The sequence below is a fragment of the Bremia lactucae genome, linkage group LG14, assembly GCF_004359215.1.
Source record: "Bremia lactucae strain SF5 linkage group LG14, whole genome shotgun sequence".
Taxonomy (NCBI): Eukaryota; Oomycota; class Peronosporomycetes; order Peronosporales; family Peronosporaceae; genus Bremia; species Bremia lactucae.
Genome location: NC_090623.1, coordinates 586,599 through 658,449, shown reverse-complemented (window position 1 = coordinate 658,449; position 71,851 = coordinate 586,599). Strand labels below are relative to the sequence as shown.

General features: G+C 46.3%; 9 protein-coding genes across 9 annotated transcripts in view; 5 read left to right on the top strand and 4 right to left on the bottom strand.

The window, feature by feature from the left end:
* Positions 1-19,658: 19,658 nt before the first annotated feature.
* Positions 19,659-20,462, top strand: CCR75_007300 (uncharacterized protein; the record flags this gene model as incomplete). Its single annotated transcript, XM_067965361.1, has 1 exon — positions 19,659-20,462. One exon carries the CDS (start codon positions 19,659-19,661, stop codon positions 20,460-20,462), a length of 804 nt encoding a protein of 267 aa, XP_067816432.1.
* A 6,439-nt stretch (positions 20,463-26,901) lies between these two features.
* Positions 26,902-33,066, top strand: CCR75_007301 (uncharacterized protein; the record flags this gene model as incomplete). Its single annotated transcript, XM_067965362.1, has 1 exon — positions 26,902-33,066. One exon carries the CDS (start codon positions 26,902-26,904, stop codon positions 33,064-33,066), a length of 6,165 nt encoding a protein of 2,054 aa, XP_067816431.1.
* A 59-nt stretch (positions 33,067-33,125) lies between these two features.
* Positions 33,126-34,166, bottom strand: CCR75_007302 (uncharacterized protein; the record flags this gene model as incomplete). The annotated part of the gene is made up of 1 exon (XM_067965363.1): positions 33,126-34,166. The coding sequence occupies one exon, from the start codon at positions 34,164-34,166 to the stop codon at positions 33,126-33,128; it is 1,041 nt and encodes a 346-aa protein (XP_067816434.1).
* A 72-nt stretch (positions 34,167-34,238) lies between these two features.
* On the top strand, positions 34,239-34,952 carry CCR75_007303 (uncharacterized protein; the record flags this gene model as incomplete). Its single annotated transcript, XM_067965364.1, has 1 exon — positions 34,239-34,952. The coding sequence occupies one exon, from the start codon at positions 34,239-34,241 to the stop codon at positions 34,950-34,952; it is 714 nt and encodes a 237-aa protein (XP_067816433.1).
* A 38-nt stretch (positions 34,953-34,990) lies between these two features.
* CCR75_007304 (uncharacterized protein) lies at positions 34,991-36,142 on the bottom strand (the record flags this gene model as incomplete). The annotated part of the gene is made up of 1 exon (XM_067965365.1): positions 34,991-36,142. One exon carries the CDS (start codon positions 36,140-36,142, stop codon positions 34,991-34,993), a length of 1,152 nt encoding a protein of 383 aa, XP_067816428.1.
* Positions 36,143-67,086: 30,944 nt separating this feature from the next.
* On the bottom strand, positions 67,087-67,395 carry CCR75_007305 (uncharacterized protein; the record flags this gene model as incomplete). The annotated part of the gene is made up of 1 exon (XM_067965366.1): positions 67,087-67,395. One exon carries the CDS (start codon positions 67,393-67,395, stop codon positions 67,087-67,089), a length of 309 nt encoding a protein of 102 aa, XP_067816427.1.
* Positions 67,396-67,740: 345 nt separating this feature from the next.
* CCR75_007306 (uncharacterized protein) lies at positions 67,741-69,274 on the top strand (the record flags this gene model as incomplete). Its single annotated transcript, XM_067965367.1, is given in 4 exon segments — positions 67,741-68,630; positions 68,644-68,671; positions 68,712-69,061; positions 69,184-69,274. 4 exon segments carry the CDS (start codon positions 67,741-67,743, stop codon positions 69,272-69,274), a joined length of 1,359 nt encoding a protein of 452 aa, XP_067816430.1.
* Positions 69,275-69,825: 551 nt separating this feature from the next.
* On the top strand, positions 69,826-71,801 carry CCR75_007307 (uncharacterized protein; the record flags this gene model as incomplete). The annotated part of the gene is made up of 2 exons (XM_067965368.1): positions 69,826-70,872; positions 70,933-71,801. The coding sequence occupies 2 exons, from the start codon at positions 69,826-69,828 to the stop codon at positions 71,551-71,553; spliced, it is 1,668 nt and encodes a 555-aa protein (XP_067816429.1). The 3' UTR covers positions 71,554-71,801.
* The window catches only part of CCR75_007308 (uncharacterized protein), a 4,444-nt gene continuing 4,372 nt past the window's right edge, over positions 71,780-71,851 (bottom strand). The window contains exon 3 of the mRNA XM_067965369.1: positions 71,780-71,851. This exon is cut by the window's right edge and continues 3,683 nt beyond it. The gene's annotated coding sequence lies outside the window, so the exon portion shown is untranslated.

Genomic DNA, 71,851 nt, shown 5'->3' with positions numbered 1-71,851 from the left:
CTTGTTTTTGCAGATAGATTCAGCAAGATGGTACATCTTGCTGCGGTACCAGAGTCGATTACGGCTCCGGGTTGTGCCCGTGTCTTTATCGACACGGTATTCAAACTCCATGGGTTACCCCATGATTTGGCTCGGATAGAGATCCAAGATTCAAGGCGGAGTTCTGGCAATCCGTGTTCCGATCTCTCGGAACACGGCTGACTAAGTCAGCATCCGATGACCCTGAAACAAATGGCCAGACAGAACGCGTAAATCGCGTCCTCGAAGATATACTCTGAGGTTACGTCCAATCGTATTCGAATTGGAGCGAGTCTTTACCGATGGTCGGATTCGCCATCAAAAATTCGGTACATGCGTCTACAACGCATACACCGTTCTTCGTGAAGGGCTATCGCCATCCTCGCATACCCACTTAATAAGAGGGATCCCCTTGTTTAAGGGGGGAGGTGGACTCGCACGAGCAAAACCACTTCTGGCTCATGCTCATCACGCGTAAAAGTTAACAACGACGCGAGTGATGTCGATGTCGAAGATATCGACATGACCGCCAGAAACGGAATGCAGTCAAACATGAAAGAGCAAATGTTCATTCATTTTAAATTAATGATCTAGTGCTACTCTCTACGGTAATACTATCTAAGCGTGTTGTCACTAATGTGGGTAGCAGTAACTACTACCCAAGTTCATTGGGCCTTTCCGTGTACTGCATCGCACAGGCAATGCGTACACAATATAATTGCCTCCTAGGATGCGAACGCATCCTACGTTTTACGTTGGTCGGCTCCGCCCGTACCATCAGTACGCGGTTTCTTTTGAGGACCGCGTACTGATGGTACGGGCGGAGCCGACCAAAGGATCTGACCACCCATTTCAAAAATCCTGAAGAGATTCTTGTGATCGCGAACCAGGTTCTCATGCTGAATCTGGAGTTTCTCAGCCGGTTCCGAGTTTCCTAGAAACTGCGATGAGCTGACGACAGCTCATCACGAAGAGCGGGATATTTCCGTTCGTACTCCAGCATGGAGAACGCACCTATCGATGGTCTTCCAATCGTTCGATATGGTGAGCTTGCACCGTCTGCTCCAACGAGCGACGCTTGCCGCGCTCGTGCTCAAGTCCCTCCTCCAAATCATGGAGGAAGTGATCGATTTTGTCGATCCTCGACTCTTGATCCGACATACGGTTACGATCTAATTTTCCCTCCTCCACCACAACCATTGGTGGATTCCCACGGTGGTCAGCGTTTTTTTGTGGAACATATCCAGAACCACCGTGATGTGAAGGGGCAGCGAACGAGTTATCTTGTTCGCTGGTGTGGTTGCCCCCCTTCGCATGACAGCTGGGAGCCTCGTTTCCGGCTGGTTGCTGACGTTAAGGGCCTTGTCCGTCAGTATGACGAGACCCACCCGATAATTCAGAAGGCCCATCGGAAAACACGCGCCACTGGCGCATGTAAATCGATCGCAAAACGTCAATCGCGTCACGCATCTCAATAGAGATGCGAGCCCTCCCCCAGGGCGAAAAAAGGGAATCGACATCCCCTTTTACCCTCTTCGAGTTGTCTACACATCACGGACAGGGATCACCCCACGTGAGGCATGGAAGCCCAGCCTCACATGACAACCGATGCAATTTATACTTTGCACCATTTGAAATTCTTTTCTCAAATTTACCGCGATTTGAGTTAAGTTTTTGTAGCCAGGCTTCGTCCAATGTCTTTGACATTGCGAATGAACGCGCTCCAGGCTTGCATAAGCAAAACTTTATCTCGCTTATTATTACAACTAAACCATCGATGCTTAAGAAAAGCATCGGGAATAAAAATCTTTCTCAGCGCGAAAGTTCATCGCGCTGGGATCAAGGCCATGTAGCTTTGTCGCAATAAATAAGGAAGATTTATTGTGAGGAGTCGTTTCTCAAGACAAGCTATTGATAAGCCGTTCTGACAAAAGCCACGGCTTCTAATCAGGGGCGAGATGAGACATTTTACTGTCTTCACTCCCCTGAGTGGTACCCACTGAAGCAAAGGGACAACAAGGACTTATTTAACGATGGCTTGCGCCATCGTCATCACCTTCCACAGAAACACGTGCAGATGACCGTGCCAGAAGCGGAACAGGCGATGAGGGATCATCCTCATCGTCGGGTCCAAATAGACTATAAACTCGTCAATCAGAATGAGCCCTCTCATTCGAAGGCTCATAGTCAGCTGCCTGACATTTATCAAATGACTGTTCCATTCTACTCGAGTCGGCCATTTCGTCCGACTCATATTCGTAGTCGACCTCCAAAGAGGGGTCGTATTCACGTGGTGAATCACCACGTGCACCCGCGACATCTAGTATTGCGCGAGAAGAAGATACTACGGCAGACGTTCCGTCTGCCGCAAGAGATTGCAGTGCGTCACCCGTGGCTGTACGAACCGCAGCCGAAGGCGCAGCACTATCGTCATCCCGCATGAGTTGATTCTTCATGCGATGGAATTTAAAATCATGGATCTGACTAATGAACATCATTTTAAAAATTAAGGGGTCACATGATGACCACTCCATCCAATGACAGTCAGCGTGATTGTCGTTTAAGGAGGGGTGATGTAACGGGTTGTATCGTTACATGAAATTAACACTTGAAGGTTGTTAATTAATGTATTATCTGAAAGGTAGATAAAATTTGGAGGATATTTATTTATATAGTAATATTTAGAATTTTTATCCATAAATAGGTATAGACTATTTATACCTATTTATTCCGCAGACTAATCAGCTGTAGGAGTAATCAAAGAGAGAGTAACAGATAAGAATTCATTCACATGTTTAGGATTAGAATATAAATCAGTTAGCATTCACAAAAATAGAACACGATACACTTAATTATATTTAATACAGTTTTCATGTTACCCTCTTAAGCTAATTACCTTAAGAGAAGTCTTCATCTGCACGTACAGTATACGTCAATTGACGAAGGGCACCACTCGCAACTGAAGCAGTGCGAAGTGGACTTGTGCTGAAACAGTACAAGTCATAGTGCTCCGTTACAGCCAGCGTATCTTTCTAAATAGCTCGCGTAACGGATGACGCTAGGCGTCATCCCTCCTAATGTTAATGCCTTTACGCGCATCACATACACAATAGTGCGTCACAATATGAATCACACCCAAGTGGTGGGTCTACTTGAGTGTGGTTCACACTTGTGACGCAATTCAAGTAATTGACCACCCCATTAAGCACACAAAGTGTACTTAACGGGAACTGTGTAGCATTAGGACATCTTTAGCCCTTTACACCCCCCCTTTAAGGACGAATTTACGTTTTGAAATTAGCCAAAGAGGACAGAGGAACAGTGAGCTGCTTTACGCGCCGCTTGGTACTCTCTTTCACTTTTTCTACCTGTGTCTTATACAGAGCATAATATGCCACCTAAAAGGGGCAACGTTGGTGGGTCGTCTGCGAAGACACGCGTCCAATGACTTTGCCGAAACGCCGACAGCTACTGCGGCTGTCGCGTTAACGGGGCTTAAGGATCCATCCCACTTTATTAGTGAAGATGTTGATCCGTCGTTCATTGTCGACTGCAATGAGTCGACACCGTTGCCGTCACCTCATAGTAGTGATGCGGACAACGAGCTCATGAGGAAGGATGATGGCGCATCATTGCCCATAACAACTTCTCTCATGGCTCACGACATGGAGACAGCAACATTTACGAATGCTGTCTCGTCGTCTGCGCTGGATAGCGCAGCGAAAATAATTGAGAGCGCTGCCCATAAAGGCGCAGCCGCTTCTTTGTTGGGTAAAACCACAACGCCTTATGATCAAACCATTATCCATAATGGTTCTGACATAGAGGATCCTGAGCCGAAAGCTCCGCCGACGACATGTGAACGTGCTCAGTCGGTGTGACAAGCCAGTCGTTTAGAACACGGCTATGCGACGGGTGGCATTCCGAAGATGCCCCCTCCATCTAAATGACCTCGTTTAGACGGGCCAAGAGCGTCGCTCCTAGAGCGCGCTCTTGTCGACGCACATAATTATTATGGCGTCTTTCAATCATGGAGGGCTCAGGGAAAATCGCTTGGGCGTATTTTCCCGATCCCGGTCGTGTTGCGTTCAAATGAAACTCCCGACCGATACGAGGCGGAATTCTTGCTCCGCATTCATTTGCATTCCGATGCGATGAAACAGCGGTCGCAACGAATTAATTTCGCCCGCTTGCGTGTGAAAGAAATCATGGACGGTACTGTACCCCCCGTTTCTTCTCACAACGCTGCTTCTGCTAGTCCATTTGAGACTAGCGAAGTGGCCTCAGCTGGTGCTTCTTTTCATAGGCAGCCATCAAGCCGGGCACGTCAATATGTAGGATACCGATTGGTTCCCAAGAGTCAAAACTCTTCGGGCAACCTCTCCATTAGACGAGGATCTGATACCTTAACCTCACGGAGCGGTGGGCAAGCCACTTTTAAAGAGGGAGAGTTTATATTCACCCGCATCCAGCAGTGCAGGCGGCACCCAATAGGAGTGGCGAACTTGCCCACCTAATCGCGACTGCATTACCTTCGTCCGTTCAGTCGCAAGCGTTAAGCGCTGCCGAACGATGTATTGCAGATCTCGAGAGTCAAGTCTCACGATTGACCTCGGATCTCGTTGATGTCCGAGCGAAGGCTCGTCAGGGTTATGAACGCCTGAAGACTATCTTGGACCTTTTCGAACGGATAATGCTGAGGGATCCGCGTTGCTGGCGTGATGTCCCTCGCTCTCCGAGTCCTGTTCGTGGTGGGGGGAAGTCGGTCGGCTGATAGTTTTTCGACTTCTCCGTCTCCCTCACCGGGATGACGCTCGACTCCCAGTCGGGGTCACCGTCGGTCATTTTAGACGGTTGGGGGTATGTGACCTCATTTGGGTCTACATACCGTTTCAGACGACCCACGTAAATTACAAGGTGCGTCTTCACATACGGAGGAAGGGTGACCCTATAATTTAGGTTTCCAACCTCTTCTACCACCGTAAAGGGCCCAATGAAACGCGGCAACAACTCCGAAGTACCTCCAGGTAGTACAGAAATTACATTCTTAGGTAGGGTAGCAGTACTTAATAATACTCTTTCACCCACTCGGAAGTGCTCATTATTTTTGCGACCATATCGGTCCGCATATTCTTTTTGCTTGTCCTGTGCGCTTGCCATTGCGTCACGGACTTTTCGTGTAATGGCTAATCGCTCATCCACAAAGCGTTGAGCCTCGCTTACGCTTTTAGCATTTTACTCGCCTATGATACCGCCAAGAGGTCGGTCATAAGGCGTAGTTTTATTGACCACTGCTAAACTGGCAGGGTCACTAGGGCAAGTTTCAGTCTTTGAGATGATACCGTAATGGGTCATCGTCATATAGACGAAACTATGTCCCTCTTTCGCACTTAGTATACTGAGGGNCGATTGGTTCCCAAGAGTCAAAACTCTTCGGGCAACCTCTCCATTAGACGAGGATCTGATACCTTAACCTCACGGAGCGGTGGGCAAGCCACTTTTAAAGAGGGAGAGTTTATATTCACCCGCATCCAGCAGTGCAGGCGGCACCCAATAGGAGTGGCGAACTTGCCCACCTAATCGCGACTGCATTACCTTCGTCCGTTCAGTCGCAAGCGTTAAGCGCTGCCGAACGATGTATTGCAGATCTCGAGAGTCAAGTCTCACGATTGACCTCGGATCTCGTTGATGTCCGAGCGAAGGCTCGTCAGGGTTATGAACGCCTGAAGACTATCTTGGACCTTTTCGAACGGATAATGCTGAGGGATCCGCGTTGCTGGCGTGATGTCCCTCGCTCTCCGAGTCCTGTTCGTGGTGGGGGGAAGTCGGTCGGCTGATAGTTTTTCGACTTCTCCGTCTCCCTCACCGGGATGACGCTCGACTCCCAGTCGGGGTCACCGTCGGTCATTTTAGACGGTTGGGGGTATGTGACCTCATTTGGGTCTACATACCGTTTCAGACGACCCACGTAAATTTCAAGGTGCGTCTTCACATACGGAGGAAGGGTGACCCTATAATTTAGGTTTCCAACCTCTTCTACCACCGTAAAGGGCCCAATGAAACGCGGCAACAACTCCGTAGTACCTCCAGGTAGTACAGAAATTACATTCTTAGGTAGGGTAGCAGTACTTAATAGTACTTTTTCACCCACTCTGAAGTGTTCATTGTTTTTGCGACCATTTCGGTCCGCATATTCTTTTTGCTTGTCCTGTGCGCTTGCCATTGCGTCACGGACTTTTCGTGTAATGGCTAATCGCTCATCCACAAAGCGTTGAGCCTCGCTTACGCTTTTAGCATTTTACTCGCCTATGATACCGCCAAGAGGTCGGTCATAAGGCGTAGTTTTATTGACCACTGCTAAACTGGCAGGGTCACTAGGGCAAGTTTCAGTCTTTGAGATGATACCGTAATGGGTCATCGTCATATAGACGAAACTATGTCCCTCTTTCGCACTTAGTATACTGAGGGGCCCTCCCCCTCACTAAGACTTGGGCTGCGCACAAATGAGACTGGCGTCCGAGGATGGCGCAATCCGTTAATATAGAACGGTGTCTTATCCGTACTGGCATTGACACTGTTATTGATAGTTAACTCCACAAAGGTTAGCTCCATTCTTTGGGAGTTGCTATCGTGCGTAAGACATCCGCCACGACCCGATTGGCACCTTCTGTTTGGTCATCGGTCTGGAGATGATCTGCGGTCGACATATGGAGCTCGCTACCTAACAGCTCGAGCACAAGTCGCCAAAAGCCAGACGTAAAACAAGGATCCCGGTCCGATACTATGGACTAGGGCATCCCGTGGAGTCGGTATACATGATCCAGGAACAAGAGAGTTGTCTCCTTGCCTGTGACCGATCTCTTACATGGTGCTACATACCAGTCTGCTCAGTCTGTCTACAAAAACGACGAGCCTCGTCCGACCCTTGTGGTCGGGCGGCATGCCAAAAATGAAGTCGAGACTTAATGACTTCAGCAATCCGTTGGAATCGCTAGTGGCTTCAGTGGCGCACTGTTCGACGGTGCAAGCTTAAAGCGCTGACACTGTTCGGAAGAGCGAATATAATTGGCCACCCATCTATATAGGTGTGGCCACCAAAATTTCTCTGACACTCGTAAGAATCTCATTTTACGGCCTAGATGCCCATTAGATGGTGCATCATGGAGCTCGCGAAGGATCATCAGCTTGAGATCTGTGTCATAAGGCACATAGATTCTCGGGATCATAAGGTTACAGCTGATGCCATAAAAGGCCACCGCTGTAGCTAAAGCGATTTAGCTTAGCTTTCAGGTGCGTCGGAAAGTCTACCTTTCGTTCTCCAAAGTGATCAAACAGCAGGTGACAATGGTCGTTCTGACTGTGGCTTTCTTTTATTTGAGAGGCTAATGAGCTCGTCATGTGGTATGCCTTCATGGCTGCCAACGTTGACGTCTAGAATTTACTTTAGCACTAGACACAATTTCCTAATGTCTTACCTCGAAGTCTGGTCTGCGCGATATAGCGTCATTTAAAGCATTCAACTTACCCGGCTTGTATTTAACTTTAAAATTAGAATCAGAGAAGAATGTAAGCCATCTTGCCATTCTAGGCTAGAGGCGCGGTGAGTTTGTTGCGCATCGCAGTGATGCATGTTCCGTATAAACCACAAATGGCATGGTGCCCAATAGGTGCACTCGAAACTTGACAACAGCATACTTTATTGAAAATAGCACTTTGTCATGCATAGGGAAATTCAGTTCCGCGAATATTAAAAGCCAAGACTGATAAGAGATGACCCGGTCAACGCCGTCGTCATCCTTCTGCATGAGCGCGCTGCCGATTGCAAAATTACTTGCATCACAGACGACGTTAAAGGGCTTATCCGCGTCTAACATTGGCGCAAATCCATCACATGCCGTGGGATTGGCCATTGCTTTACCGATTTTACCTTGTGGGTCTGCTCGTACACCATGTGTATCTACGATGCAGCTCAGCACAAGTAATTTGGGAACCCCTATGACGCATTTTTGCAAATTGGCGCACAATTGGGCGTCCTTCAAAGTCTGCAACACAGCGTCTAAATGACGCTTGTGCGACTATTGCGCTCAGCCCGTCCTCGGCCTTACTATAAATACATCGTCAAAGTAATGGGGCGCGTAGGCACGGTGGTGACGCATCATGTGAGCCACCACTCGGTTAAATGTCGCTGGTGCGTTTTTCAAACCTTGGGGGATCACAAGCCACCCCAAAGCATACCGCTTGGGGTGCTTACTGCCGTTTTGACTACATCGGACTCTCTCATGAGTACCTGATAGTAGCCATTTCTTAAATCCAATGCGGAAACGACAGTTGACTTTCCCGCGGAGTTCAACAAAACTTCTATCCGCGGGATTGGCGTTTGCGCCGGTATGGTCGCCGTGTTCAGCCTTTTGTAAGCATGAACCACGCGCCACCTTCCTGTGGCTTTACGCACACGAAAGATCGGGCCACAGTGAGGCGATTTGCGCTCACGCACATGTACCGCCTTGGCTCGCTTGTCGAAGATCTCATTGATTGAATTGACTTGCTTTTTGGCAACGGCCATTTCCTGGTCACACAATACTTTGTGCCAAGTTCGAGGTCTATTTCATGCCCGATGCCCCTATCTGCTAGTAGGCGGCTCGGCACTTCTTTTAGTAACACATCGCGATGTTTCCACAGAATCTCAAAGAACGGACTGTATCTCAAGGCATCCCAGCCTTGAGCTGCGAACCGCTTCTTTTTGTCCGTTTCTAGGACGCTCTCGTCCATTGTGGACGACGAGCAACAGTCCACCAAGTTCTCTTTTGGAACTGGTGCGACTATTTCGTTAATCTTCCCTTCCTTTTATTCGGCCACCAAGTTCTCTTTTGGAACTGGTGCGACTATTTCGTGAATCTTTCCTTCCTTTTATCCGATCCCACGACATCTCCGGGAGATTTACTATCTCCTCGGCAGATTTAAAGACTTGCCGGAGCACCTCAACTGAGGATGCCTCCGCAATTTCGTCTTTGACGGCCTCGAACACCTCGTTCGAAGGCCCGTCCTCTTTATCAGAGACTAATCCAAAGGTCACTCGATTTGACGTACCTTTAATCGTTGTAATCTGTCGGGTACTCGTTCTTCAAGTTACCACGACCTTTGGCTGGGAAGCTGTTGTCGTTGCTCTCCTGGCTAACGCACCCCTCCCGACCGCACCAGGCTCTAGACACTGTGCCGGTTCATGCGACACTTGACTTCCTGTCAGCTCGCCATCTACTGCCACAGGCTCTAGGCTCTGTGCAAGACTATGGGACACATGACTACTTGTCATTGCCATTTTCACTATCCCAGTCTCTACGAGCTGGGTAGGAATTGGTGGCATCTGACATCCCGTCGACGCACCCTCAACTGTATTCACACGACATCAGTTGCAAACGCCTCTCGCGGGAGCATTAATGGAAATAAAATCGATGGTTGGGCGGTATTTTTTGTCTGTTAAAGATAATGGGCGTGGGATACCTGTTGATATCCATGAAGGTGAAGGAAAAAACATCCTTTTCGGTGCTTGACGTAGAGTTCGCAACTGTGCGTGTACGCCAGTCTATCCATGTTTGGTGTTTTGCCAACCATGGCATAGGTCATACGGACTCTCCATTCCTAGCACTGTGAACTTCTCTTTACAGAAGAAGTCACTAAAGCTGAAGGCGGGTTCTACCTGAACTCCCTCAGACTTAACGAGCGCGCCGTTCGCTAAACGAACAGTCGCCTCTTTTCGCTTGCCATTCTGGCAAAGTGACTCAAACGTCGCCGGTCTCTTTCTTTGAGCCGCGACTTTCACAAAATTTAATGATGCACCCGAATCCACTAGGAGGGTCATCACCTGGTCATAGCCTCTTACATGAGCGCTGTAGACCAGCAGGGTTGAGGTCCAAAATTTCGAGACCTCAGGGACTATGCTACCCATTTGTTCCACAACTCTGAAGTTAGGGGTAGCCGCGTCAGCAGGGCATCCGCCCCTACTGCGTTCCTGCATTTCCCGACCCCTCAGTGGTCGATTTAGAACTCATGCGTCTCGCACGCTGGTTCTTGCCATCGCCCTTTGGGAAGGGAGTCCTCTTGCTGGGCATCTTTGCCCCAGCAGGGACCCTGGCATTGCAGCTTGCCATCATATGGCCGCGCTTGCCGCATTTATTGCAGACAACGTCTGCATTGCCCAACTCCAAGGGAGTGGCATCTGACCTTCGGCCTACAATTTATATCAAACTGTAGCCGAGGCACCGTAGTAGAATTGATCCTCAACTAAGGCATTCTGGATTGCCTAATTCATCGTCGACGAAACTTTTTTAAAAAGGCCCGTCACGATGGGTCATGCAGTAGTCCGTTCATAAACGTGGGCACCTTAATGCGCTCCGGAATCGGACCTACGGTAATGGACGCCAACAGCGAGCGCATCTGTTGCACATACTCTTGCAGAGATCGCTTCGCCTGTCGAGCTCCGAAGAAGCGCGCCTGAAGCAACACTTGGTTGTTCGGCGGCTAACACATGGCGCGAATCTTTTCCTTCTATCTGAATGGGCCTCGGCTGATGCGGCCGGGCAGAGAGCATCTTAACAATCCTGTTCAGAGCCTCGCTCCGAGCCTGCTGGTGCCTCAGCTCATCCTGAGTCTGAGTGATGGACTCCGCCGCAGCATGGTCCTGTGACTCGGACGCGGTCCTCCTCTGTTCGAGCACGAATGCCTCAAACTGCTCCAACTGAGCAATATGTTGCTCAGGAGGACTACCCAGGAGCCTTGTCAGGGCTTGTTCATCAAACCCTGCGCCATATTCTCCTGCCACCTCCCGATAATGCTCGGAGAGGTGGAAGAAATGAGCCCAATCAATATTGAGGCGCATCCTCACGTACACACGCAGAGATGCGGGTCGTGGGAAGGCTGCCAATCGTTACTAGACACAATTGTGCGGTGCGTAAGGAGGCGCCAAACATAGTTAGGTGTTAATATAAAAATTTCGGTAAAATATAGAAGATCGTTACGTAGTAAACTAAATGTATTCATACCGTTTTACAATCTCCCTGATTATAATCCTTTGAATCACCTTTGGCAGCTAAAGACCCTTAGCTACTTATAAACCTCTTGTGTAGGTAAAGTTTATGTACTCTTGTGTAGGTAAAGTTTCGAAGTACCCTACCTACACTGTAATCATTTTAACTTTAACTAGTACTGATCAGTAGCAACGGCAAAAGAATTTGCAGGCCTATTGACGTTGGTTTCTCCTCACACACAAACATTGTGTGAAACAGCCCCAAGTTATGAGATTACATCATCACCCTGAAAATATAATGTCTAAGAAACTGCCACTTAAGTTCTTGGTCGATTGTGGGTCGTCTCACAATTTTATTAGACGCCAATCGGTAAAGATCGCAGACTCAAAAATTTTGAGCGCGATATTCCATTAACGAGGATGACAGTGCGCCAAGCAACAGGCACATCTATAACAGTAAACACACGTGTAGCTGGTGTTAAAAACGCTAAAAGGGTAAACAGTACGCTAATGATTTCATCGTACTAGATTTGAATGACAAATTTGAGTTCATCATTGGATTACCATGGCTCAGAAAGTATGAGCCATGTATAAATTGGTAGCATCGAGTCGTGACGATGCCTGTCTCTTGTTCATCAGATAGCCAGCTAATGAACGTCTTGAAACGTCAACAAGCGTGTGAATGTACCACGAAAGAGTTCGATGGCCTTACTTGTGATTCGGTCTTCCGCGTGACAGCACAAGATATTCGTGGGAATACCTGGCACACTGTGGAGTCATATCCCGACGGCTAATCACAAGCACAGGCAGCGTCGAAGGTCCACCATTGTGACGTATCCAAATAAATACAAGGTAATAAGTTGTCAAGAATCTGCAGGATTAAGTCCTCAAAAACCTGCAGTCAAAGGTTCCCAGGTACCTTGGAAATAAGTATTAAAGAAAAAACTAAACTATAAATTGTCTTAGTTAACAGGAAATCCAGTGAAGGCGCTTATACATTTGATCTCCGCAGTTAACTGCGGAGATAATGCAATTGCCAAAGCTTGGACCAAAACAATTCCTTTTTTATCTGCGTAGTGGCAAAGTCAAGCAGATCTGCAAATTTTCCACAGATGCCAACTATGTGGCCGATATTCAGACGGCAATATATTTCCTAAGAACGAACACGCTCTCAGCAGCTCATCGATTGACGAAAGTGTCTTCGTTGAGAAGACTCGGGTGGAACGTTTTTTGTCCCAGCCCTTGGAGTCTTTGAAGACAAACCCTTTATACAAAGATTCATTTCAGTAAAGGATGTATTTACTGTATCAAAACCGTGCGACTTACCTCAAGAAAAATTCACTCGACATGAAATCGACGTAATTCCAATTTCTAAATCTTGTGAAGCAATGATCGTTGCCTCGTGAACAAGCACTAGCGATCGACGAATTTTTATATTCGCTTTAGCATCGCTGAGAGAGTCAACTTCTTCGCATAGCTGTCCGACCTTCAATGTGCGTATAGCAACAGGAGGATGGCTGATTGTGCATGCATTTAATAAATTGAACGCTGCAACAGTACCGGCTCAAACGCCGATACCACGAAAGACGTAATCATTGATGGCATGTCAAAGAGTAGTATCTTACCGTCTATGGATCCCATGGATGAATTCTAATAGATACTTCTGCGTGAACAGGATATCCCGCTTACAGCAGTAAGCACTATAAGAAGTATGCAATGGGAGTGGCTAGTCATGCCACAGGGACTTAGTAATGCCCCTGCGACATTCTACAGATGTGTAACCAATCTGATAAGATGTTTTGAATGGAAAGTCGGACGTTGGAGTACATCGTACCCACGTCCTAAAAAAATCTTACACTTATGTGTAAGCACAAATTGTATGTACATATAAACAAGTGCATATTCGATTCAAGCGAAATACCATCTCCTGGACGCATCATGGGTAAACACGGTGTACGCCCGGATGCAGAAAAGATCAGAGCGGAAACCGATTGGCCTATACCAGTCGATGTCAGGGGGCATTGAAAGTTCCTCGACTTAGCGGCGTACCTGCACAAGTACTCGCCGAAATGACAGTAAAACTTTCTTCTTTGTTGAAAAATAAATAGAAAGTGGTCGTGGAACGCTGATATTAAGTTTTTTTAATATTTTTAGCAAATCTTGATGCGCCTGCCAATCGCTGGCGATTGCCAACCAAGACAGGCTATTTCACGTGGTCTGTGACGCTAGCGATTTTGCAATCGGCTGTGCGTTAATGCAATATGACACAGATGGCGCAGAGCGCGTCGTCTACTATTAATCAAGTCAGCTTCAGCCAATTGAACGCAACTATCTAGTTCATGACAAGAAACTACTTGCCATGAATTATGCACTAGGGTCTATCTCCTCGGAGATAGACTGTTCATTCTTTACAAGGACAATGTTTCTTTTCGCACGGCCGTAAACAGTCCACACCTATCGCGAGGAATGGCGACATGGTTGTCTTTCTTCGCAGAGTATAATTCCTACATGGAGTATAAACCAGGACGGCTGCGCAAATCGACAATGAGCACAAGGCCACGTTAAAACGATAAGTGTTCCGTCGGCAACATTACTCGACGACGTAAGAAGAGCTTGTCAAGAAGCCAAGGCTCTAAAAAGAGTTGATGTATTACCTTAGAAATTCATTTCAACAATCCTTACAAGGATTGTCGAAATTGTATCGATCCTCAGCAAGTCGATATACAAGACGCAATAATTTATTCTAAAAACCAGTCATTGCTGGCGGCACACCTCGTGTCGTCATCCCCACCCATAATGATTTGCGATTACGCATTATCTATGAATGCCACGATGCACCAATAAGTGGTCATCGTGGACGTGAGAAGACTTATCTCACGATAAGTCGTGACTTCTACTGGCCACGTCAGTATGAGTTCGGTCGCAAGTACGTACGTGCTTGCGAAGTTTGTCAGCGGGTGAAGCCCAGTGCTTCATCCCGTGCTCCGTTTCAACCTCTTGCCTGTTCCGGTAAAATGTTGGCAGTATGTATCGATGGACTTCGGCTTCGGATTCCCCGAAAACACCCACAAGATTAATGATATCCTTGATTTTAATGACCATTTAGCAAAATGGTACATCTTGCTGCCGTCCCGGAGTCGATCACAGCAAAAAGGCTGTATTCGTGTCTTTGTTGATAAGACAATTCGACTCCATGGGTTACCCCGTGAATTGGTCTCAGATCCGGACCCTAAATTCACGGCGGAATTCTAGCAAACAGTGTTCTAATCACTTGGAACGCAGTTAAGAATGTCAACTTCTGATCATCCTGAAACAGATGGTCAGATGGAGCGTGCAACCGTATTCTCGAAGAGATATTTCGCGAATACGTTCACTCTTTAAGAGTTGGAGCGAGTTCTTGCCGATGGTAGAATTTGCAATGAACAATTTAGTGCATGCTTCAACAAAACATACAACGTTTTTCGTGAACGGATTACGCCATCCACACACACCCACGGTGTTCGAGAGTAACTCTTATTTAAAGGAAGGAGAGACTTGCTCGAGCAGAGAACTTCTAGTGCTTGCTTATCACGCATTAGCCCGAAGTCAATGCGAAGGATGCCAATGATGTGTTAACTAACATTGGAGTGGACAAACTCAGTAATAACACTAATGCTATCAAAGACTTGGACAACGATACTGAAAGACTTAGCATCGAAAACAACATTATCAATAAGAACGATAATTCTCTCAAGAATGAAGAGATTGATATCGTCGCAGCGCGAGCCGGTCGCACTCAAAACAAAAATATAATCGACTCAGCAGGTGATTTCCTGTTGGCTAGAGAAGCAGTCGTTCGTTTCGTACAGGATTCCATTGCTGATGCGACCGACCGACAGAAACTCTGACAAAAATGGAAGAGCCAACATACTTTCATTTAATGTTGACCTAGTCCTACGGTCTACGGTTAATCTACCAAAATATGTAGTGAGGAATGTGAGCAGTAATAAATTACTGCCCAAGGATATCGGCCCAATTCGTATTCTGCACAGCCAAGGCAATGCGAGCACGTTCAAGCTGCCTCGTAGGATGCGTACGCATCGTACGCTTTATGTTTGGCATCTCCGCCCGTACAACCAGTACGAGGTTCTGTTAGCGGATATCGGTGTTAGTAGGTAATCAGGACGTTGAAGCTTAAGTACAAGACCTGTTAAGGTAAAGAGCGACGACATCTGAGTAGCCGGACTAATGACATGTAGGACAAAGACTGCCGGACGTCACTTCGTAACATCACATGGTGATGGGCGAAACGGGCGTACTTGGGATGATGAGGACATGGTATAGTTGCAGAAGCGCTCGGTTTGCATGTAGTATTAACGAAGAGGGAGATTAACACAAAACATATTTTACACTTTTACTTCTAACAACTTGTGAAATGTGCATTCATTAAACAGCTTCTTCCGTTCCCGGATAACACCGGAACGGTCTAGGGCATCTGCCAAAGCCTGATGGTCCGAGCCAAAGCGTAATGGTTTCGGAACAGAGTCTGATTCTCACGAACCAGACAATCAACTCTTTCTCCAAGGAAGAGATCTTCGGACGAACTGTCGCCAGCTCGTTTTAAAGGGACAAATGTGTCCCCTCGTTCGTCAGTTGATCAGTCGCAACTTGCGCACAATGTATCAACTGGTCACGGGATACACTATCGACCGTCCCGCAAACACTTGGAGACGGGATCGCTCATGATCACTATCCTCGCTTAAATTTCGAAGGATGTGATTTTAATCGCGATGTTGATTTGGGCTCGTCAAACAAGGCGAACTCAAATTTTTCTCCACCTCCACATCCATAGACGGATTCGAGTGGTGAGACGCGTTCTCATGTTGAAAGCTTCTCGAACCACCGTGAGCTTAAGTGGGGTTTAAACGAATTATATCGTTCGTTGGCAAGGAAATCAACCCTCGCGTGATAGTTAAGAACCTCGTTCCCAACTGATGTTGGACGTTCCGGGTCTCGTCTTTCAGTACGACGAGACCCATCTTCCTCGACAGAAGGTCCATCGGAGAATGAGCGCTTCCGAGCTCGTAAGGGTATTGGAGGTTCTCAATCCCTTGGCGCATCTCGCAAAAGATGAGCGTCATTCATGAGGATCTTCAAAGGAATATGCTTCCTTAGGGGCATGACCTGCACCCTTGAGACAGCATGGACATGAGTCCCACCTGAGAGGCAAGGTATCACTGCCTCTCTAGACAAACAGTGCAGCTTATAGCGTGTCAATCCTTTGTTCCCAGCTTAGACAGCCTTCGTACAGAATGTACAAAGCATAGACCGTGAGGTCTGGCTTGACAAGCTGGATGCTACCGTGAACGGTTCGAGAAACGGAACGTAGTCGGTGCATCATTTGCCCGTTTACAAGTGTAACACGATGCCTTTTACTGGCATCGGTATAGAATTCTGTTTTGTCCCCACCAGGCTTGTGGAGCCTGGATGAATCAAATAACGGATTATTATTTCGATCGTTGGTCAACCAGACCAACGAATTTGTCACTCTTAGAGAGCAACCGAGGCCAATTTCAGGAGAGAACCGCAACGGTTTGCGGTCCCTCTCCTATTGGCTCATATTAACGCTAACGCTAATTTGGCCCTTCGAGCGATTCCTAGAATCCCTTTTCCTGTTGATGTAAACTAGCACCACTACCAGCACTCTTTCCTTCACGGTCACTTAGTTCCGGGTGGCGCATACTAACGTCACCAGAGCGATCGTCGCCTATGGAGTCATCATGAGATGACTCCCCACCAAAAAGGTCCGACGAGTCGAACAACCTCGTCATCACCTCTTTCATTGTCACGTTAGAAGCCAAAGGCTTAACGGACTCAGCCCTTCACAATAGTCACTGAGTCGGGCGATGACGGTGACTTGGACCAGTCACCTACAATTTGTGTAGCAGGTGACTTGTCACCGTCACCTGCAATGCTATCAACATATAACATACCCCAGTCACATACAATGAGAGTATTAGGTGACTTATTCCCCGCAGTAGACGCATGAGCGTCTACTGAAACATTTGTCTTTTAACAGTTGCACTGATCCGTGCATATGCCAGCTTTGCGGCCGCACGAGCCACGCGCACAGACTTATTGGTCGCCATGTTGATTTTAGTCAAAATCGATAATGCAAATAAAATCGGCATTTGATTAAACTAATAATGAAATTTACGGAAAAGACGTAATAATCGGTCCTGTCACCCAACATCAGTCACTAAAGGGAGTGTTGGTTAAGGGTTGGATTAAACGGGGTGTCCCGTAACATAAGTATTATTCCGAGTCATAAATATTATTTCCTATAAGAGGAATAATAAATATTGTTTTCAATGAGAGGAAATAAATAAAGAAGAACTTAATTATTGTCTCAGTTAAGATCGACTTAAAATAGGTCCAATAATACCAAATTTGGTAATTTTGATGCAATTAGACATTAGCTCTATTGATTGGTTGATTCAAGTCTAAATTAACCCCTCCCAATTGTTATAAGACACGATTGTGCGGTGCGCAAGGGGGCGCCATACTTGTTAGATACTGATAAAACAAGTTCAGTAGTAGAAAGAAGATCGTTAAGAAGGAATCTAAATATATTAATACAGCTTCACGTTTCTCTATTTTAAAGCCTTAGGCTAGACCTTTAACCTAAAGACCCTTAGCTTCATAGAAATCTTCCTCTGTACTCTTATGTACGTGAAGTTTGATGTAACGGGGCACTGCCAACTTGTACTGCTTCAGTACAAGTCCACTTCACACTGCTTTAGTGCCAGTGGTGCCACACGTCACTTCACGTACACTAATACGTGCAGAGAAAGACCCTCTTTTAAATACTTGCTCTAAAGAGAATTAAAAGTAATTTGGATTTAGTATAATTAAGTTCTAGTGTTTCTATCTATTTATACTAACTTAAATATAATCTATTACAAATCATGTTATAAAGTCATATTTGTCTCTCTCTTTGCGCGCTTCCAGTGCTGACTGGACCGCGGAGCAAGTAAAATAATTAATTTTGCATATGCGAATATAAAAAAAATAATTAAAATTATGATAATACCTATTTATAAAATAAAACACCTTATTTATTATTTTATTAAAGAAATATAAATTTTACAAATTGACTAAAAATAAAATTGTTTTACTTTTCAATTATATCATTTTGAATAATTTTGTATTATTTAAGACAAATGAAATTAATACAAGAATGTTAAATGTTAAGACTTAGATCTACCAATGATCAGCTTTTCGAATGTTACTATGTAGAGTTATAATTCCAAAATATTATCTACTTTAGATAATTTGTTAATTAACAACCTTTAAGTGTTAATTTCATGTAACGAAACACCCCGTTATATTCGAGGCACCTACACTGTAATCAGTGCAAGGTAAACTAGTACTTATTACTAGTGAAGGTCCCCAGCCGAAACAAAAACAGACGGGCCGGTGACATGTGTGCAGAAGAACCAATCAAAATATTCGACTTCAAATATGCGACCTGCAAAACCGATCCGAAGAACTAGTCTTTTAGTGCTGACTTCGGCTAACACATGAAGATCAATTATAACTGAAAGAATGATTAGCAATTAGTTTTGTACATACTTAAAATCAGTGAATCCAACAGAAGGCAGGCAGTCTTTGCATCACTCATATTTGATAATTGCATCACTAACATACATCCATATGTAGCTTCATAATGTCACAGGAATGTTCGGGATCGCTTGTGCAAGCTTACAGTAAGGAGAACAGTGAACGAAGGAAAAACTTGCGTGTTTTTTATCTTGCGTGTCTACCTAGTAGCGGACAATCCAATTTTAAAAAGAGCGCGTAATAGAAAAAGCACGTCGCAAACATTATGCCAGCTAGATACGATCCGGCGTAGTGTGAGCCGTTTGTTTAACGCACTAAGACAATAGCACCCAGCCCGAAAGCCTACTTCCTTCCTATCCCAAACTTGCCATGAAGATGATTTTTTGTCTGCGTTCGTGACTTTTCTCGGATTGCTGGCAGAATGAGATTCTTTTATAAATGTTGTTTGACAGATCTTGCATTTGTCACATGAAAATAGAAAAGAAGCAGATTTTGCAGTGCAGATTGGCATACAAATTAATGAGCCGGCAGAGGTTTATGCTCTGCACACGAAGCAACTTCTTTGTCAATTTACATCCCTAAAATTGATCCGCTAGATGATTACGCGTTAATGTAATGTCACACATCTGCATCATACGTAAGTGTGCCAAAAAAGCTGCATCTCGCCCACATCTGGTTAGCGAGAAAACCTCATCATGACTGATATTGATTTTAACGATAAAACCTACGGTATGTGCATTTAAAATATTTGAAACATTCGCAAATATTGTCAAGCCAACCATTTGGTAGGGAGCCCTCAAAGATCAGCGCCACATAATGTCCCTCGGTTATAATTATCCTAGGAGAATCTTCGGATCGACTCATGAGACAGTTGCGGTCGCAATTACAACACTGCAATCGTACAATCAAATCCTCTAGAAACGGTAGGATGTTAAGAAAAATGTACACGGAAATTTGGACTGACAGACTCACTTTAAAATCTTCTTTTTACTGCGCTTATCCTCTATACATCCGCACGATGAAGATATTTAACGTGGTTGCTGCCATTGCGATAGCTATCGCAAGTGTTGGCGTCAATGCGGACCAAACGTCTAGGCGGCTAATTGTGGGCGGAGAAAGCGTAATTGAGGGACAATTTAACTACACCGTCGGTATCCGTGCCTATGCAAACGGGCGCAGTAACTGCGGTGGTGTCTTGATTCATGAGTTCCTTGTGCTCACTTCGGTTGGCTGCGCAACAAATGTGTCCAAAGAATTACAACCCCGTTTCGCGGCAATTAACCAGAAAATTGTCGACGGCACGGATTCAAAGACTGGCGAGGTGATTGAAGTCAAAAGAGTCATATTTCATCCCATGTACGACGATAATAAAGTTACGAATGAGATCGCATTATTGGTTTTGGAGAATAAGAGCCGCATTAAGCCCGCCAAACTTGGCAGCGATCCGAAGCCAGGCTCTAAAGTATGGGCTTTCGGCTGGGGTAGAACCGACAGTAGTCATGACTATCCATCACGCACGCTACAGAGGGTCCAGCTCGAAGTGAAGGCGAACGATCTTTGTGATATGTATGAAATGCTTACAGCCACGAATTTGTGTGTTGGTGGCGAAGAGGGGAAGGATGTTTGCAACAATGACTATGGTGGTCCGCTAATTGCCGAGGGGGCAGACAAGAACAGCAACGACGATGACCGTGTCGTTGGTATCATTGGCCTCGGTTCAGGCAATTACGGCGAAGGTTGCGCGATCGGTGTACCTAGTCTCTCCACTCGGACCTCGTTTGCTTTGAATTGGATAAATGAAGTAATCAATTCCCTTAAGTAGTCGAATTGGATAAATGAAGTAATCAATTCCCTAAAGTAGTCGACCGTCGCCACCAAGTTTTGAGTAGAGGCATCATTATTACTGCACTACCACAATTGCAATCAAATTTTCCAATTCAACATGAATATTTGCAAATTTCGTATCTTTTTGTCTGTGTTACATGCAACAAATGGAACTGAAGTTTACTTTCATTTTAGCAGTAGCTGCATTTATCGAGACGAATTCCCTTATCTTATTAAATGCAAATTTGTCATCCTCAAAAAATGATATTTAGCTGTACAATAATATCACGGATCCACCGTCATTATCGATATTTCATGTACTTGTGTCGAAAGCTAACAGATAAGCCTAGGCAACAATTCATATAAAATTACTTTTGCCTTCGGTCGATCGTTAATCCCCCGTAATGACTTTATTGTAGTATGCAGTGGACACTCCGCAATACGGAATAGTTTTCTTAGGAGCTCAATAATTCCTTCTATAAACCAGTATTTCAAAACCATACTTTTCCGTTAGGTACTAGCTAGGTATGGAGCAGCCAATAATAAAGCACATAAAAAGCATCTTCATCTTTTGCGGCGACAACACAGCGCTTAGCATGGATACACTTTTTTGGGTAAACATAATAAAAATAGCGATTTTTAAAAACTATTATTAGACTAGTTACTGTCAGGAATGAGGGTAAATTACGACTGAATTCAAATTAGTTTTACTAACCGATACTTTTGGTATACTCCTTAAGGTATCGCCTATCCTAAATCTAATTCTTACTAAGTATCATCTTTCCTAATTGCGCAAACATTTTTACTTGTTTTTATTATGGCGCGTATGTAAAATTGAAATAACGAAAATGAATGGTTTAAAAGATAAATCGAAATGAGTGGTCAAGGGCTCAGCGAGTTGACTGGTCCTTACATCCTCCCCGATTTGATCCCTCGTTGACGCTGATTGAAATCGGCGACGAGATCCTTCCATTGGGAGACGTGCGAATATTTCTCTCTTTTTCCCAGCTGGCTTCTTCCTTAGTTTCGTCATGCCATTGTACGAGCCAGTATGGTTGACGATTGAATTGGCTTTTCGTCAAGAGACGTTCAATAACTTGAAGATGATCCGCTGTGCCATTATCCACGAATTTTGATGCTTTCGGTATCGGACGACTTCGAATCTCTTCCGGTGTCGGTTCATACTTTGATAGAACATCGACGTTGAAGGTTGGATTAATCCTATTCATACTCTGTGGTAACTTAAGCCTTGCCACATTAGGATTAATCATTTTGATAATTTCGAATGGTCCCACCTTTCTTGCCGCAAACTTAGCTCTTGGTGTCCCCATATCTTTCGCAGCATGTTTCAACGATATTCTGCGAGTATCAAGCATATTTAGATCTCCAACCTTGAATCAACTTGATTTATTCGGCGTTTTTGATCGTAACATTGCTTTTGCGAAGCTCGTGCTTTTAAAAGATTTCTGCGAGCCTGATCGATGATCTTAGCTCGTTCTTCGATAAACTCTTTTGCGTATACGTCAATCTCCTCTGGTTGACTATTCCAGCCCAGTGCATTTTGCCATGTAGAGCATTCCTTTCTTCCCGTATCGATTTCAAAGGGAAAGTATCCAGTGGGTGCACTAACCAGTGTAGAGTGTGCATACTCTATGCTTCCCAAGTATTCGGTTCCGTCAGTGCCATGGTAAGATACCATGCATCTGAGTGCGTCCTTTACCACAAGGTTCTGGCGCTCGGTCTGTCCATCGGCTTGAGCCCGATGAGCAGTTGTCATACTTAGACGGACACCGATGATCGTCATCAAAGACTTCCAAAACATGGACGTGAACTTGCTATCTCGGTCACTGATGATAACTTCTGGAAGACCATGGTGTCGAACTACAGCATCGAAAAATACTTTTGATGTTGCGCATGCATCGTCCTTAACGTGCACTGCTGCGTACTTCGTTCGTTTGGAAAACTTATCGACAAAAGTAGGATGGCATCAAATCCATTGGACACAGGAAGCCCTGTTATGGAGTCCATTGACACCACTTGCCAGCAAGCATCCGGTATTGGAATTGGCATAAGTAATCCGTTTTTTCGTTGATTCTCATGTTTCCAACGTGCGCAGGTTTCACAGATTTTGACATATTCCTTGACGTATTTCTGCAATGATTTCCAGTGATACCACTGAGCCACTCGCAAGTATGTTCTGCGGTTGCCCGGATGAGCAGCTATTGCCGAATCATGATATTCCCCGATATTACTTTCGTTCGCAAACGGTTGTTGCTGGGCACGCAGCGACGTGTAGGCTTATTTGATGTGCGCAAAAACAACAATTCTTCCTGCTTGACAAACAATGAACTTGTTTCGGAGCCTTTTCCATGCTTCTTCAAATTCGGCATCTCTATCGTAGCCTTGTTGAAGTATCTTACGAACTTCTGGTGACAGCACAACATACGACGCTGTCATTAAGGTGGCAACTTGCAGAGCCTCAGCCTCCTTCCGGGGCAGAGTTGGCACCGTCGACGAGCAAAGTAAACGTGTACCTCGCTGTTGGCAACTAGAATCGCACTTATGAAAGTGGATATTGTCCACGACAGTTTCATCAGGCCGGCGCGAAAGCGCATCAGCTACGACGTTAAAAGCACCATTAATGTGGTGTATAGTAAACGTATACTGAGCGAAGGTTGTCAAGTATCGAGCCAACTTCGGCGAGACTTTTGGATGATGAAGCAGCCAAGAGCAGGCGCTATTGTCCGTGAAAATCTCAAACTGATGGCCATAAAGATAATGACGTTATTTGTCTAACCCCGCTTTGATTGCAAATAGCTCCTTTTCATGAGCAGGCCAGTAATTCTCATGGACTCCAAGCTTCTTTAAATAAAACGCTACTGGATGGTCATGTCCATCGAGAAATTGCGATAAACACCTCCCACGCACGACCCTGATGCATCCGTGCTGAGAACAAATGGGCGTGAAAAGTTGGGCAAAGTCAGCACAGGTGCGGCTTGCAAGGCAGACTTCAGCCTTACGAAGGAATCCTCTTGTTCTGTATTCCAGACCCATGGAGAATCTTCCTTAACGAGATGGCTCAACGGCAGAACTATGTGCGCAGACTGATAAAAAAAAGCGGCGATAATAACCAGCAAGACCAAGAAAATTTTGCAATTCCTTTACGAAGGTAGGTGGTGGCCACTTAGCGATTGCTTCCGTCTTCGTATTATCAACGGATAATCCTTTGCCAGAAACAGTGTGCCCCAAAAAGCTGACCTCTTAACGCGCAAACTTGCACTTGCCGATGTGAGCGAATAGAGTTTGCTTGCGTAATACGTCGAACACGATAGCTAGACGACTAAGATGCTCGTCATACGAGACGGAAAATATGCATATATCATCCAAATATACCACATCGAATGGGAACTTTCCAAAAAGAACACGCATCAAGCGCGACCAAATGCAAGGCATTCCAGCAAAGCCCATCGGAGCAACGCACCACTGATACGTCTCATTTGATGAACGTAACGCAGTGTACTTGTTGCTATCCGAATGGATACGCATCTGATGGTACCCTTTAGCTAAGTCAATGACTGTGAAAAAGCTCATACCTTGCATCTTATCGGATAATTCATCAATTCGCGGCAAGGTATATTAGGGACGACTGACTTTAAGTTGACGTAACGAAAGTCAATCACCCAACAAAGCAAAATGTTCGTGTTTCCGGATCGAATCCATTCCGAACGAGATACACTCGTACCGATTGTTGGGTCCTTTTTTGGAGTGCCAAAGATGTTTGATTACTAAGGCGAGTCTGAAAGCTCGATCCATCCGCGTGAAAGGTTCTCATCGACGAACTTCTGTTAAGCCTTTTGTTCAACTTGTGAAAGTCAAAACGGCGGACGATTACTCGGTTGCGCACCGGGTTGCATATTGATTTCAAACTCAACCGACCGATGATTAGGCACTGAATTCGGTAACTTTTCCGGAAATACATCTTTATAGGAATCGAGTAAAGCCTTTAACCATTTTTTCGAGGTTTTGTAGATTCCGATTCTTGATAATTTTTGACACGATAGACTTCTTCGTATTGTGATGTCTTCAATTTCCTTGAACAGTCGGCAGAGGAAATAATGACCGGTTCAAAAACCTCATCCTGTGGGATGTCACCACTTTTGAACGAAACTTGATGAGTACGCCAATTTATGATTGGCTCGTGCACAGTTAACCAAGGCTTACCCAGGATTACATCATGGGAATTGCTCATTGACCACTCAATGACCGGAACGTCAGAAAATTGATTACCAATAAAGGAGATATTTGCGACTCCTTTCTTCACCTTCTTTTTGTTGGTATTATTGCCGTAGAAACGAGTGATTTGAATTGCCACTTCAGAGGTGACGCGTTGCAGCAACCCCGGCTTCACCACATGCATGTGGCGCCAGCATCGAGCATTATACTAACAGCACGATCGTCATGATGACCCTTTTTGACGATCAATTATTTTCCCGTGAAGGAAGCAAAGTCAGCTTCACTTAGTGTGGTGATAGTTTCATTTGACACAGTCGCGATGGTTTCTTCTTCGACTGACTCATTCTCGAAATAGTTGACGTTTGCACGATCGCGACGATACCCCTTGCCGCGACTATTTTGCTGGTTCCTGCGCTTGTAACACTGCTGAATCGTGTGCCCCATTTTTTTGCAGTATGCACACTTTGATTTATTTGGACGTCGGTTATGGAGGCGAGATGACCTATGAAAGGACGAGCATTGTCGATTTCTATCGGCTCTGGTTCATTGTTTTATTCTCTGGCCACATTTGGTGGACCAGGACGAGGGGTTGTAGCGCTGTGGTGATTATAATCAACCGAATGTGCGCGTTCAAAGTCGAGCGCCACAGTAATAGCGTCCGACAGTGTGTTTCCCCGTCGGTATTTCTTCTTGCGCTCTTGTTTTTAACCCACGTTGAAAATAGATAATTTGGTCTATTCGAGAGCGCCAGAGCGATAAAGACGAGCATATGCCGACATGAGAAAAGCATCAAGTGTAACGGGGTGTATCGTTACATGAAATTAACACTTAAAGGTTGTTAATTAATATATTATCTAAAAGGTAGATAATATTTGAGGATATTACTTTATGTAGTAATGTGCAGAATTCTTATCATAAATAGGTATAGACCATTAAATCTATTTATTCCGCAGACTAATCAGCTGTAGAGATAAACAAAAGAGAGATACAGATAAGAATTCAATTGCATGTTTAGTATCAGATTATAATTAAGTTAGCATTTACAAGATAGATAGAAGAGATACTTAAGTATCTTAATACAGTTTTCATTTAACCCTCTTTAAGCTAGTTACCTTAAAGATAGGTCTTCCTCTGCACGTACTAGTGTACGTGAAATAATGTAAGGCACCAATCGCAACTGAAGCAGTGAGAAGTGGACTTGTACTGAAGCAGTACAAGTCGTAGTGCCCCGTTAGACCAAGACGATATTAAGGGCGTTTTCACTGCGCGTCGTACTTTTACGCACACAGGCAAATACCAGTCGAGAAGGACACAAAGTCAGCTTGTATGCCGTAGTTTACCGTTGCAAAGTTTGTAAGGGTCTCGCTTTTTTTTGTACAGATTTTCAACGACTTATAAACAGTTTGTACAACATTGTAACGGGGCACCTTTCACTAATTTTGGTGAGTACTAGTTGACCTTACACTGATTACGGTGTAGGTCAGGTGCCTCGAAACTTAACGTACACATGGGTACAGAGGAAGGTTGCTAAGTAGCTAAGGGTCTTTAGCTACCAAATGTAATGCAAAGGATTAGAATTAGGCAACAGTAAATCCGTATTAATATTTTAAGTTTCCAAAGTAACAATCTTTTTATCTACTACTGAGCTTATTATATTAATATCTAACTATGTATGGCGCCTCCTTGCGCACCGCAAATCGTGTCTTGAAGCGATTGGCGGGGTTGATATAGACGTAAATCAACCACAATAGAGCTGTCTAATTGCATCAATATTACCCAATTTGGAAATATTAGAACTACTTGAGTCAGAATTAATAAATATTAGAATTTTGTACTTCGTTGTTTACTTTCTCTAATAGAAAATAATACTTATGAAACGGGACACCTCGTTGCACATATTTAGTAAGGAAACATTTGATAGCTTCAACGTTAGCTACAAGCTGCAGTCGAGAAGGACACAAAATCGGCTTCTAAGTTCTGATTTGCCGTTGTAAAATTATCGTAAGATATTTGTCTATGTGATTTATTCAATTGTCAAATAAACCTTTTTTTTCAATATTACTACAAGCAAAGTTCTTGTGATCAAAGGTGCAACTCTTTATATTCAAAAACTAAACAATTGGTCCACATTACAATATAAAAAAGTCCTCTTTTTGCGTTTTGGTATCACAACCTCAAATCACGCCCCATTTAGTAAGGACGACATGCAAGCCTTGCTCAGTCGTATCGTAGCACCTGCGGAGTACGGGGCAATGTCTTCACCTCCCAGCATCTCCATTGATCCGTCAAAATCGCCCATAATTCAATCTCCACAATCTAATCCTCTGCAGACAATCTCAACCCCGGCAACAATCACTGTCTCACCTGCGGTAAAGGCGGAGATACTACAAGCCATAGAGCGCCTGCAGTTTGCGACGCTACTAAGCGAGCGCAAAAAATCTATTGATGCACTTCAGTCATTAGCGCAGAATTTAATTATCAGGAAACATCCAGACGGCCGTAGCAATAGCGATGACGACCCGACAATGGAGGAGCTGGAAGTGGGCAAGTCGTCTATTCCCGCCGTCTTAGCAGCGTTAGTATCTGATCCACGAGACACGGAGCTTATGGAGGCTATGATTGAATTCCTTCACTACATTGTCAGCCACACGCCTTCCTTAGCGCTTCTACTGCTTGAGCAACCAGAGCCTCCCGCTCCGTGGGGCATGCAAACGAGTTTAAATCTGCTTCAGGACCCATCGCCATGGATCCGAGGTCCAACGATAGCTCTAATACGAGCACTTCAGGATGCCCAACCTCATGCATTTGCTACGTCGGTATTAGCATGTAAAGAAGGACTTCGACGTTTGCTTGAGGTCGTGGAAGACCGACGAGAACACATTCGTGATACCGCTTTAGCCGTGCTTATACACTTAACGGGCCACGATCGAAACATGCAGCAATTCTTAGCTTTTGAAGAAGGGTTTATGCGATTATTTCAGATTATAGAAGGTGAAGGCGTCGTAGAAAATGGACCCAGTCCTGTTTGTGCCGATTGTTTACACATTGTCAACAATATGCTCCGTGATAACCTCATGACGCAGACGCTGTTTCTAGAGTTACCCGTCTTAGAGTCGCATCTCCCGTCTATTTTACAAGTGACTGGAATAATTACCAACGACATTGATGACGAGTCCATGGCTCTACGTAAGCGTGTTTTGAAATTGGGACTTGAGCTCGTGCGCATTCTTGTTGCTGGTCTGTATGAAGGAGCGACAAAAGTCTCGTTCGATGCTTTGGCTTTACGAGATCGATCTCGGAAGCAGCAAGAGCTGACGAAAATTCAAAGTCTTGTTGCTCGACAGGAGGCTTTAATGGGAGCAATTGGCGAGTTAGTGTGTTGTGAAAGTGACAGGCTTACGGATGTACGGCTCGAAGCGATTGATTTCTTACGATTAGTGAGTCAAGCCAATGGTGGCGTACAGATGATTGTTTTGAATATGTACGCGGTGCCATCGGGACGTCCTGTCATCGCGGAGCTCATGAAACTTGATGTGGGAAAGGATAGGGACTATATTCCTGTAGCCGCAGCAGCGTCGTCGCTCTTGGACGCTCTGTTTGAAGAAAATGAAGGAGCTTGTATGGCAATTGTGCAGCACATTCAAACTCCTCCTCCTTTGTCTCTCTCGGCTGAATTTGATGGTACGAAAAATGTTTTACAAACACAAATTCACAATCGTTCTGCTGGACGTGTATTGCTTGATGCATTAATGGTAAATCTTGACTTTATCCATCAATTCAAGGACAGCGCAGATATTGAAATGCTTGAGTCAAAGATGGTCGTAGCTTGGAAAGCAAGTCATCGATTAACGAAATTGCTTGAAAAGAGCTCATTTTGTCAAGAATTGGCTCTTCGTGTACCAGACGAGTATGACAGTATTCAAGCTCGTGCTGTTGCTGGTGGACGGTTCCTTTCACGTTGCATTCGGCTCTTACGATCGTTGTCGAGCGAGAAACCAAATACTGCAGTTCAGTCAATTCTTTTTCAAGCCAAAGTCGCGCTGCTTGTTCTCGTGATTCGCTGGTGTCATAAGTGTCCGAATGCTGTCCAGGAGGTTGTTGGTTCCGTAACCACCTTATCGGTACTTGTAGACGCTCTTTCCGATAACCCGTCAAGTGCATCAAAGCAAAACGTATTCGAAACGACGCAGCTGCGAGGATTAGTGGCTCTCTTACTCGGCTGCTGCTTAGAATTTCTTTGCGATGACACGCAAGCTATACAGCTAGCCAATTCACCTCAAGAAAAAGCTTTAGGAAACGACAAGCCCGAGTTTCAAATGACAAGAAATCAACTGCTTCAGGTCATCAGTACTCGCGTGGGGATTGAGCCATTTACAGACGCTCTTGTTCAGTTTCAGCAAACGCCTTCAGTGATCACATGTGCTCAGGCGAGCAAAACTCAGAGTTCGCGTATCGTTCTGGACTACCGTGCAACTTACGACATGATCGACGCAAATGTTGCGGGGGATGATTTGACAGCAGAGAACAAGGCCCAGTACTTATTTATGCTATATGAACGAAACTTTACGGTCTTTTATCGCGACATGGCTGAGCAAATTCAACGACGCATTCTTGCTCTTTACTCTGGAGTGGACAGCGAGTCGGTAAATGCTTCAGTTGTCGACTCGAGTGCATTGCATGCAATAAGTGCGTACCAAGAACTCATTCGGATGCAGGATAAACAGCTCCAGGCGTTAAAACGACAAGTAAATAAACTCCAACAGCACTCACCTACTAGCATGACGAAAGTTGTGGCGGACGACCAGAGCTTTCAGCTAATGCAAGACAGGGCTGACGCGGAGTGTAAAATAGCTAAAGAAAATGAACTTGCACTGGCGCATACCGAGCTGGAACAAGAGCATGAACGCTGTGAACAAGCTTGCTCGAGGATTGATAAAAGTCCAATTACTTTGCCTTTAAGCAGTGACAAATTATGTGCCTTGCAAGCCGAGCTTGAGCAGGANCCAGAGCCTCCCGCTCCGTGGGGCATGCAAACGAGTTTAAATCTGCTTCAGGACCCATCGCCATGGATCCGAGGTCCAACGATAGCTCTAATACGAGCACTTCAGGATGCCCAACCTCATGCATTTGCTACGTCGGTATTAGCATGTAAAGAAGGACTTCGACGTTTGCTTGAGGTCGTGGAAGACCGACGAGAACACATTCGTGATACCGCTTTAGCCGTGCTTATACACTTAACGGGCCACGATCGAAACATGCAGCAATTCTTAGCTTTTGAAGAAGGGTTTATGCGATTATTTCAGATTATAGAAGGTGAAGGCGTCGTAGAAAATGGACCCAGTCCTGTTTGTGCCGATTGTTTACACATTGTCAACAATATGCTCCGTGATAACCTCATGACGCAGACGCTGTTTCTAGAGTTACCCGTCTTAGAGTCGCATGTCCCGTCTATTTTACAAGTGACTGGAATAATTACCAACGACATTGATGACGAGTCCATGGCTCTACGTAAGCGTGTTTTAAAACTGGGACTTGAGCTCGTGCGAATTCTTGTTGCTGGTCTGTATGAAGGAGTGACAAAGGTCTCGTTCGATGCTTTGGCTTTACGAGATCGATCTCGGAAGCGGCACGAGCTGACGAAAATTCAAAGTCTTGTTGCTCGACAGGAGGCTTTAATGGGAGCAATTGGCGAGTTAGTGTGTTGTGAAAGTGACAGGCTTACGGATGTACGGCTCGAAGCGATTGATTTCTTACGATTAGTGAGTCAAGCCAATGGTGGCGTGCAAATGATTGTTTTGAATATGTACGCGGTGCCATCGGGACGTCCTGTCATCGCGGAGCTCATGAAACTTGATGTGGGAAAGGATAGGGACTATATTCCTGTAGCCGCAGCAGCGTCGTCGCTCTTGGACGCTCTGTTTGAAGAAAATGAAGGAGCTTGTATGGCAATTGTGCAGCACATTCAAACTCCTCCTCCTTTGTCTCTCTCGGCTGAATTTGATGGTACGAAAAATGTTTTACACACACAAATTCACAATCGCTCTGCTGGACGTGTATTGCTTGATGCATTAATGGTGAATCTTGACTTTATCCATCAATTCAAGGACAGCGCAGATATTGAAATGCTTGAGTCAAATTTGGTCGTAGCTTGGAAAGCAAGTCATCGATTAACGAAATTGCTTGAAAAGAGCTCATTTTGTCAAGAATTGGCTCTTCGTGTACCAGACGAGTATGACAGTATTCAAGCTCGTGCAGTTGCTGGTGGACGGTTCCTTTCACGTTGCATTCGGCTCTTACGATCGTTGTCGAGCGAGAAACCAAATACTGCAGTTCAGTCAATTCTATTCCAAGCCAAAGTCGCGCTGCTTATTCTCGTGATTCGCTGGTGTCATAAGTGTCCGAATGCTGTCCAGGAGGTTGTTGGTTCCGTAACCACCTTATCGGTACTTGTAGACGCTCTTTCCGATAACCCGTCAAGTGCATCAAAGCGAAACGTATCCGAAACGACGCAGCTGCGAGGATTAGTGGCTCTCTTACTCGGCTGCTGCTTGGAATTTCTTTGCGATGACACGCAAGCTATGCAGCTAGCCAATTCACCTCAAGAAAAAGCTTTAGGAAACGACAAGCCCGAGTTTCAAATGACAAGAAATCAACTGCTTCAGGTCATCAGTACTCGCGTGGGGATTGAGCCATTTACCGACGCTCTTGTTCAGTTTCAGCAAACGCCTTCAGTGATCACATGTGCTCAGGCGAGCAAAACTCAGAGTTCGCGTATCGTTCTGGACTACCGTGCAACTTACGACATGATCGACGCAAATGTTGCGGGGGATGATTTGACCGCAGAGAACAAGGCCCAGTACTTATTCATGCTATATGAACGAAACTTTACGGTCTTTTATCGCGACATGGCTGAGCAAATTCAACGACGTATTCTTGCTCTTTACTCTGGAGTGGACAGCGAGTCGGTAAATGCTTCAGTTGTCGACTCGAGTGCATTGCATGCAATAAGTGCGTACCAAGAACTCATTCGGATGCAGGATAAACAGCTCCAGGCGTTAAAACGACAAGTAAATAAACTCCAACAGCACTCACCTACTAGCATGACGAAAGTTGTGGCGGACGACCAGAGCTTTCAGCTAATGCAAGACAGGGCTGACGCGGAGTGTAAAATAGCTAAAGAAAATGAACTTGCACTGGCGCATACCGAGCTGGAACAAGAGCATGAACGCTGTGAACAAGCTTGCTCGAGGATTGATAAAAGTCCAATTACTTTGCCTTTAAGCAGTGACAAATTATGTGCCTTGCAAGCCGAGCTTGAGCAGGAGAGTGACTTAAATCGGCATTTGCGTCGAGAAGCAGGAACAAGTCAACGCGAAGCGGTAAATCAAGTTTGTCAAGAGCATAGCGACGCCGAATTCGCGATTGCACGCTCAAAACAGCAGCTAGAAGATTTTCGTGTGGATAAAGAATGCACAAATGAGGAGCTTGCAGAGTGTAATGACATGCTCGAGGTTTTGACAGACGACCAGGCTTTGATAAAGGCTGAGAATGTCATGCTGAAAGCGCAATTGAAAGAAATTCGATTGAAATTTGGTGTCGATGATGACGCATCGCTCCATAGCCTTATCAATAACTTGCTCGAAGAAAAACACCATTTGTCTTGCTGTGTTCATGAGCTGGAAGCTGCAGCGCGTACAACGAACGACCAAGAGGCTCTTCACCAACGCATTCCCGAGGTTCAGCAGGAACTTTTTTTGAAAAGCACAGCGCTGGACAATGATATGGTCAGTGACAACGCAGACGTATCTCGTGATAATGAAGATTGTATTCTTTTGACGGATTTTGTAGCGTGTCAACTTGAAGAACTTGAAAAATTACGTGCTCTTGTCATCGAAATGGAGTCTGTTGGCAAAGCACGCGAAGCAAAGACTTTGTTTCTTCAAAATTTGGTAGCCGAATATAATGTCAAGTCCCGACATGCAAAAGAAAAGTATAGCGAATCAATTCGAGAATTAGAGGAAGAGCTTGCCCGCGCATTTTTAGAGAAAAAAGATGTGGGACGCAAAGCTAAATTAGCTGTGAAAGAGCTGGAAAATGAAGTCGCTCGGTTATTTCTGGCACAAGTGGAGCTAGAGAAGAAAGTGGCCCAATACCAGCAGGAAGAACAAGCTGGCGAATTAATGCAAAAGCCATTAGAACCTTGTGAAGTAGACGGCGATTCGACAATTACGGATCTGCTGGTTTTGGTAGCAAGTTTAGAGATTCAATGTACCGTGCTGCGCGAGAAGTTAAAAGAAGTTCATGGAGACGATGCTGTCGTGATGGCTGCAGAGCTGTCAAGTCAACGTGGAGCTGTCGTATTAGTCTGAGGGCTTACGAAGACATGATGCCAGGATACACAGCAAGCATTTTAACACTTTGACATGCCTCAAGTATGCTTCCACTTGTTCCAGGAGAAGACAAGAAGCAGTAACATTCCATAGACAATCGCGACAAGTTTGGGATTGAAGCCCGTAAAGACCGAAATGGGGTTGTCAACGACGTGAAAGTGGCTCTTTCCACTTGTGTGGGTATCACAGGACGCACGACAGGACCCACAGGGACACTGCTTGTCATGAATTGAATCGGACGCGATGGAGTCGAGTAATTGCGCTTGTGCTGGGAGCGTCTCACGGATCGGTAGAACTTTGGAATAGTTCGAACACTTGAGCACGTCGTGGTCAAATGCTTTGTCTTGGGTCGCGTTAAACGATAACGTAATGAATTCTCCATGACCCACTGCGCCAACTTGCATTTGATAGTTTAGAAACCCCAGTGACGACTTCATTGCTGCTGCCAAGGATGCCATGGCTGTGTTTTTACATGAGTCAAAGAGGGCACAAGTCATGGCTTTGGCTAGAGCCACAGTGACCTCTAAGACTTTCACCTTGTCTTTCCCCGTCATAGGATCTGGACGATAGTTGATACTAGGCCACTCGTGAGTCATTTGCATAAAGTCGGCTTGATCAGGAGAGCACACTAGACCACACCACAGTGCCATCAAATTCGCAGCACAGGCATCGCAGCCCCCACCACTGTTTTTCGCAAAGACGCTGGCAAGCAATTTGAAATTCTCGGCCATGGCTTGATTCTGTTGCCATGTACAGCACGCACTTTTCGTGTAGGCAGGGCATTGTATAATAAATTGATCACAGTGCGGACCAGCGGCCATGCCGTCGCGACGGCAAACGCAGCTACCGTTGAGGCATTGTCCCTTTCCATTGCAGTCAGTGGCAGTAGTACACTTTCCACCACCAACTACACTTGGCCAGCGATCTCCAGTCATCGGCTGTGGTTCAACAGGCTCCTTGTGTGCCTCCGGAATGCATGTATCGTAGTCTGGCTCATTCGTCGGGTTTACACACGTCTGGGTCATCACACATTTTGCCTCGACAAGAGGCAGAAGCAATAGGAAGAGGACAATCATCATGACGATTATTTCTTACTTGATCTTTTTAAAGAATAAAGCAATTTAATTGGCTATAATAGCAAAAAACGCATCATGTTGAGAACTAGCGTGCGCCATTTGCGCGGTGGTGCCCGCAGCTTCTCGAGGCAGTCGCACAATTGGCTAAGCATCAATTCTGAGTATATGTCAATGCGCGGACTAGATATTGCTAGACGTGTGCTGCATGGGCTACCCAAATTTGTACGTCATGATTTTGGCAATCCGCGCATCTTTTTGGCAAGTTCGTCCGACGAAGTCCGTAGCTCCATGTATGTGCTGTCTCAATTTCCAATGAAAACACGGGTAGATCTTCTGGAATTTGTGCAGGGTGCCGAAAAAGCAGCCCTTATTGTCCTTTCGAAGCTTTACAAGCAAGACATGAGCGCGAATATGTTTTTAGAGCAATTAGCGACACCACAACCTATAGAGACAATGCTACGCAAGCCGTCTATATTTAGCAGTCATGGAGGACATGCAGTGCTAGAGCAGCTTAATGTGAATACTGCGGCGATCGAGTCTATGGAGTACACGTGGGAGAAATGTGAGGACGATGTCAAGAGCGAGTGGCTCACGATTCGAGTGCAGTATCACATCACGGAACACGTATTGCAGATGCCGAAAGACGGAATTGAAGACCGACGTGTCATTAATACGGAATTTGCATGGACATTTGAAGCTGATGTCACTAAATCGGAGGAAATGGAGTGGGGCATTGTAGCTGCCACACCATTTGTCGAAAAGTCGGCGATACTTCCGACAATAAAATAGAAAGCTTTGCGAGATATAGCGTCTTTTAAGAGTACACATTACACTCTCGAACATATTCTTTCGTCGAGGTCTTGTATAATTGAACGCAGAATAGTCGTAGCAGATTGTTCGAATGCAAAGTTAGGCGATTGACCGGACCACATTGGCGAAAAGGCAGTCTCTCCTTTGGCTTCAGCAGCTAGTCGAAGGTTTTTAAGTAACGTTCCTGCTGCAGGAAATGCCGGTGCTGCAGCACACATCGGACCAAGGTCTTGCATTACACGCGTCATAAATCCTCTTGCAGGTCGACCAGAAAATATATTGGTGATTGCTGTCTCGGGGATCTCGTTTTCCGTGGCGTTGGCAGCTTGTTTTAATACGTTACGATGCAAAGTCGACGTCGTTGCTTCATCCGCAAGAAGAAATACCGTTCCCATTTGCACTGCCGCAGCTCCAAGTCTTTGAGCAGCCAAGATCCCACGAGCATCGCCGATTCCTCCCGCTGCGATAACTGGAACATTCACCGCATTGACAAGCTGAGAAACAAGAGACAGCGTGTTCGTCTGTTGAGGAAAATCCATTAAGCTGTTTCGATATTGACAGTTGCTTGAATAGTTCTGTTCCTTTGTATTTGACAAAAACACACCACGATGACCACCGGCTTCAAGTCCTTGAGCTATCACAGCGTCACATCCTCGCTCTTCTAGCCACAACGCCTCACGAACTGTCGTGGCCGACGAAATAATAAAAGCACCTGTATCCTTGACGCTTTTTAAAAGGCGAGGACATGGGAGCCCGAAGTGAAAACTGATGACCTCGGGCGTGAGCTCTCGCACTAACTGTACACTCTTGTCGTCAAAAGGCATGCGTAACGCATCCTTGATTGCTGCAAGATCTGGCATTTCGATACCGTACTCTTGATAGTAGGGTCTAAGAATATCTTGCCACTGTTTGTCGGCCGTTGCATTTCCAGGAGGCAAAGTATGACAGAAAAAATTGAGATTCAGAGGAGCGTTTGTCGCTTTTCGAAAATTCTGTACATGCGCGCGGACGGCGTCAACAGACATTAGGGCGCAGGGAATTGCGCCCAGGCCTCCCGCGTAAGATACGGCAATAGCAAGGTCACTTGCTTGTACACCAGCCATTGGGGATTGCAATAGAGGTACGCGTAGCCCCAGCCGCCGAGCAACTCGGAGGTCTCGCCACGCCATGGCTCGATTGATATTTTACTTATTATGCCGACAGTCAAAACCCTTTCGAAGCTGATGGAGAGGTTCGCAGTCGCAACCTTTTTAAGAAGAAGAAGGATGGACGAGGTGAAACTGCTATGCGCGGTCTTTGGCAAAGGAAAAACTGTTTCCTGTGAAGATAGCACGTAATGCGGACGCTACAGCGCTACATTGGCAATCGTGAACGAGAAGAAAGGCGTCAATGATCGAAGAAGTACGAAATTATTATCTTTATTGATCCGGCCACGGCGATACTGAATGTAACGGGGTGACCGTTACATAAGTATTATTTCCTATGAGAGGAAATAAATTACCTTGACTTAAATAGTTCGAATATTTCCAAATTGGATAATATTTGATGCAATAAGACATTAGCTCTATTGATTGGTCAATTTTATCCTAAATCAACCCCGCCAATCGTTTCAAGACACGATTGTGCGGTGCGCAAGGAGGCGCCATACTTAATTATATATTACTATAAAAAGTTCAATCTTAGATAGAAGATCGTTAGGTAGGAAATTAAATATATTAATATAATTTTACTTTCTCCCTAATTCTAATTCTTTGAATTACCTTTGGTAGCTAAAGACCCTTAGCTACTTAAAAACCTTCCTCTGTACCCCTGTGTACGTGAAGTTTCGAGGCACCTTATCTTCACTGTAACCAGTGTTAGGTCAACTGAAAGGTGCCCCGTTACATCAATGATCGCTTTTAGAGTTGATCCGGCTTGTAGGCGGGCACGTCTTAATGCGGCCACGCTTTACTTAAGCACACACCCTAGCACAGCGAGGAAACTCTTTGAGTGACTTCTCTCACGTGCAGTGAACATGTTGTAATGGACTTAACAACCTCACCCAACGCACTAAGTACTTTAAGATACGTGTCGTCACGGGGGCGGTAATCCGGCTCCTCCTGCGCACTTATCAGTTGGAAGTAGTTTTCAGACTGATTTATATTTAAAATGATTTCCTGTTTTTAATTAATCCTAAAATGTCATCTCTGTAGATAGACACTACAATGTATTGCGAGCGTATCTTTCTAGATATCTCGCGCAATGGATGACGCAAACCGTCATCCCCGCTAATGTGAATGCCCTCATGGACATCGCATAAACAAGGTGGGTCACAATGTGAACCACACCTAAGTTGCAGGTACAATTACATCACTTTAGTGATTAACCATCCCCTTAAGTACACGAAGTGTACTGGGACTGTGTAACATTAGGGCAACTTTAGCCCGTTACACCACCGCCCTTTAAAGAATGAATTTACATTTTGCAAATTCGTCAAATTCGTCAAAGAGGACAGAGGAACGGCGAGCTGCTTCACGCGCCGCTTAGTTCTCCCCTTCACTCTTGCTACCTGTGTCTTAGACGGAGCCGAATATACTACCTAAAAGGGACAATGTTGCTGGGTCATCTGCGAAGACTCCCACTGAATCACGCGCGTTGCGCATGCGCCGCGTTGACGCGCCGCCGTCGCCCAGTGCCACAGTTACAACGCCCACAGCCACTGCTACTGTTGCGCTAGCTGGGCTTAATGGTCCATCCCACGTTCACAGTGAAGTGTCGATCTGTCGCTCATTGTAGACTACAATGATCGACACCGCTACCATCACTTTATAGAAGTGATGAGTAAAGCGAGCTAATGAGGAAGAGTGATGGTGCATTTTCGCCCATCAAAATTTTCTTGTTGGCAACAATGTATTCCAATGCTGTCTCGTCGTCTGCGCTGGCTAGCGCAGCGACCATTCATGAAAGCGCTGCCCGTAAAGATGCAGCTGCTTTTCCGTTTGGTAAAACCACAACGTCCTTTGCTCAGGCCACTATTCACAATGGTTCTGACATAGAGGAGCCTAAATGCAATGTTGCCGACGACACGTGAGCGTGCTCAGTCGGTGTCACAAGCCAGTCGTATCGAACGTGGCTATGTGAGGGGTGGCAACCACTTATGCCCCCTCCATCTGAATGGCTCGTGCCAACGGGCCAAGAGCGTCGCTCCTAGAGCGTGCTATTGTAGACGCACATAATTATTATGGCGTCTATGATGCGGCTCAGAGGAAATCGCTTGGGCGTAAGATCCCGATCCCGGTCGTGTTGCGTTCAAATGAACGCCCAACTACTACGAGGCGGAATTCACGCGCCCCATTCACCCGCATAACGATGCGAGGAAATAACGGTCGCAGCGAATTAATTTCGCTCGCCTGCGTGTGAAAGAAATCATGGCGGTACTGTACCCCTGTTTCTTCTCACTACGCTACTTTTGCTTGTCCATTTGAAACTAGCGAAGAGGTCACAGCGGGAGCTCTTTCAGGCAGTCATCAATCCGAGCACATCAATACGTAGGGTATCGGTTCCCAAGAGTCGAACATCTTCGAATATCCCCCTCATTAGACGAGGATTTGACACTTCTACCTCAATACTATTATGAAGCGGTGCGCAATCAACCTCTCAACAAGGAAGCGTTAATTCCCACCCGCATCCATCAGTACAAGCGGCGCCCGATAGAAGTGGCGATCTCGCCCACCTACTCGCGGCTGCCTTACCCTCGTTCGTTCAGTCGCACGATTTAAGCGCTGTCTAACGACGTATTGCGGATCCCGAAGGTCAAGTTCTGCGACTGATCTCGGATCCTTATGATGCCCGAGCGAAGATCGCCAAGGTTATGAGCGCCTGAAGACTCGCTTGAAGCTTTTGGAGAAGATAATGCTGAGCGATCCGCGTTACTCGTGTGATGTTTCTCGATCTCCGAATACATACGGTGGTAGAAGGAGTCTTTCGGCTAAAAGCTTTTCACCTTCACCGACTCCCTTATCGAAATGACGCTCGACTCACAGTCGCGTTACCGTCGGTCTCCTTAAGCGAATGAGGGTATGAAACCTCATTTGGGTCTACATAACGTTTCAGACGACCCACGTAAAATACGGGGTGCGTCTTCACATACGAGGGAAGGGTGATTCTATAATTTAGGTCTCGAACCTCTTCTACCACCGTAAAGGGCCCAATGAAACGCGGCAACAACTCCGTAGTATCTCCAGGTAGTAACGAAATTGCATTCTTAGGTAGGGTAGCAGTACTTAATAGTACTTTTTCACCCGCTCTAAAGCGATCATTGTTTTTGCGACCGTTTCGGTCCGCATACTCTTTTTGTTTATCTGTGCGCTTGCCATCGCGTCACGGGCTTTTCGTGTGACGGGTAATCGCTCATCTATAAAGCGTTGACCCTCGCTCACGCTTTAAAAATCAAACTCGCCTATGACACCGCCGAGAGGTCGGTCATAGGACGGATGTTTATTGACCACTGCTAAACTGACAGGGTCACTAGGGCAAGTTTCTGTCTTTGAGATGATACCTTCATGGGTCATCGTCATATTGACGAAACTATGTCCCTCTTTCGCACCGAGCATTGCAAGGGGCCCCCCCCTACGCAATGCTCGGTGCGAAAGAGGTGAAGACTTGGGCTGCGCACAAACGAGACTGGCGTCCGAGGATGGCGCAGTCCGTTACTATAAAAAGGTGTCTACACTGTTATTTATAGGGAACTCCACAAATGGAAATTGCTTGCTCCACTCTTTTGGAGTTGCTATAGTGCGCAAGACATCCGCCACGACCCTATTGGCACGTTCTGTTTGGCCATCGGTCTGGGGATGATCTGCGGTCGACATGTGGAGATTGCTACCTAGCAGCTCGAACACATGTGGCCAAAACCAGACGTAAAACGTGGATCCCGGTCCGATACTATGGACTCGGGCATCCAGGAACAAGAGAGATGCCTCTTTGTCTATGATCGATGTCTTACATGGTGCTAAATGCACCATCTTGCTCAGTCTGTCTTCAAAGACGACTAGCCCTGTCCGACCCTTATGATCGGGCGGCATGCCAAACATGAAGTCCAGACTTACTGACTTCCAACAGTTGGTTGGAATCGGTAGCGGCTTCAGTGGCGCACTGCTGGACGGTGCAGGCTTAATGCGCTGACACTGTTCGCAAGAGCGAATATAGTTGGCCACCCATCTATATAGATGTGGCCAACAGAATTCCTTTGACACTTTCAAAAATGTCTTCTCACGGCCCAGATGGCCACTAGATATTGCATCATGGAGCTCGCGAAGAATCATCAACTTGAGATCTGTGCCATGCGACACATAGATTCTCAAAGGAACAGCTTATGCCATGTCAGGCCATCGTTACAGCTAAAGCGATTAAGCTTAGCCTTTAAGTGCGACGGAAAGGTTACCTTTCGTCCACCAAAGTGATCAACAGCAGGCGACAATGTTAGTTCTGACTTTAGTCTACTTTTATATCAAAGGTAACGAGCTCGTCACGTGGTATGCCTTCATGGCTGCCAACGTTGACGGCTCAATTGTGCTTTAGCACTAGACACACTTTTTTCCTGGTGTCTTGCCTCGACGTCTGGTCTTCACGAAAAAGCGTCAGCCAAGACATTTGACTTACCCGGCTCTATTCAACTCTAAATCTAATTCAGAGAAGAATGTGAGCCCGGTTTGGTGCTTAATAGGCGCACTTAAAACTTAACAAGAGCATACTTTATTGAAAGTAGCTCCTTGTCATGCACACGGCAACTCGGTTACGCGGCTTTCAAAGCGGGACTGATCAGAAATGTCACGATCAACGCCGTCGTCATCCTTCTGCATGAGCGCGCTGCAAATTGCAAAATTGCTTGCATCGCAGACGAAGCTAAAAAGCTTACCCGCGTCTAACAATACCAAGACCGGTGCATCTACAACAGATTGCTTCACTGATGTGAGCGCAACTACTTGTTACCTTGACTAAACCCATTCTGCAACCTTTTTAAGGAGGTCAGACAAGGGCTTAGTACNTGTGCTTTCGCACTAGACACACTTTCCTGGTGTCTAACCTCGAAGTCTGGTCTGCGCGATAAAGCGTCAGCCAAGACATTCGACTTACCCGGCTTATATTCAACTTTGAAATTAAATTCAGAGAAGAATGTGAGCCATCTTGCCATTCTAGGCGAGAGGTGCGGTGAGTTTATTGCGGTCCGCAGTGATGCGTGATCCGTATAAACCACAAATGGTTCGGTGCCCAATAGGTGCACACGAAACTTGACAAGAGCATACTTTATTGAAAGTAGCTCTTTGTCATGCACAGGGTAATTCAGTTCCGCGGCTTTTAATAGCCGGGACTGATAAGAGATGACACGGTCAACGCCGTCGTCATCCTTCTGCATGAGCGCGCTGCCGATTGCAAAATTACTTGCATCGCAGACGACGCTAAAGGGCTTATCCGCGTCTGGCAATGCCAAGACCGGTGCCTCTACAAGAGATTGCTTCACTGATGTGAACGCATCTTCTTGTTCTTTTAACCAAACCCATTCTGTGTCCTTTTTAAGGAGATCAGATAATGGTTTAGTTTGCTCCGCATAATTCTTGCTATACTTATGCAAGTAATTAGCGAGCCCTAGGAATTGGCGCAAATCCTTCACATGCCGTGGGATTGGCCATTCCTTTACTGATTTTACCTTGTCTGGGTCTGCTCGTACACCATGTGTAGCACATGTATCTTATGGACCCCTATGACGCACTTTTGCAAGTTGACGTACAATTGGGCGTCCTCCAGAGTCTGCAACACTGCGTCTAAATGACACTTGTCTGACTCTATTGCGCTCGGACTGCTCGCCCTACTATGCACTAATACATCGTCCAAGTTATGGGGCGCGTAGGAAGGATGCTGTCGCATCACGTGAACCACCACTTGGTTGAATATCGCTGGTGCGTTTTTCAAGCCTTGGGGCATCACAAGCCACTACCAAAGCATACCGCTTGGGGTGCTTACAGCTGCTTTGGCTCCACCGGACTCTCTCATGAGTACCTGGTAGTAGCCATCTTTCAAATCCTACGCGGAAAAGATAGTTGACTTTCCCATGGAGTTCAACAAAACATCTTTCCGCGGTATTGGCGTTTGTGCCGGTATAGTCGCTGTGTTCAGCTTATTGTAAGCATGAACCACGCACCACTAAGCTGAAGGCGAGTTCTACTTGAACAACCTCAGGCTTAACGAGCGCGCCGTTCGCTAACAAACGGTCGCCTCTTCTCGCTTGTCATCTTGGCAAAGCGACTCAAACATCGCCGTCTCTGTCTTAGAGCCGCGAGTTTAACGAAATTTTGTGATGCACCCGAATCCACTAGGAGCGTAATCACCTGGTCATCGCTTCGTACTTGAGCGCTTCAGACAAGCGGGGTTGAGGTACAAAATTCTCAGTACCTTAGAGACTATGCTACCCATTTGTTCGACAACTTTGAACTTAGGGGTAGCTTCGGAGTCCGCGTCAATAGGGCATCCTGCCCATACTGCGTCCCTGCTTTTCCCGACCCTTCAGTGGTCGTTGCAGAACTCATGCGTCTCGCACACTATTTCTTGCCGTCGCCCTTTGGGAAGGGACACCTCTTACTGGGCGTCTTCGCCCCAGCAGGGACCCTGACGTAACAGCGAGCCATCATATGGCCGCGCTTGCCGCATTTTCAAGCAGACAACGTCTGCATTGCCCAACTCCATGGGAGTGGCATCTGTCCTCTCGGCCGACGTCTTATACCAAGCTGTCGCCGAGACACTATTGTAGGATTGCTCCTCAACTAAGGCAGTTTGGATTGCCTCTTCCATCGTCGACAGCACCTTTCTGAAAAAGGCCTGTCGCGATGGGCCATGCCGTAGTCCGTTCATAAACATGGGCACCTTGATGTGCTCCAGAATCGGACCTACGGTACTGGATGCCGACAGCGAGGCATCTCCTGCTCATACTCTTGCAGAAATCGCTTCTCCTTTCGCGCTCCAAAGAAGGGCGCCTGAAGTTGCACCATGTTGTTTGGTGGCTGGTACATGGCGGGAACCTCTGTCGTAGGGATCGCCCATGTAGAAAGCCGGACATTACATACACAAGGGTGGGTCATAATGTGAGCCACACCCAAGTGGTAAGTATAATTACATCACTTAAGTAGTCGACCATCCCCTGATGTACACAAGTGTATTTGAAGAGGACTGTGAAACCTTAGGGCAGCTTTAGCCCGTTATACGGCTACGATGACGGTGCACTTGGCGAAGAAGGATGGCGTGTGGTTAAAGGACGATGTTTATGTAAAGAACGTTTTAAAAGCTGGCAAAAGCGTTGATTATAAAGAAATGCGACCGTTCTGGAGGCTCACGTGGGCGAATTTGTTTGGGCCAGATTTTCAGCTCAGTGAAGCAGAGATTTACGACTTGGTGAAACTCTCTGGTGCTGCGGCTAATATTGCAATGAAGCAAGGCCCAGCTCAAGCTGAGGGTGCAGAACTTGAAGAGGCTTTTTCTCTTCTCCAAGAAAGGCTCAAGTTTATCGGGGCACCTTCCACTAGTACTGATCAGTACTAGTTAACCTCACACTGATCACGTTGTAGGTGAGGTGCCTCAAATTTTTACGTAAACAAGAGTAGAGAGAAAGGTTCCTATAAAGCAAAGGGTCTTTAGCTAAAAGTTCTAGACTAAGGCTTTAAAATGGAGAAAAAGTAAAATTGTATTAATATTTTTGGCTTCCTACGTAACGATCTTCAATCTACTTCTGAACTTATTCAAGTAATAACTATCTAACTATGGCGCCTCCTTGCGCTTCGCACAATCGTGTAACAATTGGCGGTGTTGATATAGACTTAAATCAATCAATAGATAGAGCTTATGTATCATTGCATCAATATTACCAAATTTGGTGATATTGGAACTATTGAAGTCCAAATTTATTCAGATAATAATTTCGTACTTCTTTATTGATTTCCTCTCATCGATAAAATTATTTTTTATTCCTCTTATAGGAAGTAATACTTATGTAACGGGACATCACGGTAGATCACCCCCTAACCAAGAGTCACTATCGTGACTGATGTAGGATGACAGAAAATACTATTTTGTCTCTCCCTTTCATTTTTCATTATTGGCTTTAAGTAACAAACCGATTCTATTGTCATTAATTGAATTTGACCAAATTCAATATGGCGCTTAACAAGTCTATGCGCGTGGTCCGTGATGCCGCAAAGATGGCAGCTGCACGGATCAGTGCAGCTGTTGGTAATGAAATGTTTCAGTAGACGATAATGCGTCTACTGCGGGGAATTCTTCACCTCCAGCTTCCATTGGAGGTGACTCGAACATGTCATCTGTCAGTGACAGTGCAGGTGACGGTGACAAGTCACCTGCTATACCAATTTGTAGGTGACAGGACCATGTAACCGGCATCGTCCGACTCAGTGTCTAGTGAAAGGCCGCCGGATCACCCGGGGCCGAATCTGTTAAGCCGTAAGGTTCTAACGTGACAACCAGAGAGGTGATGACGAGTTATTCGACTGGTCGGACCTCTTTGGTGGGGAGTCATCATTAGCTGACTCCGTGGGCGATGATCACTTTGGTGACGTTAATATGCGTTACCATGAACTAAGTGGTCGCAAAGAAAAGTGGTGCTAGCTTCCATCACCAGGAAATGAGTGACTTTAGCGATAGCTTAGAAGGCCAAATTCACGTTAGCATGAGCCAACAGGAGAGGGACTACAACACGTTGCGTTTCGCTCCTAAAAAGAGGCCTTGGTTGCCCACTAAGGATAACCTAAATCGTTGGTCTGGTATGACCAACGATCGACATCATATTCCGTAATTCGACTCATCCAGGCTTCACAAGCCTTGTGAGGATGAAACGGAATTCTTTATCGATTCCTTATACCAGTATTGGCGGTACACTTGCAAACGAGTAAAGGATGTCAAGCCTTTGTTCCAAGCTTGGACAGCCTTTGTACAGAATGTACAAAACATAGGCCGTGAGATCTACCTTGACAAGCTAAATGCTTTCCGCAAGCGATTTGAGAAATATACCGCAGTCGGTGCACGCTATAAGTTGCACCGTTTATCGAGAGAGGCAGGGATTCCTTGCCTCTCGTAGGGGGGACTCATGCCTATGCTGTTATAAGGGTGTGGGTCATGCCCCCTAAGGTAGCAAGTTCCCTCAAAGATCCTATTGAAGGACTCTCATCTCTTTCGAGATGCATCAAAGGATTGAGAACCTCCAATCCTTTTTAGAGCGCGGGAAGCGCACGAAGGACTTTCTGGCAAGGTGGATGGGTCTCGTCGCACTGCAAGACGAGATCCGGAACGTCTAACATCAGTAAGGAGTGACGTTCCCAAAGGTCGTGCGAGGGTTTATGCTCTCGCCAACGAACGAGATAACTCGTTCGAACCCCATTACTCACGGTGGTTCGAGAAGCTTCAACAAGAAGAAGCTTTATATTACTCGAATCCGTCAACGGACGTGGAGGGAAAGGAATGGTCGGGTCCGCATCGTTTGACGAACCCAAATCAACAATGTGATTTGGATCACCCACTTCATTATTTAAGAGAGGATCTTGATCACGAGCGATCCTGTCGCCACGAGTTAGCGGTGACGGTTGATAATGTTTCTCGTGACCAGTTGAGGAATTTCGCGCAAGTTGCGACGGATCAACTGGCGAACGATAGGACACATCAGGCGCTTTAAAACAAGCTGGTGACATCTTGTCAGAAGATCTATTCCTTGGAAAAAAGAGTGAATTGTTTAATTCAAGAGAATTAGACTCTGTTCCGAGATAATAAGGCTTTCGCTCGAAACCATCAGGCTTTGGCGGATGCCCTAGACCGTTCCGGTGTATTCTGGAATCGGAAGAAGCTTCGTACTGATGGTACTGGCGGAGACGCCCATCACAAAACGTAGAATATGTATGCATGGTACGAGACAGCTCGATCGTGTACGCATTGCCTTGGCGATGTATTACACGAAATGCGCCGATATACCTGGGCAGTAATTTATTGTTGCCTACATTCGTCACCACGTATTTTGATAGGTTTAGCGTAGACAGAAGGACTAGGTAATCACCATAAATGAAAGTATGTTTGCTCTTCTATTTTGTTAGAGTTCCGTATCTGTCGGACCATCGCATCAGCGATGGAATCCTGTACGAAACGGACCACTGCGTCTCTAGCCAAAAGGAAACCACCTGATGACTCGATTTTATTTTTGTTTTCAGTGTGACCGGCTCGCACTGCGGAGATGTCAATCTCCTCATTCTTGAGAGAATTCTCGATATCATTAATGATATTGTTTTTTCGATGCTTAGTCTATCAGCATCGTTATCCAAGTCTTTAATAGCATTATTGTTCTAACTGAATTTGTCCATTTCAATGTGAGTTGACTCAACATTGGTATCCTTCGCATTGCCTTAGAGCTAATGCGTGGTGAGCAAGTGCTAGACAATTGTCTGCTCGAGCGAGTCTCTCCTCCCGTTAAATAAGAGTTACTCTCAAACACGGTGGGGAGGCGTGGATGGCGTAATCCGTTCACGAAAAACGGTGTATGCTTTGTTGAAGCATGTACTAAATTGTTCATGGCAAATTCTACCATCGGCAAGAGCTCGCTCCAACTCTTAAAAGAGTGGACGTATTCGCGAAGTATCTCTTCGAGAATACGGTTTGCACGCTCAATCCTACCATATGTTTCAGGATGATCAGAAATTGACAATTTTAACTGTGTTCCAAGTGACTTGACCACTGTTTGCCAAAATTCCGGCGTGAATCCAGGGTTTCGATCTGATACCAGTTCACGGGGTAATACATGGAGTCGAATTGTAGTATAAACAAAGATCCGAACACAGCCTTTTGCTGTGATCGACTTCGAGACGGCAGCAAGATGTACCGTTTTGCTTAAATGATCAACAGAAACAAGGAACCCATTATACTTGAGGGTGTCTTTGGGGAATCCGAAGACGAAGTCCATCGAAACGGACTGCCCACATTCTACCGGAACAGGCAGAGGTTGCAACGAATCACGGGCTGAAGCACTGGGCTCCATCCGTTGACAAACTTCGCAAGCACGTATGTACTTGCAAACGATTTCATACTGGCGTGGCCAGTATAAGTCGCGGCTTATCGTGAGATAGGTCTTCTCACATCCACGATGGCCACTATTGGTGCATCGTGGTACTCATACATGATGCGTGATGCAAATTAGTATGGGTGGGAATGACGACACGAAGTGTGTCGCCAGCAATGGCTGTGTATACAGTAACCCATTGTGTGTTGTGTATCGATCTGTTGAGGATTCATTCAATTTCAACAATCCTCTTAAGTTTTGCTGGGATGGATTTGTAAGGTAGACTATCAACCCTTTAAGAGCCTTATCTTCTTGATAAGCTCTTCCAACGTCGTCGAGTAATGCTGACAACGGAACGCTTATTGTTGAGCAGTGGCATTATGCTCACTATTGATTTGCGCAGCCGGCTCAAATCGGGCCGGCGCGAAGGCCATCAGCGACGATGTTGAGCCTTCCTGTTTTACATTCCACTGAGAAGTTATACACCGCGAAGAAGATAATTATGCGAGAGGTGTGGACTGCTTATAGCCGTGCGTAAAGACGCAGGGTCCGTATATACAAGGAACGGTCTATTTCTTGGGAGATAGACCCTAAACTTAGCAGTGCGTATTTTATGGCAAGGAGCTCCTTGTCATGCACTAGATAGTTGCCTTTAGCTGGTTGAAGGTGACGCGATTGATAAAATACAACGCGCTTTGCGCCGTCTGTGTCACATTGCATAAACGCACAGCCGATTGCAAAAATTGCTGGCGTCACAGACCACATGAAAAGGTCGGTCTTGGTCAGCAATCGCCAGGATTGACGGTTACATCAAGCTTTACTTAATACCCTCGAAGGAACGCTGACAGCAGCGTTCCATGACCACTTTACATTTTTTCTTATATTGAAGAAGAAATATGTACTGTCATTTCGGGATAGTTGCGTGAATTCTTGTAGAGGTTCGCCGCTAAATCGAGGTATTTTTAAAAAGCCTTCAAATCGACTGTCACAGGCCAATCCGCACGTAAAATAAAACTTAAAAGCAAAATTCATGTAAAAAGAACTCAAATATCTCACCCAAAAAAAGTCCGCGATCGCCTTGATCTTTTCTGGATCCGGGCGTACACTGTGTTTACACACGATGCACCCATGGAGTGGTAGTTCGCTTGCAGCGAATTTACGCTTCTTGAGATTTGCATACAACTTGTGCTTTACTTTGATATCCGATTTCTCGTTCATGGCTCTGCTATGAACGAGACGTCATCGAAATAGCTCGGTGAAAAATCCCGCATCGATCTCAACAGATTGGTTACACATCTGTTAAATGCCGCAGGGGGCATTACTAAGTCCCTATGGCATGACTAGATACTCCCATAGCATACCGCTTGAAGTGCTTACTAGTGTGCTCGGAATATCTTGTTCACGTATAAGGATCTGATAGAATTTATCCATCAGATCCATTGACGAAAAGATAGTACTCTTTGACATACCAGCAATGATAACGTCTTTTCGTGGTATCGGCGTTTGGATCAGATATATTTCAGGTCGAGTGCCTTTATCGTTAGGCAACTCGCACGGTACCGACTCAGGAATACATCCTTGAGTTCGATCAAATCTTTATATAAAGGATTGTCTTCAAACACTCTCACTATTGGGACGTAAACGTTTGATCCGAAATTTCTCATCGATGAGCCACTGAGAATCCGTTCGTTCTCAGAAAATTTATTGTCGACGGAATATCGGTCACGTAGTTGTCATCTGTTACAAGAAGTAAATCTGCTTGAATTTGCCACAACGCAGATCACGCAAAAACCGTTTCCGTTCTACCGTTGGCAATTGATCTGTCTCCGAAGTTGACTCCGGAGGTGCCACTAGATCAAGTGTATGAGCGCCTACACTTGATCAATTGTTTACTTAGACATATATTGTCTCCGTTTCTTCTTTAGAACGTATTTCCAAAGATATCTGGGAACCTTTGACCACAGCATCCGGAAACTTATTCCCACAGATATCATTTGGGGAGTATCCTCCCCAACTGCCTCTAGCTGTGAGAACTCTACGATCGACTCTCCAGTCGATCTAGGAATTTCACACTGTCTCTTATACACGGCTGCTTTAAACTTTCTTGGATGTAGTTTTTCAAGTAAGCATCCGTGTTTCGTGCCATCAACAAATTCGAGTGGTCGAACTTCGACGCTGCCTGTGTTTGTGCACAGCCGTCGGTAACTATGTCCACATCACATTGGTGGACCTTGACTCTACATGTGCTTGTGCACAGCCGTCGGGATCTAACTCCACAATGTGTTGAATATTCACACTGAGGTCTTCTGCAGTCATGCTAACGACCGACCCACAATTGAGGCCACCGCACTCACTGGTACGGCTTCCAGACGCTTGTGGACGCTCCAAGACAATTATCAGCTGACCATCTGATGTACAAGAGACAGGCAACGGCACGCCTTTATGCTGCCAATTTGTACATGGCTCGCAATTCTGAGCCATTAAATTTCAAGGATGACATCAAATTTGTCATCCAAATCTAGTAGGATGAAATCACCATCGTACTGTTTACCTTTGACGTGTATTAGATACCAACTACACATTACGTTACAATTTGAGGTGTTTCTGTTGCTAGGCGCGCTGTGATCCTCGTTAGAGGGATGTCGCGCTCAATATATTTGAGTCCGCGATCTTCAAGCGATTGGCGTCTGAATTATTTGACGCCTCACAATCGACTAGGACTTAAGTGGCAACTTATTTGACACTTGTATTTCAGGGTGATGTGGTTAACCTCATTCGCTGGGGGCAATTACCTACATGAGGAGCAACTTTCGTCAGAAGGCCTGCGATTTGTTTTGACGATGCTGGATCAGTAGGGCGCTCCACACCTACTGATCCCGACCGTTTCTTACGGTCCGCCTCGCCGTTGCGATTTCGCGACAGCGTTNAATCGGAAGAAGCTTCGTACTGATGGTACTGGCGGAGACGCCCATCACAAAACGTAGAATATGTATGCATGGTACGAGACAGCTCGATCGTGTACGCATTGCCTTGGCGATGTATTACACGAAATGCGCCGATATACCTGGGCAGTAATTTATTGTTGCCTACATTCGTCACCACGTATTTTGATAGGTTTAGCGTAGACAGAAGGACTAGGTAATCACCATAAATGAAAGTATGTTTGCTCTTCTATTTTGTTAGAGTTCCGTATCTGTCGGACCATCGCATCAGCGATGGAATCCTGTACGAAACGGACCACTGCGTCTCTAGCCAAAAGGAAACCACCTGATGACTCGATTTTATTTTTGTTTTCAGTGTGACCGGCTCGCACTGCGGAGATGTCAATCTCCTCATTCTTGAGAGAATTCTCGATATCATTAATGATATTGTTTTTTCGATGCTTAGTCTATCAGCATCGTTATCCAAGTCTTTAATAGCATTATTGTTCTAACTGAATTTGTCCATTTCAATGTGAGTTGACTCAACATTGGTATCCTTCGCATTGCCTTAGAGCTAATGCGTGGTGAGCAAGTGCTAGACAATTGTCTGCTCGAGCGAGTCTCTCCTCCCGTTAAATAAGAGTTACTCTCAAACACGGTGGGGAGGCGTGGATGGCGTAATCCGTTCACGAAAAACGGTGTATGCTTTGTTGAAGCATGTACTAAATTGTTCATGGCAAATTCTACCATCGGCAAGAGCTCGCTCCAACTCTTAAAAGAGTGGACGTATTCGCGAAGTATCTCTTCGAGAATACGGTTTGCACGCTCAATCCTACCATATGTTTCTGGATGATCAGAAATTGACAATTTTAACTGTGTTCCAAGTGACTTGACCACTGTTTGCCAAAATTCCGGCGTGAATCCAGGGTTTCGATCTGATACCAGTTCACGGGGTAATACATGGAGTCGAATTGTAGTATAAACAAAGATCCGAACACAGCCTTTTGCTGTGATCGACTTCGAGACGGCAGCAAGATGTACCGTTTTGCTTAAATGATCAACAGAAACAAGGAACCCATTATACTTGAGGGTGTCTTTGGGGAATCCGAAGACGAAGTCCATCGAAACGGACTGCCCACATTCTACCGGAACAGGCAGAGGTTGCAACGAATCACGGGCTGAAGCACTGGGCTCCATCCGTTGACAAACTTCGCAAGCACGTATGTACTTGCAAACGATTTCATACTGGCGTGGCCAGTATAAGTCGCGGCTTATCGTGAGATAGGTCTTCTCACATCCACGATGGCCACTATTGGTGCATCGTGGTACTCATACATGATGCGTGATGCAAATTAGTATGGGTGGGAATGACGACACGAAGTGTGTCGCCAGCAATGGCTGTGTATACAGTAACCCATTGTGTGTTGTGTATCGATCTGTTGAGGATTCATTCAATTTCAACAATCCTCTTAAGTTTTGCTGGGATGGATTTGTAAGGTAGACTATCAACCCTTTAAGAGCCTTATCTTCTTGATAAGCTCTTCCAACGTCGTCGAGTAATGCTGACAACGGAACGCTTATTGTTGAGCAGTGGCATTATGCTCACTATTGATTTGCGCAGCCGGCTCAAATCGGGCCGGCGCGAAGGCCATCAGCGACGATGTTGAGCCTTCCTGTTTTACATTCCACTGAGAAGTTATACACCGCGAAGAAGATAATTATGCGAGAGGTGTGGACTGCTTATAGCCGTGCGTAAAGACGCAGGGTCCGTATATACAAGGAACGGTCTATTTCTTGGGAGATAGACCCTAAACTTAGCAGTGCGTATTTTATGGCAAGGAGCTCCTTGTCATGCACTAGATAGTTGCCTTTAGCTGGTTGAAGGTGACGCGATTGATAAAATACAACGCGCTTTGCGCCGTCTGTGTCACATTGCATAAACGCACAGCCGATTGCAAAAATTGCTGGCGTCACAGACCACATGAAAAGGTCGGTCTTGGTCAGCAATCGCCAGGATTGACGGTTACATCAAGCTTTACTTAATACCCTCGAAGGAACGCTGACAGCAGCGTTCCATGACCACTTTACATTTTTTCTTATATTGAAGAAGAAATATGTACTGTCATTTCGGGATAGTTGCGTGAATTCTTGTAGAGGTTCGCCGCTAAATCGAGGTATTTTTAAAAAGCCTTCAAATCGACTGTCACAGGCCAATCCGCACGTAAAATAAAACTTAAAAGCAAAATTCATGTAAAAAGAACTCAAATATCTCACCCAAAAAAAGTCCGCGATCGCCTTGATCTTTTCTGGATCCGGGCGTACACTGTGTTTACACACGATGCACCCATGGAGTGGTAGTTCGCTTGCAGCGAATTTACGCTTCTTGAGATTTGCATACAACTTGTGCTTTACTTTGATATCCGATTTCTCGTTCATGGCTCTGCTATGAACGAGACGTCATCGAAATAGCTCGGTGAAAAATCCCGCATCGATCTCAACAGATTGGTTACACATCTGTTAAATGCCGCAGGGGGCATTACTAAGTCCCTATGGCATGACTAGATACTCCCATAGCATACCGCTTGAAGTGCTTACTAGTGTGCTCGGAATATCTTGTTCACGTATAAGGATCTGATAGAATTTATCCATCAGATCCATTGACGAAAAGATAGTACTCTTTGACATACCAGCAATGATAACGTCTTTTCGTGGTATCGGCGTTTGGATCAGATATATTTCAGGTCGAGTGCCTTTATCGTTAGGCAACTCGCACGGTACCGACTCAGGAATACATCCTTGAGTTCGATCAAATCTTTATATAAAGGATTGTCTTCAAACACTCTCACTATTGGGACGTAAACGTTTGATCCGAAATTTCTCATCGATGAGCCACTGAGAATCCGTTCGTTCTCAGAAAATTTATTGTCGACGGAATATCGGTCACGTAGTTGTCATCTGTTACAAGAAGTAAATCTGCTTGAATTTGCCACAACGCAGATCACGCAAAAACCGTTTCCGTTCTACCGTTGGCAATTGATCTGTCTCCGAAGTTGACTCCGGAGGTGCCACTAGATCAAGTGTATGAGCGCCTACACTTGATCAATTGTTTACTTAGACATATATTGTCTCCGTTTCTTCTTTAGAACGTATTTCCAAAGATATCTGGGAACCTTTGACCACAGCATCCGGAAACTTATTCCCACAGATATCATTTGGGGAGTATCCTCCCCAACTGCCTCTAGCTGTGAGAACTCTACGATCGACTCTCCAGTCGATCTAGGAATTTCACACTGTCTCTTATACACGGCTGCTTTAAACTTTCTTGGATGTAGTTTTTCAAGTAAGCATCCGTGTTTCGTGCCATCAACAAATTCGAGTGGTCGAACTTCGACGCTGCCTGTGTTTGTGCACAGCCGTCGGTAACTATGTCCACATCACATTGGTGGACCTTGACTCTACATGTGCTTGTGCACAGCCGTCGGGATCTAACTCCACAATGTGTTGAATATTCACACTGAGGTCTTCTGCAGTCATGCTAACGACCGACCCACAATTGAGGCCACCGCACTCACTGGTACGGCTTCCAGACGCTTGTGGACGCTCCAAGACAATTATCAGCTGACCATCTGATGTACAAGAGACAGGCAACGGCACGCCTTTATGCTGCCAATTTGTACATGGCTCGCAATTCTGAGCCATTAAATTTCAAGGATGACATCAAATTTGTCATCCAAATCTAGTAGGATGAAATCACCATCGTACTGTTTACCTTTGACGTGTATTAGATACCAACTACACATTACGTTACAATTTGAGGTGTTTCTGTTGCTAGGCGCGCTGTGATCCTCGTTAGAGGGATGTCGCGCTCAATATATTTGAGTCCGCGATCTTCAAGCGATTGGCGTCTGAATTATTTGACGCCTCACAATCGACTAGGACTTAAGTGGCAACTTATTTGACACTTGTATTTCAGGGTGATGTGGTTAACCTCATTCGCTGGGGGCAATTACCTACATGAGGAGCAACTTTCGTCAGAAGGCCTGCGATTTGTTTTGACGATGCTGGATCAGTAGGGCGCTCCACACCTACTGATCCCGACCGTTTCTTACGGTCCGCCTCGCCGTTGCGATTTCGCGACAGCGTTCGGATCTGCGTCCTCCGCAGTTTCGAGAGGTCGGTCTTTTCGCGCTGTGTTTTTCGGCACTGGCCGTGGAGCACTACACTGATAGGCGTCGTGGTCCATTTCTTAAAACGATTACATTTTGTAATCGTTTGTAATTTGAAAAGCGAGGTTTCTCGTTCACTACATACGAGAGATTCATGGGTTCTGGACCTCCGTTTTCTTGTCGTCTCGGTGGACAATATGCACCCGAGTGGACGAAAGCCTGTTTCAGGCTAAATTCTTTCTGTTCCGCTTTTGAGATCGCTTGGTCAAGCGACTCTAATTCGAGCCGGAACAGGTGTGTCTTAACAGGTCCGTCTGCATGATCTTAAAAAAACCGAGTTACCTGGATTTGTTCATGATTTGGAAGACTTACGATACAACTGGCCAGGTATCGTATGTGTTGGGCATAAGCGTGAATGCCACGCTTGTCAAACCTCAAATCCAAGAGCTCTGCCCGAGCCCTGGATTCGGCACGTGGCAGCTCATAAGTATGTCTGAGCCGGCTCTTAAAGACCTCATCCGATCCAAAGACTAACGGGTCGTGAAGCTTAAGCCCCAAGGCCCAACATTTGGCACGTCCGGCTATGTTGGACATGCCAAAAATACTTTCGTCGCATCATCACTGATACGACGAGTTTATCTGGCGTCGGTTAACTCGACGAATCATCTCAAAAGGGAGTCGTTTCGACTACCTTAAACCTAGAGATTTCTATCTTTAAGCTTTCGGGTCGACGCGGAAGCGTCGGCCCATTAGCAGCATATACATGCTGCAGCCTCAACAGTTTTATCTGTTGAGCTTGTTCACTCAACATCTCCGCGTGTTGAGAGCCTTGCAGGTGAAGCAAGGTTACTTTCTTTTGGCCCCCGTCGAGTTCGTGATGAATGAACTGGGCTATGGCCGCATGCTGTTCATCTCTGCCCAGAACTTACAGCATAGCGTCAACGGCTGCCCGACTCATTCGTTCGATCACACTCCATTCAAGGTCACACCTATGGGTAAACCCTTCACGCGTGCAAAGATAACCTTCTTATGGGGCTGAGGAGCTCCCTCCTTTTTTCATCCAGCATGTCTATGTTGGATAAAACGTGCGTAGGTCGCTGAACGGACTACAAAGTGCTACCAGGTATACCGAGGCGCCCTTCACTAGTACTTATTCGTACTGATTAACCTGACACTGATTACAGTGTAGATTAGGTGCCTCGAAACATCACGTTAACAAGAGTACAGAAGAAGGTTTCAAAGTAGCTAAAGGTCTCAAGCTACCAAAGGTAATTCAAGGATAAGAATCAAAGAAAAGTAAAACTGTATTAATTTATTAAGTTTTCTACGTAACGATCTTCTATCTACTACTGAACTTATTATGTTAATATCTAACTAAGTATGGCGCCTCCTTGCGCACCGCACAATCGTTTCTAGTAACGATTGGCGGGGTTGATTAAGATGTAAATCAACCAATCAACAGAGCAAATGTATTTTTGTATCAATGTTATCCGATCTGGAATTATTGATAATATTTAAGTTACATTAATGGCGATAATAGTTTTGAACTCCTTTCTTTATTTCCTCTTATAGGAGACAATTAATATTATTCCTCTAATAGGAAACAACTAGTATTATTTCTTTCCTAGGAAATAATGTTTCTGTAACGGGACACTCCGATACAACTTCTGCAAAAGTTAATTGATGTGAAGCAAAATAAATTCATCCTTAGCTTCCATCGGCGCTTGTTTCAGCTCAACTTCTCCCTCATGCTCCATTTTGCTGCCCTTCCTTTTCGCTCTTTCTATGACTTGTCAATCAAGTGCGGGCGCTCTTGGCTTTTTCTCACCTAATAAAAACAGTCCATTTAACATCGCCAAACGAAAGCACAATTTCTGATGTCAGTCACACCCACTCTCATGTAGGTAATTAGGGTGTGTGGCTATAGCGATTCCTCAATGTAATTTATAAGGGTGATTTTTCAAAGCCAAAAAGGCGATGTTAAAAGGAATAAATTTTAATTTTTGGATGCAGTAAAGTATTCCTCACAGTGAAATTTTTTCAATTTGACTTTTTATTCAATACAGACGGGGAAGGGGCAATACCAAAAGGGTGTGTCTATACCGGCTCCCTATTATACGTAGAAAAAATCGTATCAGGCACAGAAGTCTATCCTTAGCCGCTTCTCCGCTGGGTATAACCACAACGCCTTATGCTCAGACCATAATCCATAACCTTCACTCTTCAGTCGGCAGTGCTTGGTGGAGGAGTATAAATCAGACACGAATTGGCGCTAGCCAGCTCCTCTCGAACGACGGCTCAGGAGTCGCCACCATGCCACCTCCCGACGAATGTAAGGCGCCCTTGCCCAGAAGCCTGCCGGATGGCCCGGGATTCTCCAGTGCAATCCAAGCCTTGCCCAAGGTTGCGGGGGCGAGGGGCGGGGGTCCTTATCCCTCCGCTGCTAGCTCCACTTTTGGAAGAAATGCAAGATGGTGAGTGTGTGTTGAAGTTCTGCCGACCACTCTCGGCAGGTAGGTGTAGCCACAATCGGTTTATAAAATCTACGTTAAAGCAATACCACTTCTACTTTTCACAGCATCCTCTCGACTTGCAAATATTAACCAGTATTCTAGTAGCCCACATGGCGAAGAAGCTGCTGCGGCTGAAGGTCGTCAGCAGCGAAGGGCAACTGCTCGTTGCAAAAGGGCCGGCGCCCTGGAGGAGAAAGACGAGGTCAAAAAAGAACTAAGGACACGCAGATAAAGCTGTAAAGCTGCTGAACCTCCACACAGGCCTCATGGGGCGCATAGAGTGGATCGAGGCGTCACAAGGGCGATTGGAGGAGAAGGAGCGTCTAGAGGGCCACGACTAGTGTTAATTTGGTGTTGAGGCAGGGCAAGGCCATGACCAGAGAGGGTTTGGACGTGTCGCCACTCAGGCGTGTGTCGCCCGGCGTATTGCCATCAACGTACTTTCGTGCAAGATAGTTTGGATACGCTGGTGCAGCAGCCAGCGTCGAGATGGCACAAGCGCCGCATCCGGTGTTGTCGCAGCATTACGTGTCACCACCCATGTACCAGCCGGCGCCCGGTACCAGGACTTCAAAATGACCGCGTGACGGATACGCGACAGGAGAAGCTGGGCATCCGACCTTTTGGTGGCAAAGAATTGTATCAAGGACTCGGAAGTTATTTTCTATCATGAGGCAAGAAATTGGTAAGGCAGATCATGTTCGCGGAGCGAGTAAATGGTTTCCAGTGGAGTGAAGACGTCAAAGGGGACGTACTAGGGCACCACTTAACTGGGATGGCGGAGCGGTATTACAATCAACAGGTCGGGGGATGGTCGGAAGAGCAACCTACACTAGAGCATGCGATGCTGCGTCTACTCCGCATGTTTGCAACGAAGATCACTCCCGCACACAGTATGAAGTTTCTTACAGCTCCCAAGAGCTCCGAGCGAGGCTGGACGGAGAATTGCCTGTACTTGGTGTTGGTGAGTGAAGCGTCTGACGAAGCCGACAACCTAGTTCAAGACAACATTGTGCATTACGCTAACCCCACTATGAAGGTGTCGATGTTGGTGAAGTTAAACTTCATACACTATTTGCGGTAGGCGGAAGAGCTTGTGCACTTCGCGCAGTCGACTGAGATCGACTGCGCGAGAAGAATATCGGTAAAGACGTGAGTAATACCGTCGATAATGGGCACCGGGCTTATCACAAGATCCAAACATACAATTGTAAGGATCGTCGAGATGTGCGCACGTGCTACAATATGGAAAAAAACAGGACATCTGAAGATAGCGTGCCGCGACCGCAGCGCTGAGCTAAGAGCGATGAATGATGTTGATTTCTTCCTGGCCATAGGTGAGAACACTGGATCCTGGATAGCGGATGGAGTCGACAGCTGGTATATGATGCTTCAATGCTGAAAGACGCTGATAAATACTTAAGCGAGTACGTTGCTGCGGTTAGTGGTCACCTGCGCATAGCGATGCGCAAAAAATATGTTTATTTTAACGACAGTAATGAGAAGAACCAAATTGCACTTGACGGGTAATTTTCGCGGAAAAACTCGAGAGGAACATAGTTTCGTATAGATCGTTGGAGGGTAAAGGGTGTGATTTATCGTTCCGGGGATAGTAATGTGTGGTAGCCGCATTGAACGAAGAACCGGCTGTTTTCGACGTGGGAATATGCTATAACGTGTTCGTTGTGTGAGCACAAAGCTGCGAGCTAGATACGACGGGACGAGACGAGCTGATGTCAGTACTTTCGCAACTAGATGAGGTCGTCGGCCAGGATGTACAGAAATGGTCGCTAATCCACTTTCATAAACAACTTGCGCATTTTAATCATGACAGTATCGATATGGCAAAGGACCCCGCAGCAGGAATACAGCTGACGGATGAGCTGCGCTGGCTTGTGCCCAAGGAAAACGAATCAAAACCCGCAATCGCGAAAGGACTAGAAGAAATGCATCGATCAATGTGATTGGAGGAGTCATAAGCTCATACTTCAAGGGGCCGATGACTCCGCGAAATAGGTTGGGCAACCGTTGCATGCTGGATTTTATCGACCATCGGACAAAGCACTGTCGCGTTTTTTAAGCCAAGTCGACAGTTTAACTGTCGGATTCACGTTTTGAGGACGGACGGCGGAAGATAATACAGGAGGTTGGAGCTATTCTGCAAGGACGCTGGTATTGCGCGACAGGTGAGCGAACCACTTAACCAAGCAAATAACGGAGGAGCAGAGCGGATGCACCGCACCATCATGAATATGGTGCTCTTCGCTTGTGGATTGTCGTTGACCATGCTCCTCGTTTGTCGATTGTCGTTAAGCTTTTGAGGAGATGTTGCGGAATATGCGGTGTATATTCTTAACCGAAGCCCAAGCAAAACAAATTTGAAAAGACAGCCACCGTTGCAAATGCTCACGAAGAGTAAACCAGACTTGTACGAAGATTAGATGAAATGGTCGGATGGTAGATATCGTAAGAAACATTTGTTTGTAGGACGTTAAAACAATACCACTTCTACTTTTCACAGCATCTTCTCGACTTGTAAAGTCTAACATCCACATATTTTGCACAAGTGGCAGAAGCTCCAGGGAACGCTGCATATCATGCGGCAGATAGCACAGCGCCGTCTTCGTGTGCACCGACCGGACGATGTAGCAGCGCAAGCTGCGAAGACGCCAGCGGTTCAGGTCGCTGCTCCCAATTTCTCGCCAGCCGCCGAGCTTCAGCCTACAAACATACCTATACAATCGATTCAGCAGCCCCCCCCCCCGCAACTGATGGTGTCTGTAAATCACGGCGCCGACGGCCCGGTCGGCTCTCAACACAAGAATGGTCGGGTTAGATCAGACTTGCAGACACATTTTGCTGCCGAGTCGGACGCCAGAATCGATCGGGAGGAATGGTCAGAGCTCTGGAGGCCCTGAATCTTGGAGAACGTGATAACCACCGCTGCTGACGTTTAGCCGAGGTGATGGGCCTTAGCTGGGTACCAAGGCCGGCGAAAGCCTCGAATAAAGCATGTCAGCCACGGCTGCTCGGACCGGTGTTTTAGGACCGGAGGTGGCGGGCTCTCGTCAGTATACACCGCCGGCTACAGCGGCTACACCGCACCCTCACGTTCATGACAACTCAGACGGATGGGAGACAATTGCGCGTTTAGAACCCGAGTTGTTTCTACATCACTTGCGCGATTTTTTCTTTCCTCACGAGCTACTAGCTAGCCTGGCAGACAAAGGTTGTGTGCAGTAGACGGTTATGTGGCGCCAGGAGTGCTTGTTATCCGGACTCTTAGCGTACCGACAACGAATGACAGTTTCACCCACAATTATTTGGCTCGACCAATGGAGTGCTCGTACGCACGTACGCCCCCCTGATTGATGAGTCCGATGATTGGCAGAAGCTGTAGAAGGTCCACAATTCGGCGGAGACATTTTACGTTGGTGCGACCCGCACAGGCGCGTCCGTTCGAGTCATTACTTAATTTGTGCCATCGTATTTAACAACGAGATTTTTGCCCTGACGGGGACGGGCGAGTAGCCGTTACACCATCTCGAGCAACTCCACTTTTGCTTACTTCAGACCAACAGTACCTACAAGGACGCGTTTTACCCGGACGGGATATCTCGAGCCGACTGGCCTGCGGTAGTTCGCAATAGGCACTCCTCCTTGAGTACTAAGGGGTGCATACAGAGGCATCCCTACCTCAAGCTTGACGATACTTCCCTTTAGGCAGTTGACGCTTGCGGCCGTCATTGCAAACTTCCGGACTGGTCTACGTTCTGGGCTTCAGTACCTTCTTCAAAGGATTCTGGGGGAGGTGACACGCTCTATATTTCTTAAGATGTGCGGGGCTTCAAGGCCAGCGCCTGTGTAGGTTAGCTGTCGGCGTGGCGAGGGGGGGGGGGCTCAGAGCCGGCGCCCACAGGCTTGGTGTATCCAAGAGACGCATGTTCACACTTAGGAGGAGGCGGCAAATGCTGCGTTACCGATGGTCCCGATTGTGGGGTCAACACCTTACTCCCGACGCATCTTCACTACCGTTATGGAGTATCAACTCTTCCAGCCACGCTAGTGTGGCCATCCTTCTCCCCCCATTCTGCTCCTACAGCTTTGCCTGGCAACGGGAATACTGATCACCTCAGACGATAGCACTTTTTATTAGGGAGGCCGTTCTTCTGAGCGTGTACGTGCTCATAATGCAGGCAGAGAGGAAAGAAATCTTTGTTCCCCTCCTTCGATGAGACTTGGTCTCCTCCAATACTATTCTTGCGGGAGACTTTATTTGCGTCCAGATCCTTCTCGTCGATAGGGGTACGGCAGTCACATATGGAAGAATTATGGCAGGAACATCTTGTGCGTCGCAGTCATCAGTTTGCACGGACGGCTGACCATTTTACGATGGTTTTATAGTCGAATTGACGATCGCTAACAGTCACAACAATTTTGCGCCTCCACGGACCGCCTTTCACCCAGAATATGACTATCGCCGATAAATTTGCGTGGTCTACAGTCCTTAGAGCCCTCCATCCCAAGGAGCTCAGCGCGAACTTGCCCTCAGCCATTCGGCGTTTGTCAGTTTTCCCACGGACCGTGTCTTGCCGCCTGCCGTCAACCGGATTTTATTGGCTGATTTTATGGACGTAGGAGTCCTCACTGCCGTCTCAGGCCTCAGTCGACACAAATCGGCTGGACTGGACAGGCTGGATATCGATTATTAGAAAGTCGGCGCTTCTTGTCCAACCACCGGTCCAGCTCAGCAATCAAATTATGGCTGGAGATGGTCCACCGCCCTCTTTCCTCGAAGCTTTGATCATACCCTTGCGGAAAAGGGAGACTCGGCGGATGCGACCGCCCGATATCCTTACTCCAAACTAGTTACAAAGTCTTCGCGAAGGTGCTGGCGACACGATTACAATGCGTGTTATTAAAAGTTACTGGTGAATTGCAGCAAGGCTTCGCACACAGTCGCCAGATGTCTCAACTTGTGATGATATGCTCGCTCAACTGAAGACTGCTACATCAGATGCAACAATCTCAGCCGACGGCAGCAGCGTGATCCTCCTGCTAGACTTCCGCAAGGCTTATGACACGGTAGATCGTGAATTCACATATGAGGATATTCGCCAATTTGGTTTCGCGGATCAGCTTATTGCTTGGCTGTAAACGAGTATTACGGCCTCATTCCTAATTAATGGGGAATAGTCTAGTCCCATCTCCGTCGTCTCAGGCATTCATCAAAGCTTTCCGCTTGCCCCTGCTTATTCCTGGTCGTGGTGGAGCTGTTAAGCGTTGCGCGGTGCAGCAATCACCAGATCTGTCAGGACTTCCAGTCCGTGGGAGACATCCTGCACCGCAAACGTTCTCGGTGTTTGTGGATGACTTGACGATCTTTCTAGACGAGGCCAGTCATCTGGAGCTAGCACTCGCGCTCGCACTTGTTCCTCGCTTTAGGACCCTATCCGGTCTTACAGCCCAACCGTCCAAGAGTCAGCTCATTTGTCTTAAATGGGCAGTGCACATTTCAGAAATGAGAGGCATTCCGGTCCTTCAACCTTCGACACGTGCGGTACTTGAGCTATCAAGTTGGACTGAGTGACTTTCACAATCGCAATTGGACGCTTTGAATTCGGAAGCATCAATGACGACTGATGACAATTTTTAGGGTGGCTACCAGTGTGGATAACAGGGTGTTGATTCTAAACTTCATCATCCTTCCGTCTATTTTGTTCACGGCGGCGGTTGTTGATATGCCTGAGTGGGCACGACGCGCTATCACAACTTGTACAATTTTTGTGGACTCATTCGACTCTTCACCATTTCAAAGGCAGGGGGTTGGTCAGGCCTTATTGGAGGTGGTCATTGAAACACAGCGTATCAAGCCCATGACAAATATATTAGCGCCTGCTGTTCGTTTGCTTATCAAAGCCGGCCGACAAGTTTGAGCATGGATCTTTATTGCTGGTCTCAGGAGGTCGAGGCTTCTTCCTGTCTTGTGACACCGTCCACAGATTCCTGGATCCGGGACGTGGAGATGCTTCTTCACCCTACGGAAGAGCAATCCACCATTCTCTGCGAGCGGATACCGTAGATACTATTACATCATACTAAAAGGCGCCAGTAGCTGGTGGGAGGAGGAAGAATGGGTTTTATCGTATCATCACACTTATCCAGTGTGCGTTTAATCGCTTTTCAGGGACACTGGGCTGGAGTAATAACCGTGGAGTCGAGACGTCAATGACCTCCCGCTGAGATCCTCCATCAACAACTGAATCGCGGCCTGCTCCATTCTCGGACCTGCACATTCGACGAACAGGGCCAACTGAATATATTTTTTGCATTACGCCGGCTGGACCTCGATCTATTCACCATTCGCAGCATAAACTACGTCGTTGGGCGACATCAATCTTGCTGGCATCATCTCCTGTCCCCATTGCGGAGGAATTGGCGCTAGAACCCTACGCTGGTTCTTTGACTTGCACCTTTTCATCTAGCTGTTATACCTGGTCCACGGTGCGACGAGGTCGGGTGATCGGGAAGTGGGCGGGGTTCCTGGACGTAGCGGACGGGTTAGTCCAACTGCAGCAGAAAGCGGAAGAAATTCGCTATTTTTTTAACGATGCACCTACGAAGTTGTTTACTCCTTCAGCCGAAAAAAGCTTCTTATGAGCCAAGCGACTGCGTCGACACGGCGTCGTAGTTTACTCCCATCCTCGGCATCATCGCCGTCGCCGAGTCGGTCGCGAATGCGTATATACGGACGTATTTCTTACGCCAAGCCTTTTCGCTTCACAAACGACTGGTTGCTGTCACATTGAGACCGCTGCTGCGGCGTTTGGACCTCGTCTGTGACTTAGATTTGTGGCAGCAGGCTGCCGCACATCGACGCCCGTAACAAGTTTGGAAGCATGCCAATGGTCTCTCCAACTATCAGGGCTGGACGTGCTACAGAATCGCCACCAAGCAACTCAACCTTTACCATACTGGCCGTCCGGCCAACAATAGTGGCCGGGCGTTATCGGCGTGTCACGGTTGAAAAAAACGTCGGTTCACATCTTTTGAGACTGCCCCAAGGCACAAGCGTGCTGGGTAAACTTATTGGACATTAGACCGGTGAACGGGACGTACGGCCGTTGAAAATGCGAAGCTTCCTTGGGAGTGTGAATCGTCCAGCGCTGGTATTACCGGTACGGCAGCGTCTTCGGATCCATCATCAACTCCCGGATGACTTGGAGGCAAGAATTGCGTGGTGGAAGCGTCTTTGGTCTATTTATGAGCAGCATTTATCTGATCAGTTAACGAGTGAGCGGAATAACGCTGTTTTTCGAGGTGGACCATTCCTTTACTTATTTAACCTTGGTTGGGTCTTCTCGTACACCATGTGTACATACGATGCAGCCCAGCACACGTATCTTATGGACCCTTAGCACGCACTTTTGCAAGTTGACGTACAATTAGGCGTCCTCCAGAGTCTGCAACACCGCGTCTAATGACGCTTGTCCGACTCTATTGCTCTCAGCCCGTCATCCGCCCTACTATGCACGAATACATCGTCCAAGTAATGGGGCGCGTAGGAAGGTTGCTGACGCATCACGTGAACCACCACTTGGTTGTATGTCGCTGGTGCGCTTTTCAAACCTTGGGGCATCACAAGCCACTTTCTAAGCATACCGGGTGCTTACTGACGTTTTGGCTATATCGGACTCTCTTATGAGTACCTGGTAGTAGCCATCTTTTAAATCCAACGCGGAAAAGATAGTTCATTTTCCATGGAGTTCAACAAAACATCTTTCCGCGGATTTGTGTTTGCGCCGGTATGGTCGCCGTGTTCAGCTTATTGAAAGCATGAATCACGCGCCATCCACCTGTGGCTTTACGCACACCAAAGGTCTGAGGCGATTTACTCTCACGTACATGTCCCGCCTTGGCTCGCTTGTCCAAGAATTCATCGATATAATCGACTTGTTTCTTCGGCAACGGCCATTGCCTGGTCACGCAATACTTGGTGCCAGGTTCCAGATCAATTATGTGCCCGATAATCCTATCGGCAGGTAGGCGGCTCGGCACTTCTTCTTGGAACACATCACGATGTTCCCACAGAACCTCAAAGAACGGACTGTCTCTCAAGGCATCCCAGCCTTGAGCAGCGAACCGTTTCTTTCTGTCCGTTTCTAGGACGCTCTCGTCCATTGTGGACGACGAGTACAGTCCACCAAGTTCTCTTTTAGAACTGGCGTGAATACTTTGTGGATCTTTCCTACCCTTAATTCAAATAGGAATAGATCTCACGACGTCTCCAAGGGTTTCACTATCTCCTTGGCAGATTTTAAGATGTGGTGGAGCTCCTTAACTGTGGAGCTGCGCTATTTTGTTTTGGGGCCTCGAACATGTGTTTGATGGCCCGTCGTCTTCAATTGAGACTGCTTGAAATTCATTCTTTTGGAGGTGCCTTTAGTCGTCCTTATCTGTGGGGTCTCTATTTTAGGGTAGCCGGACCCTGTGACTGGGAACGGTGCCGTTGCTGTCGGCTAACGCGCTCCTTTCAGTCGCTTGGAGGCTCTGGGCACTGTTCCGGTTCATGCGACGCTTGACTTCTTGTCAGCTCGCCGTCAACTGCCACAGGCTTTAGCTCTGTGCAGGATATTTCGACGCATGACTACCTCTCATCGTCCTTTTCACTACCCCAGTCTCTACGAGCTGGGTGGGACTTGGTGACGTTTGACATCCGTCAACGCACTTTCAACTGTGTTCGACACGACATCAGTTGCATATGCCTCTCGCAGGAGTGTGTCCTTCGTTGTGCTCGTAACTGTGCGTGTACGCCAGTCTATCCTTGGTTTGTGTTTGCCAACCATGGCATGCCTAAGATTGGGGTGCATATTCTACTAGAAAGGGTGGCCCATGTAGGGATAGCCTTTCCGTCTGCCATAAGCGACGAAATACCCACTCTGGAGCTTTATCGCGCAGATGCGACATGGCGAACGACACCATCCGGCTCTTGTCATCGATGAGCTGCGCCACATCGCATTGCTCCACGGCTAACAGTCAGTGAACAATCGTGTGCGCTGCGTTTTCATCCAACTTGGGCGGGTCCATCCGAATGGGCCTCGGCTGATGCGGCCGAGCGGAGAGCAGTTTAGCAGCTCTGTTGAGAGCCTTGCTCCAAGCCTGCTCTCGCCTAAGCTCATCCTGAGTCTAAGTGACATACTTCGCCGCATCATGGCTCTGTGCCTCGAACGCGATTCTTTGCTGTCTGAGCACGAACGCCTCAAACTGCTCCAACTGAGCAACATGTTGCTCACGAAGACTACTTAAGAGCCTCTCCAGAGCTTGTTCACCAAGTCGCTGCGCCATGTGCTCAGCCAAATCCCGATGATGATCGGAGAGATGGGAGAAATGAGCCCAATCGATATTGAGGCTCATCCTCACGCACACGCTCAGCGATGATCAAACTGCCCAATCCGACGTCCGATTTCCAAATTTCGTCCACAATCATAGCTATCGCCGGCAATCCGTGTCTGAGAGTAGTGATGACAGTCTGGCTGACGACGATCTGCCTCCAGTCCTCCCGCACGTTCTCCTTCGTCTTCGACCCCGTGATTTCGCCGTGATCGTTGGCCGATTCTGTTACAAGCTAAAGTTGCCCTATGTTACACAATCCCCGTTACTTACACTTTGTGTACTATGTGATGCACATGGGTGCATTCACATTAGGAGGGATGATGCCTAGCGTCATCCAAGATCCGAGTCATTTAGAATAATACGCTCAAATATCTCTACAGAGATGGCATTTATGATTGGTTAAAATAGGTTATATATCCAATACTATTAACTATAAATCAGTCTGATAATTACTTTCTAGTACACAAGTGCGCACGTGGAGCCGGATTACCGCTCCCGTGATGTCACTTAACTAAGGCGTCTAGTTATTTGGGTGGGGTGCTTGGGCGCCCGACAACTACCTCACTGCACGTGAGAGAAGACGGTCAACCCGCTTCCTCGCTGTGCTAAGGTATGTGCTTAAGTAGAGTGTGGCCGCAATAGACGTGCCCGCCTACAGTAGGTAGCACTTGCAGCTTTCTAGACAACTGCAACTTCAATATGTGTCACGTGATTGGCCAAAAAACGAGAATGTCCATATTAAATCATAGGGTAGCACTGGCTGTAAATTATGCAGTACTGTAGCTTGATTTTTTTTTAGATTAAGCTTGCGATATTAATTCGTATGAAAAGACCAGCAACTTGGGAGTGCCTCGACAAGCCGGTGCTGATTCTTGCTTCTAAGCATGTTCTGAGGTCATGAAGCAATCCTTGAATCAACTCTATTACTTATAGGAGTAGGAGTAGCAACTAGCGTTTCTTGAAGAATTTTGTCAGCTCACTACATAACAATTTAATATTAGTAACATTGCTGCTCTTTCAATAGAAAATGGTACTAGGTCTATTTTATTTCTTGCCAAGCATTCGAAGTATGTTTTTACGGATCTTGCCTTGCACAAATACGGGCTTGCCCAGACGACGAATGCGCTCGCGCGTCTTCTTCGTTGCAATGTGACGTTTATTGGCCTGTGCACGCTTGACAAGACCATTCCGGTTCACCTTAAAGCGCTTCTTGACTGCCGACTTGGTTTTGAGCTTGTAGCCCATAGCACGAGCTTGCAGCTGTGGAAAGCACATGCCTGTGCGCATAGCTAGCGTTGAAACAAAAAGTAAGGGAGCGCACGAGACCGGGGCCGTGGTACGAAAGCGCGGCATTTGAGTGGCGAGGGGTCGTGCGACAGACAGAGCTCCAAATTGGCGGACAAGGGATCTGAAAGAGTGGCACAAAAGCATTAACAATGATCACTGACGTGTATGATGCCAGCAAGTAATCGAGAGCTAACCGGAAGAGCGCCATCGCCGAGTCGGCTTTGTTATCTAATGGACGCTAGTAGAAAATCATTTCCCCATTGGATTGGATGATGCAAACCGAGATCACGCTTGTAATTGGTTAAAATCCTCGCCCACTTCCTTAATCGTTTCTGCAACTTCACTACGACACTCTACCTCTCTGTCTTTAGCCTTAAGCCCCTTCTTCTGCCTTTCATCCTAATACACAGGATGGACATTGGTGCACACTGCTCCATGCCTGCGTGTAATCAGCAGGACTTCCTTCCATTCACGTGCGATTGCTGCAGCGGCGTCTTTTGTCTTGAGCATCGGACCTACGACACTCACGAGTGTCGTCAAGCTGGCAGCCACGACCGCCGCGTGGTGCAATGTCCTGTGTGTAAGCAGCTCATTCGATGGACGGCTGCGCAAGATGTGAATGCTGTTTGGGAGGACCACGTGCGTGTGGGATCATGCACGCGTGAGAAGTATTATCGTCAGCAGCAGCTGAAACAGAAGAAACCAAAGAAAAAGCGCTGCGCTGCTAACGGTTGCCGTGAGTTGCTGCTTGCATCAAACCAGTTCCATTGCAACAAATGCGCTCAAGACGTGTGTCTTAAGCATCGATTCGAGGCTGATCATGATTGCGAATCAAAGAATCAGGCTCAGAGGCAGCAGTGGCTTGGAGGTCTGACGTCTCGACCTTCGAGCTCTGCAAAACCAAAGAACTTCCAGCAGAACGCACAGAGTGTTGCAGGCTTGGTTGTCAAGAGTACAAAGTCAGCCGTGTCTTCGGTCGTTCAGACTGTTAAGGCTGCTGGAAATGCGAGCAATGCAAGCGCCGATGTGTGCCCCATGTGCCAGCAAAGGTTCGCGTACGTTAGTCAGCTAATTGCGCATATAAACCGTGCGCATCCGGACACGGCGGTTCCTAGACGACTATCTGCTTCTACTGTGCCGCGTCATACTGACCAAGTAGGTCCAAGTGGCCATGAAGTGTGTCCTCAATGTCGCGCTATCTTTTCTACAGTCACGGCTCTAATTCAGCACGCGGAAACGGCACATACAGAGGCTGTGACTACGGAACAAAACGTTCGTGACCAAGACAAATGCTGCATGATGTAGGTATAGTAGACGTCGCCATCTTGCGATTCGGTTTGGTGTGAATAGGATTTCACGGTAAAAAGATTATTTATTGCTAGCCGCTGCTACCTGGTCAGGTGTATCGCTTCGGCTCGGACTCTGCGACGTTCTTAACCCGACTTAAAAAGCAAAATGGCCACCTGGCCCAAGTAAAAATAGATGAAGTGCTTCGTTTCGTGCGTCACGTACGAACCGAAGTTGCGTCCTACGATACAGTGCCATGTGGGGTTGTACTTCTTGTCGAACTCTTTCTTGATAAAAGCAGCAATGTCTTTTTCAATGTTGTACATCTCGAGCGCCTGACTCGCACAGTCCACAGCATCCTGCTGCATATCTTCCTGCATGTCTGCATTCTTGATTACGGCCTTGCACTCAGACATAGCGCTCTACCACTAGCTTCGGAACTGAGGTACGAAAAGGCTTAGTTTTGCAAAACCGCACCTTTTTTTGTTTTTGACGTATACTTGATAGATTCAATTAATTTACAATAATCAGCGACTGTTTCTTGTTATACTCCAATAATTGTTTTAGACTAAAAAGTTCAATCCGTGTGGCTGTTTTAATATTGCTCTTACATCCGATGTCCGCCTTGGAGTGGTCGATTCGCGTAAGGAAACCGTAATCTGTGTGAATTAGCGTCAGAATTCGCGAGAAGTCTAATCGTGGGTGTTTCAGATACAGCCTGCTTGCCATACAAGGACAACGTGTGTCCAAGCTACTATGAATGAGAGTACGACATCCTTGCCGATAAAGCTTGTTTGTTTTTGCCTCCAAACCGACCGACCGCCCTTGTCACAAGACTTAAGTATTACATTGAAGCCTGGAAAAGGTTATACCGGTAATATTAAATTTCAATACATTTTAAACATACTTTCAAATGTCAAAAAAGAGGATGTTTTGGGCTCAAAATTCTTTATTGAAATTATTTTCATCGAGTAATATTTAGCTTTTTCAAGGCATCCGCAATGCATGGGCACCTCTGTGTATTGCCGGAAGCTTTTAGCGTGCGAGACCCACGTTTACAGTTCCGAAGTGGACAAGTGGAGAGAACTAAATGTCAGCACTATATTAAAAAAGACTTTTTGTTGTAATTACTATTTCATCAAGATAAGAGCATGATTCGAATTGTGTCCTTCTATGGTAAATTCTGCGCACGTTAATATTGTCCAAAACATGACACTCGATCTAGCCGTAGAGGCGCCATGTTCTCCATCCCTTAACGCCGTATCATTCGTGCTACTGCACCATGACGGTCACTTTCGTCTCGTAAGGCGGACACTACGTGATTTCCAATACTTAGCGGGGCAGTTGCAGCTTGAATCGAGGACAAATGGAACCTCTGACTCATTTTCATCTCTACTATCGGCAATTGGGGCATACTGCGATGACAAACCAAGTTTCTACCCTTCGAAACAGCTTGGGATTCGACTAGCATTTGTATTAGAAGGATTTCTACGTTCATTAATGGCAGATTGCGAGATTTATTCGTTATCTGGTGCTGTCAAAACCTTTTTTAATGCAAATTTTCTAACAAGCCACAAAAGCTACAGAGATGTCGTAGAGAATCAAATAAGCGCAGCTGGGGAAGAATTACTAACTGAAAAAGTTACTCCTGGTTGTATGCTTGAGCATCCAGTGGCCGTTGACGAGAACCAGCTCGTGGTGTGGAAATTTACGTCTCAAGGCACTGGAATCGAGTTTAGCGCCGCATTTAAAAGTGGTGATGATACTTTGATCCACACAGATCCGTTTAGTGTCCGAGATAATGCAAAATTAGACTTTCGAGAGGCAATAACTGAAGTCTTTTATTACCGGACACTCTGCGAATTCATGACTGAGAATGAAGAAAAAGGTTTTGTGTATGGACACTTTGTAACTCGAAAGCGTGGTGTAGTGACGTTGGAATGGGAAAACGTAGACACGAGCAGTGTAATTAGCAAGCCATTGCAATTTCAGGTAAAGGTCTTACCGTTGTTTCATGCGGCGGAAGTGCTGGACGTTGCAAGTGAGTTGAATCGTGTGAATACTGTCGAGTGGCTGCATCATTTTGTAAGTGCATCGGATGTTACGTCGCTGAGCGAGATCCTCGATTGGCAAGACGACGAAAATGAAGCAACGTTAAATAAAGTGAACAATTTATCCGACGAAAATCTTGAAAAGACGATGCAAGTTGAGACTGCTACGCTAGAAGAACAAACGTCTCAGCTTGAAGCGCAAGTGGTTCGTACGGCTTCTTGTTTTGTAAGTACCTATTGCATAACTGTATGTGGTATTCTATAGATGCATCTTGAAGCGAGTCTCACGCTTACAAAGAAGGAGCTCAAGAGTGCATTGGACCGCGTTCAGATTAGTGATGAGATTTATAAAGCCAATTTGGAGGCCATCACCCAACTTCAATGTGACAGCGTGGCAAGCAAGGTATCGAAAAGCTCAGCAAGGACTCCACGTGCTGCAAATTTAGAAATGCCACCAGAAAGACAATTGTCAACTGAGTTAGAGCAAGCCCAAAGATTATGTGCCAGCTTCCAAGAGCAGTGTCTATGGCGATCCGTCAAGAATATGGAGCTTGAAGGGCACTTAGCAGCGATTCAAATCGAGGCGGCTTCATGGCGTGAAAAATACGCTCAGCAATCGGCAAAATTGACCGAGCTGGAGAAGCAAAACTCCACGCTACGGGCTCACAAGACGATGTTAGTACAGGAGGTCAAGCGCTTGCAGCCGTACTCACAAGTAAATTTAGCAGCACTCGTTCAGGAAGCGCAGGAGGCACGGATGATGCAACGTAGTTTGCAAGCTAAAGTAGCCACGTACAAGCAGCTTCATCCAGCAATTGGAAAGACTACTGCTGAGACGAGTGCTTCCGGTTTCGTGCTTGTCGAGGCTTCTGACGAGGAAGCGTGATTGTGCGCATCCAGACGCATTAGCATTAATATCTGCTTGATTCCTTATTGGCGCAAATTTTTGAGTCATTCGGCAGTTTATTGAAATATAAGGTTTCATGTCATACAACCGAATTGGAAATTTTGGAAGACCTTTTCGCCAATAAAGTTCAGCATCGACTCGATATCCAAATTAGAATATTCCTATGCACAAAGAAACTACTATATTTCATGTACCGGTATAGGGCGTCGAGTTTATTCACGAGTTAAACCATCGAGAGATCGGCGAGCCGCCTCAACGTCGTGACTCGAGTCAATCT